At 49.7% G+C, this 71,691-nt stretch overlaps 2 long non-coding RNA genes across 2 annotated transcripts; both read right to left on the bottom strand.

Moving 5' to 3' along the window:
* Nucleotides 1–13,701: 13,701 nt before the first annotated feature.
* On the bottom strand, nt 13,702–55,511 carry LOC308057835. The gene is made up of 3 exons (XR_013925485.1): nt 54,740–55,511; nt 34,314–34,394; nt 13,702–14,023 (listed from the first exon to the last, which is right to left on the bottom strand). It is a non-coding gene; the product is annotated as an uncharacterized lncRNA (long non-coding RNA).
* Nucleotides 55,512–66,644: 11,133 nt separating this feature from the next.
* On the bottom strand, nt 66,645–70,978 carry LOC308057830. The gene is made up of 3 exons (XR_013925480.1): nt 70,958–70,978; nt 66,712–70,229; nt 66,645–66,659 (listed from the first exon to the last, which is right to left on the bottom strand). It is a non-coding gene; the product is annotated as an uncharacterized lncRNA (long non-coding RNA).
* Between the last annotated feature and the right edge of the window lie 713 nt (nt 70,979–71,691).

Here is a 71,691-nt window from a genome sequence, read left to right as displayed (position 1 = left end):
GGAGCCTGTGGAGAGAGACTGAAGGTCCTGGGTTTCTTGAGACCGGCAAAGTGGATCCTCAAGGCACTACTGTAGTAGTGTGCACCTGCTTAGAAAGGGAGTGTGAGAGATAAAGGAGTGATTCCTGATATCGGCAGGAAGAGAACAACTCCACAATGTGCAACTTGGAAGGATATGATTGGATGTGAGGAAAAAAACTGTCCCTCTGAGGGTTGCCCTCTGATCCCAGTGTTCACCCAGAGGGAGCCTGGATCAGCCCTTGGCTTTGACCTTCAAGGAAGAATCAGGGATGAGTGCAGAGTCGTCAGTGAAGGCAGACAAACAAGGGTGTGAGGGCTGGGTGGGAAAGAAAGAAATGTGCCAACCCCCAGAGTGGAAAGAGGTGCCACATGGACAGTGTAGGGCAACTTGCAGTGGGGATGGCCCAGGGCTGCAGCAAGGCTGAATGGCCCCACAGGGGTCTGAGGCCTCTGTCCCCCTGGCAATGGCAGTTGCCCATGTCATCTAGGCCTGTGACATGGAACTTGATTTGGAGCATCTTCTGTTTTGCACTCCAAGATCTTGGGGGTCAGGGCTTGGTCTTTCCTCTTCATAAAAAACATCCAAATGTGTTTTGCAGCATTACAGCCACCGACACAGTACCTTTGCCTACCTGCAGTTCTGGCCTCTAATTAGCTACTTTAACGAGTCCATGGGGACACTTTGTCAGTAAAGGCCCTCAGCAGGACCCATTAATGTCTGAAGGTATTTTCAGTGTTGCTTCTGACTTACATTCCTTGAGTGGTTGGTTCAGTCTGCTCTCAGTAGCTCAGGTTCATGGCAGGAGCCCCCAATGCCCTAATGAGGTATTTATCTTTTTGTTATTTCCTTCCAGTCTTGGAGACCTGTGTAGCTAATTGGAGCTGTTCTATTCAGGTAGATAAGAGAGAGGAGTTCAAATTGCAACTGAAAATAATTAATTTATATTTCATAGGTTACATTTTGCTACCTTTAGGTTAGAGAGGAGGTTCTAGCAGCAGTCTCCAAGTGATAATGATGCAGAGGTTCTCCTGAGGAGGTCTGGACTGGTAGGAAACGCAGTCCCTTGAGGTCTGACGCAGGATGGACAACCCTGCTCTGAATGTCCCCAAGACCACCCTTTTTCTCATTGTCCCCTGGGACTCACATCCCTTCTCCTTACATCAAACTTCTCCCCTCAATTCTGCTGATGGTTGCTACAGCTCATTTGCACCATCTCCCACCTGTTTGCCTTAGAGCTCTGGCTGCACACAGGCGCAGAAGAATTTTTCATATCTGCAAGCAACATGAAGAATGATCAAGTGTCATAAATAAGAAAACACCTTCCACAAGCATATGCCAAATTCGAGCTCTCTCTTATGCAGTTGCCTTTCTGCAAGGGACACTCTTATAAGAAATCTTTTAGGCTGGTAGATATGGAAATATAGATCTAAACACAAGGAAAGAGTTGGGTAAGGAGACAGATCGGCTGTGGGGAGACATGCAAGCTTTTCCTTCCTGAAGCTAAATACAGCAGCACAGGTGAGAGGTACCTAAAATACCAAAGAATAAGGGGTGGAGAAAACTGATGAATAACTGAAAGACCTTTGCTGAGACAGTCTGCTGAAAAGAAGACTTCAGAAGTCATATATGTCTCCTGGTCAGGTGCAAATATGTTGAAGATGAGAGAAATTAAGGACGTGGTATAACTGTAATAATAATGGTGAAGTTCTGGTAAAAAATCACTATTTCTTTGAAGTATCACATTTGAAAGCTCTTTGAATTGTCAGGGGTCACTTGTGAGAAAGGATAAGCAAGTGTTGCAACTGTCTTGGAAGGAGTCCGTAAGTGCAGCTCGGGGAACCACAGGCTGCACAAACCCCCATGGTGAGGGGCGTGCCACCACTTAGAGTCCTCTTGGGTGACATTCCTGGCACCTGAGCGGGTAACTGTCCAGGTGGATTTCCCAAGGGTAAATCACACCTCGCCAACCTGACAGCCTGCAGTTGTGCGTGAGGAGCTCCACAGTGGATGTCATTTCCCTCGGCTTCAGCAAAACTCTGGCCATGGTCTCCCTCATTGTTCTTCTGCCCAAGTGAGGCCATGACACTCTGGGTGCGTACAGAAAGAGATGGGTAAAACACCAGTGGGATGGTCAGGCTGAGAGAGCAGTGGGGAAGGGCTCACACCCCACCTGGAGGCCACTGGGACATACTGGAGCATTGTGGGCAGCACAGGGGATTGTTCTGTGTGTGGTACAGTTTAGGAGCTGTACACATGGCCCAGTGGAGGCAACTGCCACAACATCTGGTGATGGCCCCGACTTCGGAGGACCATTCTTGTGCCCTAGGGATGCCATCCAGGGAAAACCTGGCAGGTGGGATGGCTGCCCTGTCAGGAGCTGCACAGATGCAGGATGGACCAAGTGCAGAGCCTGCACCTCCCTCGCATGGACTAACACCCTGCAGCTGCAGGGCCTGGGACCTGCCTGGCTGGGCAGTGTCTGTGCAGAAAAGGCCCTGGTGGTGCTGGGGGACAGAAGGCAAAACACAATCCCACCCCGTGACCTGGTAGCAGAGGCAGCCAGCAGTGCCCTGGAGCGTATGAAGAGGTGCCTTGCCAAGAGAGGGCGGGAAGTGATTGTGTCCCCATGCTCATCGCCCATTACACCATGTGTAGACTGCTGTGTTCATTTTGGGGCCTTGACTGGTGAGGGACTGAGGCAAGAAGTGTCTCAGTGGCTCGAGACAGAACCCATGACAGCCAGGAAGATGTGTATGACTGGGAGTGAGTTCAGTGAAGAGTCACTGAGATGCTCAGGGGCTGGAACACTTTCCTGGGAGGGGAAACTGAGGGCAAGGCCCTTGTTCAGCCTGCACAAGGGAAGGCCTTGGGAGCCTCCTAGTGACCTGCCAGTCCCAACGGGGAGGTGGTCAGGAGGATGAAGCCAGTCTTGGAGCTGTGGTGCCTGGCAGGAATGTGATAGGCAATCGTCAGATGTGGAAATAAGAATGTTCTTGGCAGGAGATAATGCAATGACCAGCCTCCACATCATGGGGTGCTTGAAGCTATAAACAGAATGCAAACAAATGCTCTGCTTGGATAGTATGAACTTCTTTGCTAAAAGTGGGTGGTGGAAGAATGTCAGTGCTTTCCAGTTCTATGGAAGATTTAAGGCCTCTGGGAAAGAGCTGAAGGTAACAGTTTAGCTCCCCCCTTTCAGTCTGTGACACCCAGATGCCTGACCTGCTCTTCGTTCCCCTCTTCCCATCAACTGATGAAGGGATGAGAAGAAAGGAAGCAGAAAGGCCCTAGGACTTGGAGGGCCATGAAGTCCTTTCATTGGTTACCCCATCAAGAATCAAACTGGGATGTAAGCCTGAAAATTTTGATTCAACAAGGTCCATGGACAGGTTAGACTTTGTCTATGGTTGTGCCTAGAGACCCACACACCTACAGCATGGATGATGCTGGGGCCTGTTATAGCTGAATTTGAAATAACTAGAGTCCGAAATAAATTCACTAAGTATTTATTAAGGCAGGAAAGCAAAAACAGCGCGCTGGGTGGCCGAGGAGGCGCAGCTCCATCCAGGCTCGCAAATTCTGACAAGTAACACAGCCCTGTTATTCTCAACTTCAAAGCCGGTTTAAGCAAACAGTTATGCTCTCAGTCCCGTAGCAAGAAGCTGTATATTACAAAACTAATCTATTTTTACACTAAGGTCTAGACGAAGACAAAGGTTGTCATAGTAACATGAGATTATGGTTTAACATTGGCCTTGTGAAGGTACATCTCTCAACCTCACGGTAAACAGTTAACTCATTTCTCGCCAGACAGAAGGTTCTCAAATCTGTTGCAGCAAGATCATTCCTTTTGTTAAAAGCCCATTTGATCAGCAAATTACCCTTAGTTACTTATTACAATTGCCCTCTTCTTTTAATCATAAGTGATTTGCTGATTAAATCTAGACAATACGTCACAAGCCGCATCTAATTCAGGACTTTCATTTGGCATAATTTTCATTTCCATTTCTGATTGTTTCATTACCATTAGCTGCATTTTTTCTAACCTGCTTTTAACAAAAGTTACAAATTTATTGATGAGACAGGGCCCAAAAGTCAGAGTCAATAACAAAATTATTTGGAAAATTACAATACCTTTTTCCTGTGTTTGAGTTTGGACAAAAGTAATGAGCCCTCTGGTTTAGACATGGTTGTGTGGGCACTGAATCACAGAGATATACTAAGAAACTTGGAGCACCGGCCGTAACATTAGTTTTCACTATAACAGAACCTTCCCATCGAACCTAAGGTCCAATTGAAGGGTTGATGTTCATTTTCTAAAGTCGTGGTAATTAATATTATTATCAGGATAACAGCCTTCATTTCCCCACTGTTAGCACCTCTCTGCCTTTCCTCGTCTACTCTTTTGCAGAGAGCAATGGGATATCAGTATCTTCTCGGCAGCAGCAGGTAGTCTTGAGGGGAATTTTGCTGTTATTCTGTCAATAATTTCCAAGGTCTAAAGAGTTAGTTATCTCTCAAATATATTTCCACCTGTCTGGTTGTTGTGCCCGTTTCCAGGATCTTATAGTACACTGTCCTAAAACTCTATACCAGTCTATTTCATATACTTCCCAAAGTTCAGGTATTGACAGTTCCCATCCACAAAATAATTTACAAATTGTCTCTTAATTGAAACACAAGACCACTTTTTATCACAATTTAAACATTGGCAAACAACCCAGCATAAGTGTCCAGAAGTAGGGTGTTTTAAACAGGGTATTCCACGGATGTCTCCTATACTGGGTGATTTGGGTGTATCTGTCTCTGTCTCACAGCAAAAGGGAAAAACCTGAGGAGTTCCTGTCAGTTTGTATAGTCCAGCTCCCCCTGTTTGGTCAGGTATTTGTTCTTCACTCCAGGGTGCAAAATATACCTTTCGTAGGGTAATTCCAGGTGGTATTTGGAACCATTGATATCTCTGGGAAGATAGGTCCCTTAATTCTGCTGGCGTGAGTCCATCCTTATTCCGCTGTTCGTACAGCTGTATCTGTGATAAGTAAAACAACAAAAGGTCCTTCCTGACGGGGTGTTAGAGAAGTTTCTTTCCAAGTTTTTATCAATACCTGGTCTCCAGGTTGAGTTCGGTGTATGGAAATATCCAAAGGAGGTCTTTGTACTACCAAACCCTTCTTTTTTAATTCCTGTCTCCTTTTTGTGAGTTCTAAAATATATTCTGTTACACTTCATGCTGAGGACTCAATTTTAATTTTATCAAGGGCTCGGTAACCTTAGGGGTCCCCAGCAAATAGAGCCCCTGACCCCCCCTAATCTTCTTTAAAGGCTTTTTTCATCCATGCTCCTTTTTCGACAATTCCTTTGCAAATGCCCCCTCTTGCGGCAATAGAAACACTCGACATCTTGTGAGCCAAATCCCTCTCTTTTAGGATTTCCTGGGCTCTTCTGGGACCTTTCTCCTCTGCTGTCCAGATTTTGTCCTTCTCTTACAGCTGCCACCAAGATTCTAGCCTGTCTCTTCTGACTCTCTAACTTTTTCCTTATATCGATCCAAGATTTAGCCACAAACTTGAGTTTTCAGCAGGGCTTGACCCACGTGACTATCAGGGTCTAGTCCAGAATATAGCTGGAAACTCTTTCTCAACCTTTCTAGCCATTCGGTGGGGGTTTCATCTTTTTTCTGTTGTTCACTGAAGGCTTTATTAATATTTTGTCCTCTGGGTACAGAGTCCCTAATTCCCTGAATTGTCATAGACCGGAGATCGACCATATTATTTCTATGTGCAGGATCTTGATTGTCCCAAATGGGCCGCTGTAAGGGCCATTTTAAATCTCCGGCTGGGCCATGTTGGTGTCTCTGATCCCAATGTCTCATGCCTGCCCTTCTGATCATCCCTCGTTCTTCATTTGTAAACAAGATATTTAAAACAGCCTCCATCTCATCCCAAGTATAAATATTAGGGCCGAGGAATTGATCAAAACGTTCTGCTACCCCTAATGGGTCTTCTAACAAGCGTCCCATTTCTTTCTTAAATTCTCTCACATCCCCAGAGTTGAGGGGTACAGATACAAATCTGACTGCAGGTTGTGGTCCCCCCATAGCAGTCTCCCTTAATGGATGTAATAGATTTTCCTCCCTCCTTTCTCTAGTTTGACTTCTAGTCATTATTCGATTAGGAGAGGCCTCTTCCTCAGATTGGGGGGGTGCTGTTGGAGGAGGATCAGGACCCTGTGGTGACGGAGGAGGGGGAATATAGGGTGGGGGAGATACTGGAAGTTCGTCTTCCTCCTGCCTTTTCTTCCTATCCTTTTTCTTTTCTTTTAATGGGAACAAATTAGCGGTCTGGGCTGTACCCAGGATCCATAAAAAGGCATATTCACTCTCCTCCTTATTAAATGGCTGTTTATTGTTAACACATATATTCAGTTGTTGACATATCCAGTCCTCAATGGATCCAAAAATAGGCCAATATAAATCCTTTCTTATTTGTTTTCCTCCCCATACTTCCATACAAGAATGGAGCATTTTTTTCCCTGGACTTCCCCTTTCGAGAAGGGGAGGCGTCCCAATATTGAATCATTAGGCTTAACAGGCTATCTTGGGGTATATCAGGGAGCCCACCCCTACCCCGTACCTCCTGCATGGAACCAGAAGCCTTACTCTTTTTCTGGCCCATCTTCCGAGAGTGCCTTCTTTCACACAAAATTCACTCGCTTCCCTCCGTTCGTGGCCCACGCCCTCGTGGACAATGGGAACCGCACTACAAGGAGGTCCACACTCACGTCAGCCGGTGGACTACTAAGTCTGGTGGACGTCTCAGTCACTCACACTCCGGGTACCCAATCCCCGACCGAATGGAACCGCAACATACCCACTCACTCCTGAGTATTCGTCTGGCTCTTTGTGCACAAAAATTACAGGGAACTGCAGTAACTCCTATATCTTTCTTTTTGCTTTCCTCTCTAAGTTCGGAAAATCCAGGTGAGATAAGTCGGAATCTCCTCCAGGACCATCCGAAGATGGGGCACCCTCCCAGAGTTGAAGTCCGAGTCGGCTGTCTGGATCCGAGTCACGGCACCAAATTTGTTATAGCTGAATTTGAAATAACTAGAGTCCGAAATAAATTCACTAAGTATTTATTAAGGCAGGAAAGCAAAAACAGCGCGCTGGGCGGCCGAGGAGGCGCAGCTCCATCCAGGCTCGCAAATTCTGACAAGTAACACAGCCCTTTTATTCTCAACTTCAAAGCCGGTTTAAGCAAACAGTTATGCTCTCAGTCCCGTAGCAAGAAGCTGTATATTACAAAACTAATCTATTTTTACACTAAGGTCTAGACGAAGACAAAAGCTGTCATAGTAACATGAGATTATGGTTTAACATTGGCCTTGTGAAGGTACATCTCTCAACCTCATGGTAAACAGTTAATTCTTTTCTCGCCAGACAGAAGGTTCTCAAATCTCTTGCAGCAAGATCATTCCTTTTGTTAAAAGCCCATTTAATCAGCAAATTACCCTTAGTTACTTATTACAGGCAGAACAGAAGACCCTCCAAATCAAGTTTCCTGTCACAGACCTTGATGACACGGGCAACTACCATTGCCAGGGGGACAGAGGCCTCAGACCCCTGCGGGGCCATTCAGCCTTGCTGCAGCCCTGGGCCATCCCCACTGCAAGTTGCCCTACACTGTCCATGTGGCACCTCTTTCCACTCTGGTGGTTGGCACATTTCTTTCTTTCCCACCCAGCCCTCACACCCTTGTTTGTCTGCCTTCACTGATGACTCTGCACTCATCCCTGATTCTTCCTTGAAGGTCAAAGCCATGGGCTGACCCAGGCTCCCTCTGGGTGAACTGTGGCATCACAGATCAGCCCTCAGAGGGACAGTTTTTTTCCTCACATCCAATCATATCCTTCCAAGTTGCACATTGTGGCCTTGTTAGAGCCCATCCTTGGAGGCTGTGAGTGCAGGAAGGCAAAGGTGCTGTGCAGGCAGCTCTGCTGCTGAGCAAAGCCTTGGCTTGCTTGATGAAGCAGAAAGGCCAAGCTGTGACCTGCAGCCTGTGGGAAGGTCAGTGCTGTCCCTCACAGAGGGCTCAGGGCTCTTCCTGGGGACCATGGAAGGTGGGGGATCCAATGCCGTGTTAAGGACAACAATGGCACAACAACTTCCAGCTTCCCCATGGGGCTGCACAGAGGCAACGATGCTCTAGTGCCATGAGGACAACTTGTCTTCTCACAGGCCTCAGTGTCAGAAAGAGCTGCCATAGCCAAGGGAACAAAGAGCTGGGTTCTCTTCAGGCTTTCCAGCCTTGCTAAAAACCTTTTCCATCTCCACCGCAGGTTGTTCTACATGGTTGGACACCTGCCCCTGTTTCCGTGCAGGCTGTAGGCACCATCTCGCTGCCCTGCCTTGCTCTCACCCCAACATTGCCATACCTACGCTGAGGTACCTCCACTCTCACCGGCTGTTCCTTGAAACACAAACCATGGGCTGATCCAGGCTCCCTCTGGCTGAGCTCTTGCACCACAGCAGGGCCCTTGGTGTGACAGTTGTTCCTCCTGACAGCCACTCTCCATTTGCAACATGACACTTTGTGAAATCTTTTCCTCTCTCCTGCTTTTTCCCACTACCCAGGAAAGCTTTACCGTCTCAGGAACCCCCCTTTTTGCAGGGAACCAACACTGTTTGCTTTTTCTGGTGGTCTTTCCACTTACCACAGAGAAATAATCGCCACATGGTCTTCTACACCACATGCCTGCTGCTGTCTTGTCATGTCCACAGGCAAAATGGACATGACAATCTGTATCCCAGGCCTCTTCCTGGAGAGGTCCTAAGCTGTACCTTGGCAGAGGGACTTCCCCAGCCACATGTTCCTGTTGCTGGCCTGTCACCTCCAGAGACAGAGCTGGCCTCACAGGCCCCTTCACAGCCATGAACTTCCTCCTGCATTAGGGGTTCCTGAGACTCAATTGCCCTCCTAATACCATACCTCTCCATCACCCTCCTCCTGGCCCACCACCCGACCATAGAAAAACAGGCTCGCTTCTTCCTGATTGATCAAATACATTTCAGAAAAGTAATTTGAATGGAGAAACAGTCTTCACATGAACTCCTGTATTGGTGTTGACACAATTTATATATGCTCTTTTAGCTCTATGGCTTCTTTTCAGGTTGAACTGACCTCTGGATATCACCTAGTCCAACCCCCATACTAAGGCAGGGCGAGCTAGACCAGCTTTCTCAGCATCTGCTCTAGGTAGGCTTGCAATGTCATAGAATCATAGAAACAGAGAATCATTTAGGATGGAAAAGACCTCAAGGATCATCAAATCCAACTGTTACCTCAGGACGGCCAATTTCATCACTAAATCCTGTCCCCAAGCACTGCATTTATATATTTCTGACACACCTCCAGGGCTGGTGATTCCACCGCCTCCATGAGCAGCCTCTTCCAAAGCTTGACCACCCTTGCAGTGAAGATGTTTTGCCTCATGCCCAATGTAAACCTCTCCTGGTGTAACTTGAGGCGGTTTCCTCTTGTCCTGTCTCTTGTTATCTGGCAGAAGAGACCTATCCCCACCCATCTACAACCTCCTTTCAGGTATTTCTAGAGAGCAGTAAAATCCCCATGAGCGTCCTTTTCTCCACACTAAAGAACCCAAGTCTTCTCAGCTGCTCATCAACATACCAGGGCTCCAGACCCTTCACCAGCTTTGTTGCTCTTCTCTGGCCATACTCCAGCACCTCAAAGTTTCTCTTGAAGTAAGGAGCCCAAGACGGAAACATCGAGGTTTGGCTTCAGCAGTGCCGAGTACAGGGGATCGATCACTGCCCTGGTCCTGCTGGCCACACTGTTTCTGATACAAGCCAGGATGCTATTGGCCTTCTTGGCCACCCCGGCACACTGATGGCTCATGCTCAACCATCTGTCAACCTGCACCCTCAGGGTACTTTCCCACCAGGCTTCCTTCCAGCCACTCTGGCCCAAGCCTGTAGTGTTGTGTGGGGTTGTTGTGACCCAAGTGCAGAACTGGCACTTCTCCTGGTTGAACTTCATACAATTGGACTCACTCAAACAGCCCAACCTGTGCAGATCCCTCTGCAGAACCTTCCTGCCCTCAAGGAGATCAGCCCTCCCACCCAACCTGATGTCGTAGGCAACCTTACTGAGGGTGCACTCAATCCCCCTGGCTGCATCATTGATAAAGTTCTGAAACAGGACTGGCCCCAACACTGAGCCCTGGGGCACACCACTCCTTATGGGCCGTCACCTGGATGTCACTCCATTTACTCCCCCTCTTGGGGCTTGGATGTACATCCAGCTCAAACCCAGCATAGAGAACACCCAGCCAAGCCATGAGCAGCCAGATTCTCCAGCAGAATGCTGTGGGAGATGGAGCAAAAAGGCTTTTGTAACGTCCAGGTAGACAGCATCCACAGCCTTTCCTTCATCCACTGGGCAGGTCATCTTGTAACAAAAGAAGATCAGTTTCATCAAGTAGGACCTTCCTTTCATAAACCCATGCTGTCCGGTCCTGACCTCCTGGTTTCCCTGCACCTGCTGCTTGTTGGTGCTCAGGATGATCAGCTCCACAACCTTCCCTGTCACTAAGATCAGGTGGACAGGCCTGTAGTTATCCTCCTTTCTGCCTGTCTTGTAGGTGAGCACAACTTGACTAACCTTCAGTCTTCATGGACCTCCCCAGTTAGCCAGCACTGTGGAAAGTAATCGCTATGGTGATGCAATAGAGAAATAGACCAATAATTTTCAAAGGGTTCCTGGATCACAGGATGTCCATTGACAAGGACACAATCAAAAGCACCTTGTCCTTCCTGGACATCAACTACAGCTGAACCACATGTCCTCTGTAGCTGCAGAGACATCACAGCAGCAATGTGCGGCGAATGAAGAGACGGGATGCAGCTTGATGCAAGCAACTGTCAATTTATTGTACAGAAGCACGAGTTTATATACACTTTCAGAAGCTGTGCGTTTTAAACAGATTGGTTCTTGAAGCTAAGCATTGCATACTAGGCAATCCGCGATTGGTGGTTAACTGCCATCAATTAACCTCAAGGTGTTACCTTTCCTTGGCGCCATCCTTGGCGCCATCCGTCTCCCACTCCCCTGTGCTCTGTAAACATGTCTCATCATGTTAATCGTTGTCCGGACAAGCTCGAGCACATTCCCCTCAGCTAACTGATTGCCACGCATGGTCCTAGTTTCCAGCCCGCTCCTGCATCTCCCCCTTCCTGTCGCACAAAAAGAACCTTTGAAACCGAACGAGTAAAAACAAGGTATAAGTAATAGAACAAATAAAAAAGCAACTAAGACATCTTATCAGTGTCAAAATAACCCACTGTCTCTGTTCCGTACAATTTTACAATTGCCCCTTTTTGTTTTTGAACAGCTAGTACCAGGCTTGCCATGTTCTGCAGGGCCCTTGCAAACATGACAGCAACCAAGGTAACAGCAAACAAACAATACTGCCAATTGAGTGAATGGATGCCAAAAAGGCTGACATTTTCAAAGATTTTCATAACATGTTAATGCAATGGGGTGCCTAAAATCCACGCAGCACATACCATTTAAAATCCTCACAGCCATGTCCTTGAACCAACAACAAAAAGCAGTGGCAATTTTGACTCACATTCTTAACTGCCTACCAAACAAGGTGATTTAACTCTTGAATGCTTTCCCTGCTGTTACTCCGGATAAGAGAAGAACAGCTGCGACACGTTCCCATCATAGCCTCCTACTACATTAGCATCTACAGAAAGACAATGATCGACATTCAAAGTGTAAACAATATCATCTTCTTTTGGATTAACATTATACATAGGTGGAAGGGCACACCAAACAAGAACTGGTTCAGTCAAAAAATTCGAAACATAGCATGCCTTCTCTGAACATACCTCTGGGGTCATTCCCTTCATTCCCTCTCTTTTTTATGCAAAGAGAAACACTTTCACCAAAACAGAGAAGCCCCTATTTACATCTCTGAGCCCGGACACAAACTGCAGCTGTATGCTCCACCAGGCTCAGGGCAGAAATCATTCATGTAGTTACACAGCTATATATCTCTACAAGCATGCAGACACCTATTAAACACTAGATAACCATGTTTATCTTTCCTCTTCTCCTTCATAATACCTAGCTGTTCTCTCATCTCTTGTTAGGTCAAATATTCTCCAGCTTCCTCTCCTATCTCTCTCTTCAGACATTCTCTATCCTCTTTTTTGCTTGTTAATTGCGACGAGGCAAAGAGGGTGTGTAGCTGGGTGACCATGACCTGCTTTATGTTACAATCAACTAAACACTGAATACAGGAAAAAAAAGGCATGGGAGACATAAGGCAAACATCAATAAGGTGGTTAAAGATAATTATAATAAATCCTGTAATACTTTTGAGTCATGGCCCAAAGTTTCCCAGCCGTGAGAAGAGACCAAAGGCATCCCGCCCCTGGCTCTGTTGCAGATCTTTGTTTTAAGGCTTTTGAGTTTTGTATACTTTTGTAAATTAATTCACAGTGGTCACTCAGATTCACGTAACACATCCTATCAAAGCCTTCACACTTGTGTCCCTGTGCTAATAATAAAAATCAATAGCAACTCGGTTCTGTAGCAACATATGATGGACAGAATCAACATCTGTTAATAAGCCAGAAAAAAAAATAGTATTTGTAGTATTACTTTGTTTAGCAAGCTAGCAGCCTAATTTACTAAGCAAGTTAAGAGCGTGTACTATTCTTACAGAAGAGATTAGAGAAGCAAAAATGTATTATGCTGCATTCCAGAACTCAGCCTGAGAATTACAGTCTGCTGTGAGTTCTGCTTTACAATCATTTGACACATGTTGGGGTTGCGATTGTGAAAGTTGCCCATTTACAATTTTCATTGGCATTATCACAGCTAGTTGTTTTAAAAGCAACCCTTGAGCTTCCTGATGTTCGACTTGTTGCAAAATATTCTGAAGCCAATCAATCAAGTCAGTATTAAAGTTAGTGACTCTCTAGGACCCGGCAAGACTGTGGCAAGACTCCCGCATCCGGACTGCCTTAATAGCCATCTCATTCAGTTGCAAACAGTTGTCCCTGGGATACCTTGCCTGAGTCACAGAATCGGGACAGTTATTTTCTCCAGCCAACGGCTCATAGTTAACAGCAATTCCCCGATTAAGGTTTTCAGTCAAGGCCACTACACATAGCTCACAAAAATCAGATAACCACATCATATACTGTATCAGTTAGTACCATACAAAGCAATGACTTCCAATCATGCAGTGTGAGTGTATAAGGCTCTGCCATCACTTCAAGAAGGGACACAGCAAATGTATTATGAATCCTCCCTTCCCGCTTGCATTCCTGCTACCAGTCCCTCATACCCCCTTTCACCCTCCCCAAAAATATAATCAATGCATCAGGAGAGACAAGGGGGTGGGGGAAAGGTCTGGCTCCTTTTCCAGATCTATAGGACCTGGATCAAAAGGTTTATCAGTGTCAATAAAATCATTGTCCGAGTTGTCCTGTTCCCGTGCTTGCTCCTGTGTTGTGAGGGTCGCTGCAATCCGTGACAGAAGCTTTGGGGGCAGAGGTGTGGACGGAATCGCCATCGCTGACCGTGTCTTGAGAAGAGTCGCGCTGTCCGTGGAATTTACAGCTTCCTCTGGTTTAGCACCATTAGTAGAATTAGTCCACACTTGGCAAAGAGTAGTCAGAATTTGCCACCAAGATGTTAAGTGTATTCCCGACACAGAGTTCCCCTCCGCGGCAGCATCATACAATTTTCTACTGACCACTTTCATTTCTTTCGAAGTCTCTAAAGTTTCTTGACTGCTCGCCTGTCTCAATGAGTACAGGTTTCTAAAGCTTCTTAAAACTTCTTCAAATATTTAAAATCTCTAAAGTTTCTTGGCTGCTCACCTGTCTCGATGAATACAGGTGTTATCCTCGGGGTTTAGGTTGTCCGCCTGGTCCAGACAGCAAGACGATCTTTCAGCCAAGCTGTCTCCTCTGGAACGCAGCCCTCTTCCACGAGCTGTCTTTTTTATCGACCAGTTCCGTCCTTATTCTTCTAAGGCTTCGGAACACCACCATAGGGGTCATCATTTGAGGAGACTGAAGCACGGACTCCCGGATCTGACTAGAAGACCCTTTAGGAATCCATATACGTCTCTTTCTGGGGACAAAGCCTGATTCCCCATTACGGATTTCCCACAGCTCACCTCTCAACTCCGGAGGGATTTCTGGCCGGCTCCTGCTTCCTTTCAGCAGATCATGCAAAGTTCTGTGGGATTCGCTGCATGTCGCTCAGTTAGGCGATTCGAGAGCCCTTCACGTCAGATCCTTAAACGCATCACGTCGGGGTCACCAATTTGCGGCGAATGAAGAGACGGGACGCAGCTTGATGCAAGCAAATGTCAATTTATTGTACAGAAGCACGAGTTTATATACACTTTCAGAAGCTGCGCGTTTTAAACAGATTGGTTCTTGAAGCTAAGCATTGCATACTAGGCAATCCCTGATTGGTGGTTAACTGCCATCAATTAACCGCAAGGTGTTACCTTTCCTTGGCGCCATCCTTGGCGCCATCCGTCTCCCACTCCCCTGTGCTCTGTAAACATGCCTCATCATGTTAATCGTTGTCCGGACAAGCTCGAGCACATTCCCCTCAGCTAACTGATTGCCATGCATGGTCCTAGTTTCCAGCCCGCTCCTGCAGCGATGCCCTCTCCTGCCAGCACTGCACAGCCCAGCCCTGCATCTCTCTGGCCCCAAGGACAGCATGGATTGCTCTCATTAGGGACATCTCATTTCACCTTTACAGTGACCTCTGTTCACCACCCCCGCATTCTCTGCTGTAAAAAATTTTGCTTTCCTCAGACCTTGGACACTTGTTACCCATTATTACTGTTTTTGTGATATGTCTGATCTTGGCCCTGATGACACAGCTGTGGTCCAGCGCACCTCTGCTGTGAAATAACCTAAATCAGGGAGAGGAATAGGAAAAAGTCTTATTTAAGCAGAGTGAAGAAGCCTTAGGATCAATAACCTCACATCCTATTGGGGAATTTAGAGATGCTGTGGGTTTACATGGCAAGGGTTTGGTGGTGCTCACGGTGTTTGTAGGTCTGGCAAAGGTGAGAAGAGATCAAGCGCTGACTCCATGGCAATAAATCCACTTTCATTTGACTCCAAAATGGACCAGCCCCTGCCCAAATCTGATCCAATGACCAATTCTAGTGGCACCTCTGTGATAAACCTAAGGCAGAAAGGACAAAACACAAAGGGAGAGGGGTGAGAATTATGTGAGAGAACAACCCTATAGGCATCAAGGTGAGTGAAGAAGGGGGGTTTCAGTGAGACAGAGGCTTGGATCCCACCAAGACAGAGGTTTGGTGGGACCCTGCAAGCCAGTGGTCAAGTAACCACCCGCTAACAGTCACAGGACGGCGCAGTGACAATGCTCCTTTAAGTGTCTGCAGGTTCTTTGCATCAGAATTCTAGCACATCTGCCAGAAGATGCGACTGGAGATGCGACTGCCGGCACCACTGTGTCTGTTTCTGCAAGCCCCCGTGGTGGCAGCGCTGCTCCCACAAGAGCAATGGGTTGCCCTGCCAGTGAGCAGCTGGTGGGGTGCAGGCCTGGGACACCCCTGGCGTACCCCTTCATCTGAAATGTTCAATCTTTTCTCTATCCATGGTTCTATCTATGGAGCTCATCCATCCATCCTGCAGCTGGGACTGCATCACCCTCAGGGCCTGAACCCAGTGGGGATGGTCTGGCATTGGGCACCGCTGGCACCCACAAAATGGGGGGTAGGGGTGTCTGGTACCACAGTGGGTGTGCTGGCAGCTGGGGACCGAGTCTGGCTGGAGAAAGGGCGCAGCAGGGACCCCATCAGGTCCAACAAGTGCTGAGTCCAGCCCCTGGGGAGGAACAAGCCCAGGCCCCGGCACAGGCGGGGGCCAGCTTGCTGGAAAGCAGCTTGGCAAAGAAGGTCCTGCTGGGCTCCTCAACGAGCTGCCTGCTGGGCAGGGGGTCTGTGCCCCTTGCAAAGCGGGGATCCGCTATGTATTGAGACCCCACGGTGAGTCCGTGCACCACAAATAGGAAGGCATGTTATCCCCAGGTTGGCATTTCAAATGCCTAACAAATGGGGTATGGCCTTGGTCCCTTGAACGTTTCTCGTCCAAACCAGATAACAGAGTTGAAACATGGGAAATAAATCCCCTAGCTCATCCCAATACTCCCCTCAGGAATTGTTCATGAACAATTTGATGTGAGTCGTGAAATAGAACCACGGTATACCCCAGAAGCGCGAAGCCTTATTCCAGGCACGTGTTCTTGTTGGGGTTTTCTGGCACCAGGGTTTAAACCTGGAGATCCCACCTGTTATGAAGAAACTCCCAGTCAAGGAAACACATTGCAATATGCAGTTTTGCTTACCCACGAAACAAAATGGAATTTTGTGTGGGAAGGGAAAACAAACAAGCTACAACCCATCAGCACGCTCCACCGGTCAATATCCAGCCCCTCAGGGTCCGTTCTGGGCATGTTCAGATGGGAAGATGTACTTTGCACTAACTACTTCCTCAAAATGATTTACATATGCATAAGGCACTTGCCTATGTCCCTTTGCTCCTGGGGGTTCTTTAATGGGGTCTTTGGAGAGCGCTGGTGGTCAACAACTTGGTGAACTTCAGATGAACTTTCCTGGGGCACCTGCACTCTACTTGTTCTTATAGAACTTCATTTCTTCTCTGTGCTCTATGCTTTGGAAGGCAACGCTCCGCTACCCCACTTCCCTTGGCCACTGCTATAGCGCAGCTGCCTCAGGAGGCTTGCCACCCCTTGGTGAGCTAATTCAATAGGTGGAGTTAATCACTGCTGTAGCTGCAGCCTCTCCTAGTGATCCTTTATAACTTCATCCCATCAGCGAGGAGAAGCGCCCAGCTCTGCCGCTGAAGGGCAGAGCCCCAGCAGGGCCCCAGCCCAGCCCAGGCTGCGCCTGCCCAGCTCCACATGGCTGCTGGGAGGCTGAGGGTGGGCAATGGCAGCTCCCAGCATGCCACGGGAACAACATGGCTGCCCTGCAGCACCGGGCCTACAGCTCCCAGCATGCCCTGGGAACAACCTGGCTATGGGGCTGTCCCCGGCCTACAGCTCCCAGCATGCCCCGGGGCACGCCTTCTCCCAGCAGCCTCCCAGGCAAGAGAGGGGAAACACCAGCCGTCGCCAGGGGCAGGGGTCAACAAAAGCCACCCAAGCGAGTTGGTGGCCAAACTGGATGCCTCAGGGTCAGGGTTTGTCTCGGCGGGTAGATGAAATTCCTTGGCAGCGGACCTGTCAGAGCCCAGGTGCTTTGCTCCACGAGTCTCACGTGCACAGCCCTGTAGCTGAGAAGAGTGGCGAAGAAACCCTGCGCAATGGACGGTGCCAGCCACAGCTGTGCACGGGCAGCTTCCAGCCCTGGGCAGGAGTTTCCTCCTCTGGCTGTGCGGCGCAGGGAAGAGGTGGGAGCTGTGCCGGCGGCCAAACAGCCCTTCGCCAGCAGCACGTGGGGAAGCCCAGCGGCAGCCGCCTGCTGGCTGCAGGGGAGGTGGTGGCTGCGTGGCCACCGTGTGTCCCCGTGCAGCCCCGTGTCACAAAGGGGCAGTGATGCGACACCCACCCGGAACTTGTGACCTCACCTGGCCAGGGCTGGACATCCTGAGCAGCGGGCCAGTTGGGCCGAGCTGCCCGTTGGGATAACTCCTTCTTGAGCTACTTGCGTGGCTACCTCTCTCTAAACATTTCTCCTTTCCTGCTGACCCCTCCTCACCTTCCACCCTCTTTCAAAGGTAAGTTGGCTTTGACTTTTGGCACAGATCCTACAGGAGGTAGATCGGGAATAAAAGTGGAGGCCGCTCTCTGCCTCCCAACCTCTAGGCTGAGCTCTTCCACCCTTCTAGGCTGGCCAGGCAGGCGCTATGGGGAGCGTTCCTCTTGGCTAATTCCTATGTCTTTCCCATCGCCTAGGCTAGGAAAGTAGGGAGGGGGCAGCCCGAGGCGTTGGGCTCAGCGTAGCCTGACCCGAAGCCCACCTTGACTGGTGGGTCAGGAAGGGAGACCGGAAACACAGCCCAGCAATGGCAACCGTTAAAGGAGCGGCCAAAAGGCAGTCACTCCTGCAGACAGGGTGGGCAAATGTGGGCTGGAGAGCCAGAGGGCTCTGCTGCCAACAGTCGCTACAGGCACTTCAAACGACCACTGGAACACGTTTGATGGTGACTGCTGGCCTCTGGGTTTTTTGGTGCTTGAATGATTTTCTTGAGCTCCGCTTCTTTCATTGCAACCAGGTGACAGGATTGGAGCTGATCTTCTTTTTCTGGACTGCGTCCGGACATCCTTTGTCAGCCAAAGCTTCCCGCTGCGCTGCTGAGAGGAGCGATGGCCGCAATGGGGAACAACTCCTGTGAGTAACGGTTTCACCAGCAGCCTTGGCCTTGGTGAATCCCCAAATGCAGTGGGCACGGCTGGTGTTCCATCCCGCAACGTTGCTGTAGGGACAACCTCAAGGGAATTCTGGGGCTTTTCCTGAGAGCAACCAGGCCTACCCAGGGTTTTTGTGCAACAAAACCATCATTTCCCTGCAGTCGTTGCCGAGGGAATGGCTCCACCACAAAGGATCCTCTTTCCCCCGGAGAAGATTTGCATGGGCTGGCAGCAAAGGCAGAGAGCTGGAGCAGGCCTCTACAACCTGGGCAACACGTGCTTCCTCAACTCCGTGCTGCAGTGCCTGACGTACACCCCACCTCTGGCCAACTACCTGCTCTCTTGTGAGCACAGCGACTCCTGTGAGTACTTTCTGGAAGATCTCCTTGTCAGTCTGTTGGGCACTTCCCAAGGACCCCCAGAACCTGCCGCTGGATGTAGGAGAAAAGCAGCCCTTCTTTCTCAGCCACCGCCAAGGGGGTGCTCTTGGAACACTCAAGCCTACAAGCCGCTTGGCCTATCGAGGCGTGTTTGCTGTCACAAAGACGCCTCTTTCTAGTGCTGCCTGTCGTTCCCTATTCCTACATATAACCTACATATTTGCTGGTTGCACAGAAAACTTCTGTCAGCGAGGCATCCCTCTCAAGCATGTTTTCTGTGTACTGAGATGTCGTGGGCTTGCTGGGCCATTGGCACCTGGGGACGACTAGGAGACTGTCCTAGCAGAACTCCAAGGTGTCCATGAGGTTTCCCATCACAACGGCTCTTTGACTAACCTGACCAGCTTGCTTCCTTCCCTCCCTCCTTCCCTCCCTTCCTCTTCAGGTCGCCAGGAAGGCTTCTGCATGATGTGCATCATGGAAGCGCACGTTAACGATGCCTTGTCCACCTCAGCCTGTGCCATCCAGCCCAGGGCCGTCATCAATGCCCTCTCACGTAAGTCATCTCAGCTGCTTTGATGTGCTATCCTCTGTTGGTAGAGGACTGAAGTACTACCTTCCTCTTGATTAGGAATAGGAGGGCATTTCACGCTTGGCATGCAGGAAGACGCCCACGACTTCTTACGCTGTACTGTCACTGCCATGCAGACAGCTTGTCTGGCTGGAAGCAGCGCGTAAGCACAAGCAAACGACCTTTCAATGTTGCCCAGCGTTTTGGCCTCCTTGACGTACCCCATCAAGGAAAGCCTATGCCCAGGGCTTTCAGGCACAGGAAAACTCTTGGAGGAGATAACTCTCTGCCTTACCATTTCCTTCCAGCTGGGACATCTCTTCTCAATATACTACCATCGTCCACCAAATATTTGGGGGCTTCCTGAGGTCCAGAGGTATGTTTCCACAACTGTTGCTCTCCTTACACTTGCCTGTGCCCTGCCGTGTGTCTGTGAGAGACAGCTGAGCGTGGGGCTGGCTCGAGTAGGGATGAAGAGCATAAACGGGCACGGTCAATCGACTTCGCCTGTCGCTGATCATTTCCGTTTGCCTTCCAGTCACGTGCTGCAGCTGCAAAGCAGTTTCCGATTCCTACGAGGCCTTCCTGGATGTGCCTTTGGATATCGAAGTAAGAGGGTTTCTCACTGGGCTTCAAGTCGTCCCAAGCTCCTTGTGGCTTCCCAGAATCTGCGCGGCTGGCTTTGAAAAGTGCACTGTGGACACAGGAGAGCTGTGGGGGTGGTGGGAAGTGGTATGGGTGGTGTCTTCCTGCAACGGCCGTGGCAGTGGACTCCTTGTAGATGCCGGCTTTAAAGCTGGACAAGCACGCATTATCCTCTCTGCACCCCTGAGGGACTCTCAGCCACCTTCTCTTTGCCCTCCCTCAACACCCATCTGGCTCCCAGGCTGATGGCTCGTGTTGTTTTCATTCCTGATGACCCTGCACACCATCGGTATCTGAACTGAGCGGTGGCACGGTGAGGTAGCTCTTAATAGTGCCGGCCGGGAATCTCTGGGAAGGGAGGGAAATGTTCGGCATCATACCCTCTTTCTGCCTCCCTCTGGCCAAGGTTTGCAGGGTCACAGTGGATCTCCTCAGCGGCAGCTCCCTGGATCTTGTGGGCAACTCCTCCTGAGTGCTTGGGCGAGGGCATTTCCACCAGCTCAGAGCTCTCCTTTCTCACCCCTCCAGGCAGCCTCATCTGTCACCGCAGCTCTGGAGGACTTTGTCAAACCCGAGCAGCTGGCTGGTGAGAACAGCTTTCGATGTGACAGGTAAGAGGATGACTAACACCAGGTTAAGACTTGTAGCTGTGTGGAGATGCTGCGTGTCATCGAGCCTCAGGAGGTTCCATGCACAATCAGGAGGCACAGCTTTTCTTTCTTCCAGCCTAATGGTTCTGAAGAGTCATGAAATGGCGTGAGGACGTGTGAGGTGGAAAAGGTTGTCTGGCCGCCGTGGGGCAAGCTAGGGTGCATTTCAGCGCTTTTCTCTCTGCTTGCTTTCAAGCTGTGGCAAGAAGGTTACCGCCCTCAAGAGGTTTACAATCGAGCGCGCGCCCAGGGTTCTCACGCTGTGCCTGAAACGCTTTGATTTCTCCGGCAAGAAGATCGGCAAGGTGTGTACGCAATTGGAGGGCCACTTTCTTTCTCGTCGTGGAGCAGGAGATTGCCTAAAGCAGCACGCTCTGTCACAAGCTGTTCAGGTGGAGCTTTTGGTGTTCCCTTCTGGGGAGAGGAGAGCTCCTGTGGCAAGGCAAGCACATGCTCTGCTGCGACAGAGCTGCTCTGGCCGAGAGCAGTTTCCTGCCACCCAAGGTGTCACCTGCTGCTTCAGGGACAAGCGAGTGTTGATGAGCCCCAGAGATGTATTTCTACACAGCTGGGCCCCGGTCTTGCCAGGCTCTTTCACGTCGTATGCCAGGATCCCTTATGAGCCCTCTTGGTCTCTCCACAGTTTGTGCAGTATCCCCAGTACTTGGATCTCCAGCCATACATGTCTCAGGGAGCTGCAGAACCGCCCCTCTACACCTTATACGCTGTCCTGGTGCACAGCGGTGGCAGCTCCTTGGCAGGACACTATTTCTGCTACACAAAGGTAAAGAGCCACTTCCTTCATCTCGGGGACTATGTGTGCTGGGGAAGGCAAACTTTGGCGGTGCTCTTTCTGGCAGCCAAGGTTCTGGGGGAGAAGGTCTCCTGACCAGCTGGATGGGATTTGCGTTGGCGGACTCTTGCTTGTGTAGTTTTCTGCCTGTGTCGTTCGGGAGAAACCATGCAGTTCATCTCCACATGTCCTTGCCTTTCTTTGACAGGCCAGCAATGGACTCTGGTACCAGATGGATGATACGTCTGTGGCTTACTGTGACCGCAACACAGCTCTCGGGCAGCAAGCCTACTTACTGTTTTATATCAGGTAACAGCCAGGACTAACAGGTGTTCAGAACACGTTTCCTTTTCAGGGTTTTGCTATTTCTCTTCTGATCCTCCTGAGTTGTTCCGTCCCAGGAGGCAATTACTACCCGCACCACTCAGGGCTGTCGAACGTGACCTACCTGCCGCCAGTCCTTCCCTTCCCTTGCTGGGCTTTAGGCTGCTGCCCCCATGTAAACCGCTATTTGTCTGCTCTCTGTAGGTGGCTGATAGAGAGCAGAGTCCCTAAAGGGGCCTACAGGGAAGATGGGGGGGGGGGGGGGGGGGGAGGAGGACAGGACTCCTGCTCAGGGAGCGTAGTGATAGGGTGAGGGCCATTAGTTTTCAACTTAAGGAACGTAAATTTAGATTTAATGTTAGGAAGAATTACTTTATGGCAGGGGTGGGGTGACCGTGGAAGTGGTTGCCCAGAGAAGCTGTGGATGCCCCCTCCCTGGAAGTGTTCCAGGCGAGCTTGGACAGGGCTTTGAGCAAGTCGGTCTAGTGGAAGGTGTCCCTGCCTGTGGCAAGGGACATGACCTAAATGATCGCCAAGGTCCCTTCCAACACAAACTGTTCTGTGATTTTACGATTCCACGAAATGGAGGCCATAGCGGGTATGAAGAGGAGGTCTTGCTGTGACAGGGGCAGAGTTGGTGGGAAGACCCCAAGTGAAGTCCCCATTTGTAGCCTGACATGTCTTCTCTCTGTCATACAAACCGCTCCGAGTCGATGAGTGAAGCCCAGTGGAGGTTGCAAGAGCAGCCCTAAGTGGACATCACTCTTTTTTCTTATTTTCCCCAGATGCTCTGATGGGAAATCTAGTCAACAGGCATCAATGTCACCAGCACCATCATATGCCTGCTCCTTCTTCGGTCAGCAGCAGGGCGGCAGGCAGCAGGCAGACCCTGTGGGACCACGGGATCAGCCTGATTGGACTAAGGTAACTCTGGGGAGGTGGGTCAGGGCAGCAGATGGACAGCGGGTTTCTTTCGGGGGTCTTGGCATTGCTCTCCTTGCCCCCACACACTGCAGCTTTCTTCAGAGCCACCACGCTGCTCCGTCTCAAAGCATCGCCCCTAGATCCAACCTACTTGTGTGCCTTTGGCCCCTCTGCCTTTGCAGCCCTCCAGGAGGGCCTCGGGGAGGTCTTTAGTTGTCGCCTCAGAGAGCTCTGGAGGTTTCCCACTGCTCCATCCCCTTCAGGAGGAGAGGACAGGACCTTTTCACAGCTCTCTTGGCAGGATATGGCGACGGGCATGGAGGACTCTGCAGAGGACAGCAGCTCCTGGCCAGGCGGGCTCAGCATCACCTCCCATGTGGACACGCCCTTGCATCACTCCTGCGTCTGTAGGAGGCTGGAGTCCTGCACTAGAGCTGCATGCCCACAGCGCCGTCCACCATTTGACCATGTGCTGCACACTGCGCGAGAAGACAGCCACCAAGAGGAGCACCGATTCAGCCCTTCTTCCCGCTGCCAGAGGAATGGGTCCAGGAAGAGAACGCGGAGCAGATCCCCGCAGCGCAGAAATGATCTCCACAGCTGCTTCGTGGAAACCACAGACTGCAAGCGCTCCACAGGGAGGAGGAGGAGATCTAGTCCTCCAAGTTGTCACCACACTCCCGGGGATAACACAGCTCCAGGGCCCTCCAAACGCAGCTCCCAGTATACTCCCGCACCCAGGGCTGCTCCCAGGGAGAGAGCGCGGAGCAGATCCCTGTGGCACCGCTATGATCTCCACAGGCAGTTCACAGAGTACCACAGCGGGGATGAGAACTGGTCCTCCAACACAGGACCGTGCTCCCAGCGACAACAGAACGCAATGGCCTTCCCACAGTAGCTCCCACTTGGCTCCCGCACCCAGGGCTCTTCTGGAGCAAGCCCTGCTCAGGCAGAGAGAGTGGACCAGATTCCTGCGGGCATGGCTAACATCTCCGCAACTGGTTAAAAACACATACCGTTAAAACAAAAGACACTCCTCAGGCCTATGCCAAGGACAAGCTGCCACCAATGAGGTTCATCTTCCACAAGGCATCACCATGCAGGAAATCTTCCAGACGAAAAGGAAATGATAAAATAAAGACATATCAAGAGCTGGCTAAAGGCTTAACTGGGCGGAGTAGTGAAGGAGAGGCAAGCTTTTAACTGCCTGAATTACCAAGAAGCAAGTGGAGTGTTGGGAGGTGTCTGAATGATCGAAGAGTAAGGGGAAGGGAAATCTAGCAGGCAAGCGCAAGGGCTTCTGTGCAGATGGGCTGCTGGAAAGGGGACTTCAGACGTGGCGTCCTTGGGCATGAATGTATCTGCACGCTTTGGTGGTCCATTCTAAGTGGGGCTAGTAAGGAGAAGGGTGACACCAGAAAAAGCCCAGGGCTGGGACTGCCAGGTGGGTAATAAATATCTCTGAACTTGTGCAGACCCAAAGCTCCACTGCAGGCTGGCCAGCAGGTCCCTAAGGAAGGGATCCGTCAATCCAAGGAGCCAGTGAGCCACTCGGGTCTCCAGCCATCGGCAGCTCCAAGCCACCTCCATGGGCTTGGAGACTCCAGGGGCGATCACCCAGAGGCAGAACTGAAACCCATCGCTTGGCAATTACAGCCTGCCTCTTCAGGGGAAGCACTTCTTGTTTCCTCCAACCCTTCCTCCTCCTGACGGCATCCTGTCCCACCATGCGGAAGGGCTCTTCTTAGAGATGTCTCCTTTGGGTTGGAATGCTGGAATTCAGAGCCTGCCTTCCTTGCAAGGAAACATGCCAAACACTAGAAAGCTTCAGGCCACTTTGGAGGCTACGCTCTGGCGGCTGAGGGAAGCAGGTTGGTTTGTTAGCTTCACCTTTGCCGGGGGCTGTGATGTGCCTGGCCCCACCATCCCAGCACCAGGACCACCCAGGCACCCTCTTGAGGCTCTGGGAAGGCGGGTGATATTTCCTTTACTGCGCCAAGTAGCTGACACGGGCTTCAGACATTCTCTCTTTCTTGGCAATGCTTAGGATGGGCTTCAAAGAGGTTTAGTAAAACATTTCCCATCAAAAACCCTTTTGACAGAAAATGGCTTTTGGGCACGATGCAAACTCCTGTGGAGAAGAAAAGTTCACCTCAAACCTGCTCAGCCGATGTGAGAGACCTTCATGAGAAACCAGGAGTTGTTTTCCTCCTCCCAACATTTTTGGCAAGGTACTGCTGATGCAAAAGGTTCTGTGTTTTCAAGGTGGACACAGGTTTGTGGTGGAAGTAATGGAGACGATTTCATGTACTCCTGGGCCAGGAATCACTTGCGAGTGCTTGAATCTGACAGCAGCAGCGCCCAGGCAGAGCTGGGAGCAGCCCCTGGCGACATCTCTTGGCTTTATGGCAGTGTTTGCAGCCCCAGCACGGGTCCCCTGGCCCCTGCAGAGACCAGGCAGGAGGCTGGAGGGAAGACTCCCACCGATGGCTTTTGCCTCCAGGCTGAAGCGCACTGTCCCAGGCTCAGGAGCCGCCACCTCCGCGCTCCCCTACCCCATGCTGGGGCAATAAGGCAGCACTCCTCCTTCTACAGAACAACACCCCAAGCTTACGCCGAGGATGAAATGCCGATTTCCTCCTCATGCAGGTTTCTCCCACGGCTACAGGCTGCCACAGGGCTGTAGGGTCGACGTTCACAGGTGTCTCGAATGCCAGCACAAGTGTGGCTTTTCACAGGCAACACCGCAGGGAGATTTCTGGAAGAGTGTATCAAACCACACATATTCATTTGCCTTTCGAGTCTATTATGCCGAGGACCTGGCAAGGTCACTGGTTTTGCACAGCAGCGGAGATGCTGATGTAGCCACATGACTCCAAGGTCCAGGGGCTTGAGAGGAACAAACCTCAACATCTCGGTGCTCACCAGAAAATCAAAGGAGCTGGCAGTGAAACCTTCCTTTGAGACGACTACAAATGAAATTGCATGGCAGAAATGGAGAGGCAGCAAGCTTTGGACCAAGGAAGCAGCTCTCTTTGCCCGGGGGCTGTAGCAAACTGCCGTGTTTCCTCCCCAGAAGCTTCCTCCGGTCCCCGCACTGCTCGGCACTGAGACCACAACGTTGCACTGCCAGTAGCACCAAAGGCAGACAAGGGGACAGGAGCAAGGTGTTACAGTCAGTCTGGGGTGGGAAGACAGGTGCGAGCTGACCAGGGCAGGAATCGTCACGGCCCTTGACAGGGTAAGTCTCGGCCAGCAGGGCAATGCAGAGGAGGTCCTGGAAGTGTCTCCTAGACCTGGCACATGTCACAGCTGAGAGGACCTGTCCCGACGGCTCTCCTGCATTTTCTGGTGTGGGGCAGAAGACATGCTCCAGGGCAGGACTTGCCTGCTGCACCACGGGAAGGACAGAGCATGGTGGACCCCTCCTCCCGGGGCCGGCTGCAGGGCTGTGAAGGTGGCTGTGCAGGCAGGGGTGCCCAGCGCTGTCCTTGCCAGCAGGGTCCCTGCAGCCCAGGGGGCTGTGTGCTGGGCAGCGACTATGCTGCCTGCCAGGGGCAGCTCTCAGCCTGCCGGGGGGCTCCCCACGGAGATGCGGGGAGAAGCTGTGCATCGCGTCCAGGCAGGTTTTGAATGTCTCCAGAGAAGTAGACTCCACAGCCTCTTTGGGCAGCTTGTCGCACTGCTCCAACACTGTCAAAGCACTATAAAAACTAGCTGGCTGCTACAAGGCTTTTACCATCATATGCCAGGTTAACTTCAATAAGTAGTTCCCACGCCTTGCCCCGGCACAGCCACCAGTCCCCTACAAGGTTTCAGAAGTTCATCTACGGGCCATGCTCTTTCTTCAGCCTCTTCAAGCCAGTCCACCCTGCTTCTCCCGGGGCCTCTCCTTGTCTCTCCACCATCTTGGGAGGGGAGGGAGGGGGTGGGGGGTGGGGGGCGGGTGCAGGAAGCAGCCACAGCTGCACATTGTCCACGTCAGCCGCCAACACACCACCCCTGAAGCATGCCCACAGCTGTACGTTATCAATATCATTAACCTGCCTTCATTCCTCTATAATTCCTCTACAATTCTCCCCCAGTTTTTTCTTTTCTTTTTTCTTTTTCTTCTTAACATTTCATTGTATTTATTTACGTATTTAACATGTATTTAACAATCATCACAACATTTTCAAAATAAACTACTCATACAGTCCAGACAACTTGTCCCTGAACTCTTTTGTTCTTCTTTGTTGAAACATGTTTTACAAGTGTATAGGATTTGACCTGTGATGTGGTGTGCTACATTCTCAACTCTGGTGGGATCAGGAGGACTCACGGACACGGAACACTCATGTGAAACTGGTGGGAACATTGATAATGTATGTTAAGAAGAGTGATTGTTGTGTACGTACCCATTTCCCTGAATATACTCAGGCAGGAATTCCTCTAGCTGGTATCCCCATTCTGTTTGGGACTAATGGGAATAACTTGTGGCTAAGACCAGGATACACTCATTGGAACGAGACTGACCTCCAGACTTGGACAACACTGAATCCACACTTGTCCACTGTGAAGTGTGTTACTGCAAATGAAGCCAAGACATACGCAAATGCTCCCGCAGAGGGGGCGTGCCTAGGTGGGCAGCAGCTGAGGGCATGCGTGCTAAGCACCTCCAAGTCCTTCCTGCCTCCAGGAGGTGGAGAGGTGGCCAGTGGTTGGCAGGCCTGGTCCTCTTGCAAGGTGGGGATGCTGGGGATGAGCAAGCACGTGGGCTGCAGCCACAGGCCATCCACATGCCTGAAAGGCTCTCTCACCCCTCTTGCTGGTCACCTAGTCCAGCTTCAGGTTCACTAGAGAGTTGCGCGTGCACACAGGGCTCCCAGCAGCAGCTGGCCCGAGACACTGGGGCTTTCCAAGCGCCGGCTGCCTATGGCCTGTGCTGCCGTCAGCCTTTGCTAGCAGCCAGGCCAGGGGACCCACCGCGCAGCGGGTGCAGAGTGGGCCCACACAGGAGGGGCTTTGGGGTGGCTCTCCAAAAGAGGCCAGCGGGTTCTGTGGTGATCAGGCACAGGGCTCAGGCAAGCAAAGCAGCCAGCACTTTGCTTCTGTGTGCCTGGCTGAAATAGTGAGGCTGGAGACGTGAAGAGCAAGGCTGTCCACACAGTATTTAGCTCCAGGAACTGCTTTCCCTACCTGTCCGCACCTCCTCAGGAGACACTCTGCATCAATAGCAACTGGAAAAGCCTTCTATCACTTCTCCAAAGTGCTCATTACCTGCCTTTCTCTTCCACTGTACGGCTGAACCTTACCTCATGAAGTGTACAAGCCAAACTTGAAGACCAGGTGTCCCTGATGGAGGAGACAGGGCTCCTAAGGGCTTTCTGCCTTGTAATGAGCCCAAGGTGTCTGTGGTGCTGTGGACTTCAGGTGTTCGGAGGAGGCTGAAGAAACTTCTCAAGAACACCAAGTCAGGAGCAAACCCCAAAGCCCCTGGAAGCATTAACAATCCCCGCTGAGGGCCATGACCGAGAAAGCCTCCCCATGGCCCTATTAGAGCCCATCCTTGGAGGCTGTGAGTGCAGGAAGGCAAAGGCACTGTGCAGGCAGCTCTGCTGCTGAGCAAAGCCTTGGCTTGCTTGATGAAGCAGAAAGGTCAAGCCGTGACCTGCAGCCTGTGGGGAGGTCGGTGCTGTCCCTCACACAGGGCTCAGGGCTCTTCCTGGGGACCATGGAAGGTGGGGGATCCAATGCCGTGTTAAGGACAACAATGGCACAACAACTTCCAGCTTCCCCATGGGGCTGCACAGAGGCAACGATGCTCTAGTGCCATGAGGACAACTTGTCTTCTCACAGGCCTCAGTGTCAGAAAGAGCTGCCATAGCCAAGGGGACAAAGAGCTGGGTTCTCTTCAGGCTTTCCAGCCTTGCTAAAAACCTTTTCCATCTCCACCGCAGGTTGTTCTACATGGTTGGACAACTGCCCCTGTTTCCCTGCAGGCTGTAGGCACCATCTCGCTGCCCTGCCTTGCTCTCACCCCAACATTGCCATACCTTCGCTGAGGTACCTCCACTCTCACCGGCTGTTCCTTGAAACACAAACCATGGGCTGATCCAGGCTCCCTCTGGCTGAGCTCTTGCACCGCAGCAGGGCCCTTGGTGTGACAGTTGTTCCTCCTGACAGCCACTCTCCATTTGCAACATGACACTTTGTGAAATCTTTTCCTCTCTCCTGCTTTTTCCCACTACCCAGGAAAGCTTTACCGTCTCAGGAACCCCCCTTTATGCAGGGAACCAACACTGTTTGCTTTTTCTGGTGGTCTTTCCACTTACCACAGAGAAATAATCTCCACATGGTCTTCTACACCACATGCCTGCTGCTGTCTTGTCATGTCCACAGGCAAAATGGACATGACAATCTGTATCCCAGGCCTCTTCCTGGAGAGGTCCTAAGCTGTACCTTGGCAGAGGGACTTCCCCAGCCACATGTTCCTGTTGCTGGCCTGTCACCTCCAGAGACAGAGCTGGCCTCACAGGCCCCTTCACAGCCATGAACTTCCTCCTGCATTAGGGGTTCCTGAGACTCAATTGCCCTCCTAATACCATACCTCTCCATCACCCTTCTCCTGGCCCACCACCCGACCATAGAAAAACAGGCTCGCTTCTTCCTGATTGATCAAATACATTTCAGAAAAGTAATTTGAATGGAGAAACAGTCTTCACATGAACTCCTGTATTGGTGTTGACACAATTTATATATGCTCTTTTAGCTCTATGGCTTCTTTTCAGGTTGAACTGACCTCTGGATATCACCTAGTCCAACCCCCATACTAAGGCAGGGCGAGCTAGACCAGCTTTCTCAGCATCTGCTCTAGGTAGGCTTGCAATGTCATAGAATCGTAGAAACAGAGAATCATTTAGGATGGAAAAGACCTCAAGGATCATCAAATCCAACTGTTACCTCAGGACGGCCAATTTCATCACTAAATCCTGTCCCCAAGCACTGCATTTATATATTTCTGACACACCTCCAGGGCTGGTGATTCCACCGCCTCCATGAGCAGCCTCTTCCAAAGCTTGACCACCCTTGCAGTGAAGATGTTTTGCCTCATGCCCAATGTAAACCTCTCCTGGTGTAACTTGAGGCGGTTTCCTCTTGTCCTGTCTCTTGTTATCTGGGAGAAGAGACCTATCCCCACCCATCTACAACCTCCTTTCAGGTATTTCTAGAGAGCAGTAAAATCCCCATGAGCGTCCTTTTCTCCACACTAAAGAACCCAAGTCTTCTCAGCTGCTCATCAACATACCAGGGCTCCAGACCCTTCACCAGCTTTGTTGCTCTTCTCTGGCCATACTCCAGCACCTCAAAGTTTCTCTTGAAGTAAGGAGCCCAAGACGGAAACATGGTGCTCGAGGTTTGGCTTCAGCAGTGCCGAGTACAGGGGATCGATCACTGCCCTGGTCCTGCTGGCCACACTGTTTCTGATACAAGCCAGGATGCTATTGGCCTTCTTGGCCACCCCGGCACACTGATGGCTCATGCTCAACCATCTGTCAATCTGCACCCTCGGGGTACTTTCCCACCAGGCTTCCTTCCAGCCACTCTGGCCCAAGCCTGTAGTGTTGTGTGGGGTTGTTGTGACCCAAGTGCAGAACTGGCACTTCTCCTGGTTGAACTTCATACAATTGGACTCACTCAAACAGCCCAACCTGTGCAGATCCCTCTGCAGAACCTTCCTGCCCTCAAGGAGATCAGCCCTCCCACCCAACCTGATGTCGTAGGCAACCTTACTGAGGGTGCACTCAATCCCCCTGGCTGCATCATTGATAAAGTTCTGAAACAGGACTGGCCCCAACACTGAGCCCTGGGGCACACCACTCCTTATGGGCCGTCACCTGGATGTCACTCCATTTACTCCCCCTCTTGGGGCTTGGATGTACATCCAGCTCAAACCCAGCATAGAGAACACCCAGCCAAGCCATGAGCAGCCAGATTCTCCAGCAGAATGCTGTGGGAGATGGAGCAAAAAGGCTTTTGTAACGTCCAGGTAGACAGCATCCACAGCCTTTCCTTCATCCACTGGGCAGGTCATCTTGTAACAAAAGAAGATCGGTTTCATCAAGTAGGACCTTCCTTTCATAAACCCATGCTGTCTGGTCCTGACCTCCTGGTTTCCCTGCACCTGCTGCTTGTTGGTGCTCAGGATGATCAGCTCCACAACCTTCCCTGTCACTAAGATCAGGTGGACAGGCCTGTAGTTATCCTCCTTTCTGCCTGTCTTGTAGGTGAGCACAACTTGACTAACCTTCAGTCTTCATGGACCTCCCCAGTTAGCCAGCACTGTGGAAAGTAATCGCTATGGTGATGCAATAGAGAAATAGACCAATAATTTTCAAAGGGTTCCTGGATCACAGGATGTCCATTGACAAGGACACAATCAAAAGCACCTTGTCCTTCCTGGACATCAACTACAGCTGAACCACATGTCCTCTGTAGCTGCAGAGACATCACAGCAGCAATGTGCGGCGAATGAAGAGACGGGACGCAGCTTGACGTAAGCAACTGTCAATTTATTGTACAGAAGCACGAGTTTATATACACTTTCAGAAGCTGCGTGTTTTAAACAGATTGGTTCTTGAAGCTAAGCCTTGCATACTAGGCAATCCCCGATTGGTGGTTAACTGCCATCAATTAACCTCAAGGTGTTACCTTTCCTTGGCGCCATCCTTGGCGCCATCCGTCTCCCACTCCCCTGTGCTCTGTAAACATGTCTCATCATGTTAATCGTTGTCCGGACAAGCTCGAGCACATTCCCCTCAGCTAACTGATTGCCACGCATGGTCCTAGTTTCCAGCCCGCTCCTGCATCTCCCCCTTCCTGTTGCACAAAAGGAACCTTTGAAACCGAACGAGTAAAAACAAGGTATAAGTAATAGAACAAATAAAAAAATCAACTGAGACATCTTATCAGTGCCAAAATAACCCACTGTCTCTGTTCCGTACAATTTTACAATTTCCCCTTTTTGTTTTTGAACAGCTGGTACCAGGCTTGCCATGTTCTGCAGGGCCCTTGCAAACATGACAGCAACCAAGGCAATAGCAAACAAACAATACTGCCAATTGAGTGAATGGATGCCAAAAAGGCTGACATTTTCTCAGATTTTCATAACATGTTAATGCAATGGGGTGCCTAAAATCCACACAGCACATACCATCAAAATCCTCACAGCCATGTCCTTGAACCAACAACAAAAAGCAGTGGCAATTTTGACTCACATTCTTAACTGCCTACCAAACAAGGTGATTTAACTCTTGAATGCTTTCCCTGCTGTTACTCCGGATAAGAGAAGAACAGCTGCAACACGTTCCCATCATAGCCTCCTACTACATTAGCATCTACAGAAAGACAATGATCGACATTCAAAGTGTAAACAATATCATCTTCTTTTGGATTAACATTATACATAGGTGGAAGGGCACACCAAACAAGAACTGGTTCAGTCAAAAAATTCGAAACATAGCATGCCTTCTCTGAACATACCTCTGGGGTCATTCCCTTCATTCCCTCTCTTTTTTATGCAAAGAGAAACACTTTCACCAAAACAGAGAAGCCCCTATTTACATCTCTGAGCCCGGACACAAACTGCAGCTGTATGCTCCACCAGGCTCAGGGCAGGAATCATTCATGTAGTTACACAGCTATATATCTCTACAAGCATGCAGACACCTATTAAACACTAGATAACCATGTTTATCTTTCCTCTTCTCCTTCATAATACCTAGCTGTTCTCTCATCTCTTGTTAGGTCAAATATTCTCCAGCTTCCTTTCCTATCTCTCTCTTCAGACATTCTCTATCCTCTTTTTTGCTTGTTAATTGCGACGAGGCAAAGAGGGTGTGTAGCTGGGTGACCATGACCTGCTTTATGTTACAATCAACTAAACACTGAATACAGGAAAAAAAAGGCATGGGAGACATAAGGCAAACATCAATAAGGTGGTTAAAGATAATTATAATAAATCCTGTAATACTTTTGAGTCATGGCCCAAAGTTTCCCAGCCGTGAGAAGAGACCAAAGGCATCCCGCCCCTGGCTCTGTTGCAGATCTTTGTTTTAAGGCTTTTGAGTTTTGTATACTTTTGTAAATTAATTCACAGTGGTCACTCAGATTCACGTAACACATCCTATCAAAGCCTTCACACTTGTGTCCCTGTGCTAATAATAAAAATCAATAGCAACTCGGTTCTGTAGCAACATATGATGGACAGAATCAACATCTGTTAATAAGCCAGAAAAAAAAATAGTATTTGTAGTATTACTTTGTTTAGCAAGCTAGCAGCCTAATTTACTAAGCAAGTTAAGAGCGTGTACTATTCTTACAGAAGAGATTAGAGAAGCAAAAATGTATTATGCTGCATTCCAGAACTCAGCCTGAGAATTACAGTCTGCTGTGAGTTCTGCTTTACAATCATTTGACACATGTTGGGGTTGCGATTGTGAAAGTTGCCCATTTACAATTTTCATTGGCATTATCACAGCTAGTTGTTTTAAAAGCAACCCTTGAGCTTCCTGATGTTCGACTTGTTGCAAAATATTCTGAAGCCAATCAATCAAGTCAGTATTAAAGTTAGTGACTCTCTAGGACCCGGCAAGACTGTGGCAAGACTCCCGCATCCGGACTGCCTTAATAGCCATCTCATTCAGTTGCAAACAGTTGTCCCTGGGATACCTTGCCTGAGTCACAGAATCGGGACAGTTATTTTCTCCAGCCAACGGCTCATAGTTAACAGCAATTCCCCGATTAAGGTTTTCAGTCAAGGCCACTACACATAGCTCACAAAAATCAGATAACCACATCATATACTGTATCAGTTAGTACCATACAAAGCAATAACTTCCAATCATGCAGTGTGAGTGTATAAGGCTCTGCCATCACTTCAAGAAGGGACACAGCAAATGTATTATGAATCCTCCCTTCCCGCTTGCATTCCTGCCACCAGTCCCTCATACCCCCTTTCACCCTCCCCAAAAATATAATCAATGCATCAGGAGAGACAAGGGGGTGGGGGAAAGGTCTGGCTCCTTTTCCAGATCTATAGGACCTGGATCAAAAGGTTTATCAGTGTCAATAAAATCATTGTCCGAGTTGTCCTGTTCCCGTGCTTGCTCCTGTGTTGTGAGGGTCGCTGCAATCCGTGACAGAAGCTTTGGGGGCAGAGGTGTGGACGGAATCGCCATCGCTGACGGTGTCTTGAGAAGAGTCGCGCTGTCCGTGGAATTTACAGCTTCCTCTGGTTTAGCACCATTAGTAGAATTAGTCCACACTTGGCAAAGAGTAGTCAGAATTTGCCACCAAGATGTTAAGTGTATTCCCGACACAGAGTTCCCCTCCGCGGCAGCATCATACAATTTTCTACTGACCACTTTCATTTCTTTCGAAGTCTCTAAAGTTTCTTGACTGCTCGCCTGTCTCAATGAGTACAGGTTTCTAAAGCTTCTTAAAACTTCTTCAAATATTTAAAATCTCTAAAGTTTCTTGGCTGCTCACCTGTCTCGATGAATACAGGTGTTATCCTCGGGGTTTAGGTTGTCCGCCTGGTCCAGACAGCAAGACGATCTTTCAGCCAAGCTGTCTCCTCTGGAACGCAGCCCTCTTCCACGAGCTGTCTTTTTTATCGACCAGTTCCGTCCTTATTCTTCTAAGGCTTCGGAACACCACCATAGGGGTCATCATTTGAGGAGACTGAAGCACGGACTCCCGGATCTGACTAGAAGACCCTTTAGGAATCCATATACGTCTCTTTCTGGGGACAAAGCCTGATTCCCCATTACGGATTTCCCACAGCTCACCTCTCAACTCCGGAGGGATTTCTGGCTGGCTCCTGCTTCCTTTCAGCAGATCATGCAAAGTTCTGTGGGATTTGCTGCATGTCGCTCAGTTAGGCGATTCGAGAGCCCTTCACGTCAGATCCTTAAACGCATCACGTCGGGGTCACCAATTTGCGGCGAATGAAGAGACGGGACGCAGCTTGATGCAAGCAAATGTCAATTTATTGTACAGAAGCACGAGTTTATATACACTTTCAGAAGCTGCGCGTTTTAAACAGATTGGTTCTTGAAGCTAAGCACTGCATACTAGGCAATCCCTGATTGGTGGTTAACTGCCATCAATTAACCGCAAGGTGTTACCTTTCCTTGGTGCCATCCTTGGCGCCATCCATCTCCCACTCCCCTGTGCTCTGCAAACATGCCTCATCATGTTAATCGTTGTCCAGACAAGCTCGAGCACATTCCCCTCAGCTAACTGATTGCCATGCATGGTCCTAGTTTCCAGCCCGCTCCTGCAGCGATGCCCTCTCCTGCCAGCACTGCACAGCCCAGCCCTGCATCTCTCTGGCCCCAAGGACAGCATGGATTGCTCTCATTAGGGACATCTCATTTCACCTTTACAGTGACCTCTGTCCACCACCTCGGCATGCTCTGCTGTAAAAAATTTTGCTTTCCTCAGACCCTGGACACTTGTTACCCATTATTACTGGTTTTGTGATATGTCTGATCTTGGCCCTGATGACACAGCTGTGGTCCAGCACACCTCTGCTGTGAAATAACCTAAATCAGGGAGAGGAATAGGAAAAAGTCTTATTTAAGCAGAGTGAAGAAGCCTTAGGATCAATAACCTCACATCCTATTGGGGAATTTAGAGATGCTGTGGGTTTACATGGCAAGGGTTTGGTGGTGCTCACGGTGTTTGTAGGTCTGGCAAAGGTGAGAAGAGATCAAGCGCTGACTCCATGGCAATAAATCCACTTTCATTTGACTCCAAAATGGACCAGCCCCTGCCCAAATCTGATCCAATGACCAATTCTAGTGGCACCTCTGTGATAAACCTAAGGCAGAAAGGACAAAACACAAAGGGAGAGGGGTGAGAATTATGTGAGAGAACAACCCTATAGGCATCAAGGTGAGTGAAGAAGGGGGGTTTCAGTGAGACAGAGGCTTGGATCCCACCAAGACAGAGGTTTGGTGGGACCCTGCAAGCCAGTGGTCAAGTAACCACCCGCTAACAGTCACAGGACGGCGCAGTGACAATGCTCCTTTAAGTGTCTGCAGGTTCTTTGCATCAGAATTCTAGCACATCTGCCAGAAGATGCGACTGGAGATGCGACTGCCGGCACCACTGTGTCTGTTTCTGCAAGCCCCCGTGGTGGCAGCGCTGCTCCCACAAGAGCAATGGGTTGCCCTGCCAGTGAGCAGCTGGTGGGGTGCAGGGCTGGGACAGCCCTGGCGTACCCCTTCATCTGAAATGTTCAATCTTTTCTCTATCCATGGTTCTATCTATGGAGCTCATCCATCCATCCTGCAGCTGGGACTGCATCACCCTCAGGGCCTGAACCCAGTGGGGATGGTCTGGCATTGGGCACCGCTGGCACCCACAAAATGGGGGGTAGGGGTGTCTGGTACCACAGTGGGTGTGCTGGCAGCTGGGGACCGAGTCTGGCTGGAGAAAGGGCACAGCAGGGACCCCATCAGGTCCAACAAGTGCTGAGTCCAGCCCCTGGGGAGGAACAAGCCCAGGCCCCGGCACAGGCGGGGGCCACCTTGCTGGAAAGCAGCTTGGCAAAGAAGGTCCTGCTGGGCTCCTCAACGAGCTGCCTACTGGGCAGGGGGTCTGTGCCCCTTGCAAAGGGGGGATCCGCTATGTATTGAGACCCCACGGTGAGTCCGTGCACCACAAATAGGAAGGCATGTTATCCCCAGGTTGGCATTTCAAATGCCTAACAAATGGGGTATGGCCTTGGTCCCTTGAACGTTTCTCGTCCAAACCAGATAACAGAGTTGAAACATGGGAAATAAATCCCCTAGCTCATCCCAATACTCCCCTCAGGAATTGTTCATGAACAATTTGATGTGAGTCGTGAAATAGAACCACGGTATACCCCAGAAGCGCGAAGCCTTATTCCAGGCACGTGTTCTTGTTGGGGTTTTCTGGCACCAGGGTTTAAACCTGGAGATCCCACCTGTTATGAAGAAACTCCCAGTCAAGGAAACACATTGCAATATGCAGTTTTGCTTACCCACAAAACAAAATGGAATTTTGTGTGGGAAGGGAAAACAAACAAGCTACAACCCATCAGCATGCTCCACCGGTCAATATCCAGCCCCTCAGGGTCCGTTCTGGGCATGTTCAGATGGGAAGATGTACTTTGCACTAACTACTTCCTCAAAATTATTTACATATGCATAAGGCACTTGCCTATGTCCCTTTGCTCCTGGGGGTTCTTTAATGGGGTCTTTGGAGAGCGCTGGTGGTCAACAACTTGGTGAACATCAGATGAACTTTCCTGGGGCACCTGCACTCTACTTGTTCTTATAGAACTTCATTTCTTCTCTGTGCTCTATGCTTTGGAAGGCAACGCTCCGCTACCCCACTTCCCTTGGCCACTGCTATAGCGCAGCTGCCTCAGGAGGCTTGCCACCCCTTGGTGAGCTAATTCAATAGGTGGAGTTAATCACTGCTGTAGCTGCAGCCTCTCCTAGTGATCCTTTATAACTTCATCCCATCAGCGAGGAGAAGCGCTCAGCTCTGCCGCTGAAGGGCAGAGCCCCAGCAGGGCCCCAGCCCAGCCCAGGCTGCGCCTGCCCAGCTCCACATGGCTGCTGGGAGGCTGAGGGTGGGCAATGGCAGCTCCCAGCATGCCACGGGAACAACATGGCTGCCCTGCAGCACCGGGCCTACAGCTCCCAGCATGCCCTGGGAACAACCTGGCCATGGGGCTGTCCCCGGCCTACAGCTCCCAGCATGCCCCGGGGCACGCCTTCTCCCAGCAGCCTCCCCAGGCAAGAGAGGGGAAACACCAGCCGTCCCCAGGGGCAGGGGTCAACAAAAGCCACCCAAGCGAGTTGGTGGCCAAACTGGATGCCTCAGGGTCAGGGTTTGTCTCGGCGGGTAGATGAAATTCCTTGGCAGCGGACCTGTCAGAGCCCAGGTGCTTTGCTCCACGAGTCTCACGTGCACAGCCCTGTAGCTGAGAAGAGTGGCGAAGAAACCCTGCGCAATGGACGGTGCCAGCCACAGCTGTGCACGGGCAGCTTCCAGCCCTGGGCAGGAGTTTCCTCCTCTGGCTGTGCGGCGCAGGGAAGAGGTGGGAGCTGTGCCGGCGGCCAAACAGCCCTTCGCCAGCAGCACGTGGGGAAGCCCAGCGGCAGCCGCCTGCTGGCTGCAGGGGAGGTGGTGGCTGCGTGGCCACCGTGTGTCCCCGTGCAGCCCCGTGTCACAAAGGGGCAGTGATGCGACACCCACCCGGAACTTGTGACCTCACCTGGCCAGGGCTGGACATCCTGAGCAGCGGGCCAGTTGGGCCGAGCTGCCCGTTGGGATAACTCCTTCTTGAGCTACTTGCGTGGCTACCTCTCTCTAAACATTTCTCCTTTCCTGCTGACCCCTCCTCACCTTCCACCCTCTTTCAAAGGTAAGTTGGCTTTGACTTTTGGCACAGATCCTACAGGAGGTAGATCGGGAATAAAAGTGGAGGCCGCTCTCTGCCTCCCAACCTCTAGGCTGAGCTCTTCCACCCTTCTAGGCTGGCCAGGCAGGCGCTATGGGGAGCGTTCCTCTTGGCTAATTCCTATGTCTTTCCCATCGCCTAGGCTAGGAAAGTAGGGAGGGGGCAGCCCGAGGCGTTGGGCTCAGCGTAGCCTGACCCGAAGCCCACCTTGACTGGTGGGTCAGGAAGGGAGACCGGAAACACAGCCCAGCAATGGCAACCGTTAAAGGAGCGGCCAAAAGGCAGTCACTCCTGCAGACAGGGTGGGCAAATGTGGGCTGGAGAGCCAGAGGGCTCTGCTGCCAACAGTCGCTACAGGCACTTCAAACGACCACTGGAACACGTTTGATGGTGACTGCTGGCCTCTGGGTTTTTTGGTGCTTGAATGATTTTCTTGAGCTCCGCTTCTTTCATTGCAACCAGGTGACAGGATTGGAGCTGATCTTCTTTTTCTGGACTGCGTCCGGACATCCTTTGTCAGCCAAAGCTTCCCGCTGCGCTGCTGAGAGGAGCGATGGCCGCAATGGGGAACAACTCCTGTGAGTAACGGTTTCACCAGCAGCCTTGGCCTTGGTGAATCCCCAAATGCAGTGGGCACGGCTGGTGTTCCATCCCGCAACGTTGCTGTAGGGACAACCTCAAGGGAATTCTGGGGCTTTTCCTGAGAGCAACCAGGCCTACCCAGGGTTTTTGTGCAACAAAACCATCATTTCCCTGCAGTCGTTGCCGAGGGAATGGCTCCACCACAAAGGATCCTCTTTCCCCCGGAGAAGATTTGCATGGGCTGGCAGCAAAGGCAGAGAGCTGGAGCAGGCCTCTACAACCTGGGCAACACGTGCTTCCTCAACTCCGTGCTGCAGTGCCTGACGTACACCCCACCTCTGGCCAACTACCTGCTCTCTTGTGAGCACAGCGACTCCTGTGAGTACTTTCTGGAAGATCTCCTTGTCAGTCTGTTGGGCACTTCCCAAGGACCCCCAGAACCTGCCGCTGGATGTAGGAGAAAAGCAGCCCTTCTTTCTCAGCCACCGCCAAGGGGGTGCTCTTGGAACACTCAAGCCTACAAGCCGCTTGGCCTATCGAGGCGTGTTTGCTGTCACAAAGACGCCTCTTTCTAGTGCTGCCCGTCGTTCCCTATTCCTACATATAACCTACATATTTGCTGGTTGCACAGAAAACTTCTGTCAGCGAGGCATCCCTCTCAAGCATGTTTTCTGTGTACTGAGATGTCGTGGGCTTGCTGGGCCATTGGCACCTGGGGACGACTAGGAGACTGTCCTAGCAGAACTCCAAGGTGTCCATGAGGTTTCCCATCACAACGGCTCTTTGACTAACCTGACCAGCTTGCTTCCTTCCCTCCCTCCTTCCCTCCCTTCCTCTTCAGGTCGCCAGGAAGGCTTCTGCATGATGTGCATCATGGAAGCGCACGTTAACGATGCCTTGTCCACCTCAGCCTGTGCCATCCAGCCCAGGGCCGTCATCAATGCCCTCTCACGTAAGTCATCTCAGCTGCTTTGACGTGCTATCCTCTGTTGGTAGAGGACTGAAGTACTACCTTCCTCTTGATTAGGAATAGGAGGGCATTTCACGCTTGGCATGCAGGAAGACGCCCACGACTTCTTACGCTGTACTGTCACTGCCATGCAGACAGCTTGTCTGGCTGGAAGCAGCGCGTAAGCACAAGCAAACGACCTTTCAATGTTGCCCAGCGTTTTGGCCTCCTTGACGTACCCCATCAAGGAAAGCCTATGCCCAGGGCTTTCAGGCACAGGAAAACTCTTGGAGGAGATAACTCTCTGCTTTACCGTTTCCTTCCAGCTGGGACATCTCTTCTCAATATACTACCATCGTCCACCAAATATTTGGGGGCTTCCTGAGGTCCAGAGGTATGTTTCCACAACTGTTGCTCTCCTTACACTTGCCTGTGCCCTGCCGTGTGTCTGTGAGAGACAGCTGAGCGTGGGGCTGGCTCGAGTAGGGATGAAGAGCATAAACGGGCACGGTCAATCGACTTCGCCTGTCGCTGATCATTTCCGTTTGCCTTCCAGTCACGTGCTGCAGCTGCAAAGCAGTTTCCGATTCCTACGAGGCCTTCCTGGATGTGCCTTTGGATATCGAAGTAAGAGGGTTTCTCACTGGGCTTCAAGTCGTCCCAAGCTCCTTGTGGCTTCCCAGAATCTGCGCGGCTGGCTTTGAAAAGTGCACTGTGGACACAGGAGAGCTGTGGGGGTGGTGGGAAGTGGTATGGGTGGTGTCTTCCTGCAACGGCCGTGGCAGTGGACTCCTTGTAGATGCCGGCTTTAAAGCTGGACAAGCACGCATTATCCTCTCTGCACCCCTGAGGGACTCTCAGCCACCTTCTCTTTGCCCTCCCTCAACACCCATCTGGCTCCCAGGCTGATGGCTCGTGTTGTTTTCATTCCTGATGACCCTGCACACCATCGGTATCTGAACTGAGCGGTGGCACGGTGAGGTAGCTCTTAATAGTGCCGGCCGGGAATCTCTGGGAAGGGAGGGAAATGTTCGGCATCATACCCTCTTTCTGCCTCCCTCTGGCCAAGGTTTGCAGGGTCACAGTGGATCTCCTCAGCGGCAGCTCCCTGGATCTTGTGGGCAACTCCTCCTGAGTGCTTGGGCGAGGGCATTTCCACCAGCTCAGAGCTCTCCTTTCTCACCCCTCCAGGCAGCCTCATCTGTCACCGCAGCTCTGGAGGACTTTGTCAAACCCGAGCAGCTGGCTGGTGAGAACAGCTTTCGATGTGACAGGTAAGAGGATGACTAACACCAGGTTAAGACTTGTAGCTGTGTGGAGATGCTGCGTGTCATCGAGCCTCAGGAGGTTCCATGCACAATCAGGAGGTACAGCTTTTCTTTCTTCCAGCCTAATGGTTCTGAAGAGTCATGAAATGGCGTGAGGACGTGTGAGGTGGAAAAGGTTGTCTGGCCGCCGTGGGGCAAGCTAGGGTGCATTTCAGCGCTTTTCTCTCTGCTTGCTTTCAAGCTGTGGCAAGAAGGTTACCGCCCTCAAGAGGTTTACAATCGAGCGCGCGCCCAGGGTTCTCACGCTGTGCCTGAAACGCTTTGATTTCTCCGGCAAGAAGATCGGCAAGGTGTGTACGCAATTGGAGGGCCACTTTCTTTCTCGTCGTGGAGCAGGAGATTGCCTAAAGCAGCACGCTCTGTCACAAGCTGTTCAGGTGGAGCTTTTGGTGTTCCCTTCTGGGGAGAGGAGAGCTCCTGTGGCAAGGCAAGCACATGCTCTGCTGCGACAGAGCTGCTCTGGCCGAGAGCAGTTTCCTGCCACCCAAGGTGTCACCTGCTGCTTCAGGGACAAGCGAGTGTTGATGAGCCCCAGAGATGTATTTCTACACAGCTGGGCCCCGGTCTTGCCAGGCTCTTTCACGTCGTATGCCAGGATCCCTTATGAGCCCTCTTGGTCTCTCCACAGTTTGTGCAGTATCCCCAGTACTTGGATCTCCAGCCATACATGTCTCAGGGAGCTGCAGAACCGCCCCTCTACACCTTATACGCTGTCCTGGTGCACAGCGGTGGCAGCTCCTTGGCAGGACACTATTTCTGCTACACAAAGGTAAAGAGCCACTTCCTTCATCTCGGGGACTATGTGTGCTGGGGAAGGCAAACTTTGGCGGCGCTCTTTCTGGCAGCCAAGGTTCTGGGGGAGAAGGTCTCCTGACCAGCTGGATGGGATTTGCGTTGGCGGACTCTTGCTTGTGTAGTTTTCTGCCTGTGTCGTTCGGGAGAAACCATGCAGTTCATCTCCACATGTCCTTGCCTTTCTTTGACAGGCCAGCAATGGACTCTGGTACCAGATGGATGATACGTCTGTGGCTTACTGTGACCGCAACACAGCTCTCGGGCAGCAAGCCTACTTACTGTTTTATATCAGGTAACAGCCAGGACTAACAGGTGTTCAGAACACGTTTCCTTTTCAGGGTTTTGCTATTTCTCTTCTGATCCTCCTGAGTTGTTCCGTCCCAGGAGGCAATTACTACCCGCACCACTCAGGGCTGTCGAACGTGACCTACCTGCCGCCAGTCCTTCCCTTCCCTTGCTGGGCTTTAGGCTGCTGCCCCCATGTAAACCGCTATTTGTCTGCTCTCTGTAGGTGGCTGATAGAGAGCAGAGTCCCTAAAGGGGCCTACAGGGAAGATGGGGGGGGGGGGGGGGGGGGGGAGGAGGACAGAACTCCTGCTCAGGGAGCGTAGTGATAGGGTGAGGGCCATTAGTTTTCAACTTAAGGAACGTAAATTTAGATTTAATGTTAGGAAGAATTACTTTATGGCAGGGGTGGGGTGACCGTGGAAGTGGTTGCCCAGAGAAGCTGTGGATGCCCCCTCCCTGGAAGTGTTCCAGGCGAGCTTGGACAGGGCTTTGAGCAAGTCGGTCTAGTGGAAGGTGTCCCTGCCTGTGGCAAGGGACATGACCTAAATGATCGCCAAGGTCCCTTCCAACGCAAACTGTTCTGTGATTTTACGATTCCACGAAATGGAGGCCATAGCGGGTATGAAGAGGAGGTCTTGCTGTGACAGGGGCAGAGTTGGTGGGAAGACCCCAAGTGAAGTCCCCATTTGTAGCCTGACATGTCTTCTCTCTGTCATACAAACCGCTCCGAGTCGATGAGTGAAGCCCAGTGGAGGTTGCAAGAGCAGCCCTAAGTGGACATCACTCTTTTTTCTTATTTTCCCCAGATGCTCTGATGGGAAATCTAGTCAACAGGCATCAATGTCACCAGCACCATCATATGCCTGCTCCTTCTTCGGTCAGCAGCAGGGCGGCAGGCAGCAGGCAGACCCTGTGGGACCACGGGATCAGCCTGATTGGACTAAGGTAACTCTGGGGAGGTGGGTCAGGGCAGCAGATGGACAGCGGGTTTCTTTCGGGGGTCTTGGCATTGCTCTCCTTGCCCCCACACACTGCAGCTTTCTTCAGAGCCACCACGCTGCTCCGTCTCAAAGCATCGCCCCTAGATCCAACCTACTTGTGTGCCTTTGGCCCCTGTGCCTTTGCAGCCCTCCAGGAGGGCCTCTGGGAGGTCTTTAGTTGTCGCCTCAGAGAGCTCTGGAGGTTTCCCACTGCTCCATCCCCTTCAGGAGGAGAGGACAGGACCTTTTCACAGCTCTCTTGGCAGGATATGGCGACGGGCATGGAGGACTCTGCAGAGGACAGCAGCTCCTGGCCAGGCGGGCTCAGCATCACCTCCCATGTGGACACGCCCTTGCATCACTCCTGCGTCTGTAGGAGGCTGGAGTCCTGCACTAGAGCTGCATGCCCACAGCGCCGTCCACCATTTGACCATGTGCTGCACACTGCGCGAGAAGACAGCCACCAAGAGGAGCACCGATTCAGCCCTTCTTCCCGCTGCCAGAGGAATGGGTCCAGGAAGAGAACGCGGAGCAGATCCCCGCAGCGCAGAAATGATCTCCACAGCTGCTTCGTGGAAACCACAGACTGCAAGCGCTCCACAGGGAGGAGGAGGAGACCTAGTCCTCCAAGTTGTCACCACACTCCCGGGGATAACACAGCTCCAGGGCCCTCCAAACGCAGCTCCCAGTATACTCCCGCACCCAGGGCTGCTCCCAGGGAGAGAGCGCGGAGCAGATCCCTGTGGCACCGCTATGATCTCCACAGGCAGTTCACAGAGTACCACAGCGGGGATGAGAACTGGTCCTCCAACACAGGACCGTGCTCCCAGCGACAACAGAACGCAATGGCCTTCCCACAGTAGCTCCCACTTGGCTCCCGCACCCAGGGCTCTTCTGGAGCAAGCCCTGCTCAGGCAGAGAGAGTGGACCAGATTCCTGCGGGCATGGCTAACATCTCCGCAACTGGTTAAAAACACATACCGTTAAAACAAAAGACACTCCTCAGGCCTATGCCAAGGACAAGCTGCCACCAATGAGGTTCATCTTCCACAAGGCATCACCATGCAGGAAATCTTCCAGACGAAAAGGAAATGATAAAATAAAGACATATCAAGAGCTGGCTAAAGGCTTAACTGGGCGGAGTAGTGAAGGAGAGGCAAGCTTTTAACTGCCTGAATTACCAAGAAGCAAGTGGAGTGTTGGGAGGTGTCTGAATGATCGAAGAGTAAGGGGAAGGGAAATCTAGCAGGCAAGCGCAAGGGCTTCTGTGCAGATGGGCTGCTGGAAAGGGGACTTCAGACGTGGCGTCCTTGGGCATGAATGTATCTGCACGCTTTGGTGGTCCATTCTAAGTGGGGCTAGTAAGGAGAAGGGTGACACCAGAAAAAGCCCAGGGCTGGGACTGCCAGGTGGGTAATAAATATCTCTGAACTTGTGCAGACCCAAAGCTCCACTGCAGGCTGGCCAGCAGGTCCCTAAGGAAGGGATCCGTCAATCCAAGGAGCCAGTGAGCCACTCGGGTCTCCAGCCATCGGCAGCTCCAAGCCACCTCCATGGGCTTGGAGACTCCAGGGGCGATCACCCAGAGGCAGAACTGAAACCCATCGCTTGGCAATTACAGCCTGCCTCTTCAGGGGAAGCACTTCTTGTTTCCTCCAACCCTTCCTCCTCCTGACGGCATCCTGTCCCACCATGCGGAAGGGCTCTTCTTAGAGATGTCTCCTTTGGGTTGGAATGCTGGAATTCAGAGCCTGCCTTCCTTGCAAGGAAACATGCCAAACACTAGAAAGCTTCAGGCCACTTTGGAGGCTACGCTCTGGCGGCTGAGGGAAGCAGGTTGGTTTGTTAGCTTCACCTTTGCCGGGGGCTGTGATGTGCCTGGCCCCACCATCCCAGCACCAGGACCACCCAGGCACCCTCTTGAGGCTCTGGGAAGGCGGGTGATATTTCCTTTACTGCGCCAAGTAGCTGACACGGGCTTCAGACATTCTCTCTTTCTTGGCAATGCTTAGGATGGGCTTCAAAGAGGTTTAGTAAAACATTTCCCATCAAAAACCCTTTTGACAGAAAATGGCTTTTGGGCACGATGCAAACTCCTGTGGAGAAGAAGAGTTCACATCAAACCTGCTCAGCCGATGTGAGAGACCTTCATGAGAAACCAGGAGTTGTTTTCCTCCTCCCAACATTTTTGGCAAGGTACTGCTGATGCAAAAGGTTCTGTGTTTTCAAGGTGGACACAGGTTTGTGGTGGAAGTAATGGAGACGATTTCATGTACTCCTGGGCCAGGAATCACTTGCGAGTGCTTGAATCTGACAGCAGCAGCGCCCAGGCAGAGCTGGGAGCAGCCCCTGGCGACATCTCTTGGCTTTATGGCAGTGTTTGCAGCCCCAGCACGGGTCCCCTGGCCCCTGCAGAGACCAGGCAGGAGGCTGGAGGGAAGACTCCCACCGATGGCTTTTGCCTCCAGGCTGAAGCGCACTGTCCCAGGCTCAGGAGCCGCCACCTCCGCGCTCCCCTACCCCATGCTGGGGCAATAAGGCAGCACTCCTCCTTCTACAGAACAACACCCCAAGCTTACGCCGAGGATGAAATGCCGATTTCCTCCTCATGCAGGTTTCTCCCACGGCTACAGGCTGCCACGGGGCTGTAGGGTCGACGTTCACAGGTGTCTCGAATGCCAGCACAAGTGTGGCTTTTCACAGGCAACACCGCAGGGAGATTTCTGGAAGAGTGTATCAAACCACACATATTCATTTGCCTTTCGAGTCTATTATGCCGAGGACCTGGCAAGGTCACTGGTTTTGCACAGCAGCGGAGATGCTGATGTAGCCACATGACTCCAAGGTCCAGGGGCTTGAGAGGAACAAACCTCAACATCTCGGTGCTCACCAGAAAATCAAAGGAGCTGGCAGTGAAACCTTCCTTTGAGACGACTACAAATGAAATTGCATGGCAGAAATGGAGAGGCAGCAAGCTTTGGACCAAGGAAGCAGCTCTCTTTGCCCGGGGGCTGTAGCAAACTGCCGTGTTTCCTCCCCAGAAGCTTCCTCCGGTCCCCGCACTGCTCGGCACTGAGCCCACAACGTTGCACTGCCAGTAGCACCAAAGGCAGACAAGGGGACAGGAGCAAGGTGTTCTACAGTCAGTCTGGGGTGGGAAGACAGGTGCGAGCTGACCAGGGCAGGAATCGTCACGGCCCTTGACAGGGTAAGTCTCGGCCAGCAGGGCAATGCAGAGGAGGTCCTGGAAGTGTCTCCTAGACCTGGCACATGTCACAGCTGAGAGGACCTGTCCCGACGGCTCTCCTGCATTTTCTGGTGTGGGGCAGAAGACATGCTCCAGGGCAGGACTTGCCTGCTGCACCACGGGAAGGACAGAGCATGGTGGACCCCTCCTCCCGGGGCCGGCTGCAGGGCTGTGAAGGTGGCTGTGCAGGCAGGGGTGCCCAGCGCTGTCCTTGCCAGCAGGGTCCCTGCAGCCCAGGGGGCTGTGTGCTGGGCAGCGACTATGCTGCCTGCCAGGGGCAGCTCTCAGCCTGCCGGGGGGCTCCCCACGGAGATGCGGGGAGAAGCTGTGCATCGCGTCCAGGCAGGTTTTGAATGTCTCCAGAGAAGTAGACTCCACAGCCTCTTTGGGCAGCTTGTCGCACTGCTCCAACACTGTCAAAGCACTATAAAAACTAGCTGGCTGCTACAAGGCTTTTACCATCATATGCCAGGTTAACTTCAATAAGTAGTTCCCACGCCTTGCCCTGGCACAGCCACCAGTCCCCTACAAGGTTTCAGAAGTTCATCTACGGGCCATGCTCTTTCTTCAGCCTCTTCAAGCCAGTCCACCCTGCTTCTCCCGGGGCCTCTCCTTGTCTCTCCACCATCTTGGGAGGGGAGGGAGGGGGTGGGGGGCGGGTGCAGGAAGCAGCCACAGCTGCACATTATCCACGTCAGCCGCCAACACACCACCCCTGAAGCATGCCCACAGCTGTACGTTATCAATATCATTAACCTGCCTTCATTCCTCTATAATTCCTCTACAATTCTCCCCCAGTTTTTTCTTTTCTTTTTTCTTTTTCTTCTTAACATTTCATTGTATTTATTTACGTATTTAACATGTATTTAACAATCATCACAACATTTTCAAAATAAACTACTCATACAGTCCAGACAACTTGTCCCTGAACTCTTTTGTTCTTCTTTGTTGAAACATGTTTTACAAGTGTATAGGATTTGACCTGTGATGTGGTGTGCTACATTCTCAACTCTGGTGGGATCAGGAGGACTCACGGACACGGAACACTCATGTGAAACTGGTGGGAACATTGATAATGTATGTTAAGAAGAGTGATTGTTGTGTACGTACCCATTTCCCTGAATATACTCAGGCAGGAATTCCTCTAGCTGGTATCCCCATTCTGTTTGGGACTAATGGGAATAACTTGTGGCTAAGACCAGGATACACTCATTGGAACGAGACTGACCTCCAGACTTGGACAACACTGAATCCACACTTGTCCACTGTGAAGTGTGTTACTGCAAATGAAGCCAAGACATACGCAAATGCTCCCGCAGAGGGGGCGTGCCTAGGTGGGCAGCAGCTGAGGGCATGCGTGCTAAGCACCTCCAAGTCCTTCCTGCCTCCAGGAGGTGGAGAGGTGGCCAGTGGTTGGCAGGCCTGGTCCTCTTGCAAGGTGGGGATGCTGGGGATGAGCAAGCACGTGGGCTGCAGCCACAGGCCATCCACATGCCTGAAAGGCTCTCTCACCCCTCTTGCTGGTCACCTAGTCCAGCTTCAGGTTCACTGGAGAGTTGCGCGCGCACACAGGGCTCCCAGCAGCAGCTGGCCCGAGACACTGGGGCTTTCCAAGCGCCGGCTGCCTATGGCCTGTGCTGCCGTCAGCCTTTGCTAGCAGCCAGGCCAGGGGACCCACCGCGCAGCGGGTGCAGAGTGGGCCCACACAGGAGGGGCTTTGGGGTGGCTCTCCAAAAGAGGCCAGCGGGTTCTGTGGTGATCAGGCACAGGGCTCAGGCAAGCAAAGCAGCCAGCACTTTGCTTCTGTGTGCCTGGCTGAAATAGTGAGGCTGGAGACGTGAAGAGCAAGGCTGTCCACACAGTATTTAGCTCCAGGAACTGCTTTCCCTACCTGTCCGCACCTCCTCAGGAGACACTCTGCATCAATAGCAACTGGAAAAGCCTTCTATCACTTCTCCAAAGTGCTCATTACCTGCCTTTCTCTTCCACTGTACGGCTGAACCTTACCTCATGAAGTGTACAAGCCAAACTTGAAGACCAGGTGTCCCTGATGGAGGAGACAGGGCTCCTAAGGGCTTTCTGCCTTGTAATGAGCCCAAGGTGTCTGTGGTGCTGTGGACTTCAGATGTTCGGAGGAGGCTGAAGAAACCTCTCAAGAACACCAAGTCAGGAGCAAACCCCAAAGTCCCTGGAAGCATTAACAATCCCCGCTGAGGGCCATGACCGAGAAAGCCTCCCCATGGCCCTATTAGAGCCCATCCTTGGAGGCTGTGAGTGCAGGAAGGCAAAGGCGCTGTGCAGGCAGCTCTGCTGCTGAGCAAAGCCTTGGCTTGCTTGATGAAGCAGAAAGGCCAAGCCGTGACCTGCAGCCTGTGGGAAGGTCAGTGCTGTCCCTCACAGAGGGCTCAGGGCTCTTCCTGGGGACCATGGAAGGTGGGGGATCCAATGCCGTGTTAAGGACAACAATGGCACAACAACTTCCAGCTTCCCCATGGGGCTGCACGGAGGCAACGATGCTCTAGTGCCATGAGGACAACTTGTCTTCTCACAGGCCTCAGTGTCAGAAAGAGCTGCCATAGCCAAGGGGACAAAGAGCTGGGTTCTCTTCAGGCTTTCCAGCCTTGCTAAAAACCTTTTCCATCTCCACCGCAGGTTGTTCTACATGGTTGGACAACTGCCCCTGTTTCCCTGCAGGCTGTAGGCACCATCTCGCTGCCCTGCCTTGCTCTCACCCCAACATTGCCATACCTTCGCTGAGGTACCTCCACTCTCACCGGCTGTTCCTTGAAACACAAACCATGGGCTGATCCAGGCTCCCTCTGGCTGAGCTCTTGCACCGCAGCAGGGCCCTTGGTGTGACAGTTGTTCCTCCTGACAGCCACTCTCCATTTGCAACATGACACTTTGTGAAATCTTTTCCTCTCTCCTGCTTTTTCCCACTACCCAGGAAAGCTTTACCGTCTCAGGAACCCCCCTTTTTGCAGGGAACCAACACTGTTTGCTTTTTCTGGTGGTCTTTCCACTTACCACAGAGAAATAATCTCCACATGGTCTTCTACACCACATGCCTGCTGCTGTCTTGTCATGTCCACAGGCAAAATGGACATGACAATCTGTATCCCAGGCCTCTTCCTGGAGAGGTCCTAAGCTGTACCTTGGCAGAGGGACTTCCCCAGCCACATGTTCCTGTTGCTGGCCTGTCACCTCCAGAGACAGAGCTGGCTTCACAGGCCCCTTCACAGCCATGAACTTCCTCCTGCATTAGGGGTTCCTGAGACTCAATTGCCCTCCTAATACCATACCTCTCCATCACCCTCCTCCTGGCCCACCACCCGACCATAGAAAAACAGGCTCGCTTCTTCCTGATTGATCAAATACATTTCAGAAAAGTAATTTGAATGGAGAAACAGTCTTCACATGAACTCCTGTATTGGTGTTGACACAATTTATATATGCTCTTTTAGCTCTATGGCTTCTTTTCAGGTTGAACTGACCTCTGGATATCACCTAGTCCAACCCCCATACTAAGGCAGGGCGAGCTAGACCAGCTTTCTCAGCATCTGCTCTAGGTAGGCTTGCAGTGTCATAGAATCATAGAAACAGAGAATCATTTAGGATGGAAAAGACCTCAAGGATCATCAAATCCAACTGTTACCTCAGGACGGCCAATTTCATCACTAAATCCTGTCCCCAAGCACTGCATTTATATATTTCTGAAACACCTCCAGGGCTGGTGATTCCACCGCCTCCATGAGCAGCCTCTTCCAAAGCTTGACCACCCTTGCAGTGAAGATGTTTTGCCTCATGCCCAATGTAAACCTCTCCTGGTGTAACTTGAGGCGGTTTCCTCTTGTCCTGTCTCTTGTTATCTGGCAGAAGAGACCTATCCCCACCCATCTACAACCTCCTTTCAGGTATTTCTAGAGAGCAGTAAAATCCCCATGAGCGTCCTTTTCTCCACACTAAAGAACCCAAGTCTTCTCAGCTGCTCATCAACATACCAGGGCTCCAGACCCTTCACCAGCTTTGTTGCTCTTCTCTGGCCATACTCCAGCACCTCAAAGTTTCTCTTGAAGTAAGGAGCCCAAGACGGAAACATGGTGCTCGAGGTTTGGCTTCAGCAGTGCCGAGTACAGGGGATCGATCACTGCCCTGGTCCTGCTGGCCACACTGTTTCTGATACAAGCCAGGATGCTATTGGCCTTCTTGGCCACCCCGGCACACTGATGGCTCATGCTCAACCATCTGTCAACCTGCACCCTCAGGGTACTTTCCCACCAGGCTTCCTTCCAGCCACTCTGGCCCAAGCCTGTAGTGTTGTGTGGGGTTGTTGTGACCCAAGTGCAGAACTGGCACTTCTCCTGGTTGAACTTCATACAATTGGACTCATTCAAACAGCCCAACCTGTGCAGATCCCTCTGCAGAACCTTCCTGCCCTCAAGGAGATCAGCCCTCCCACCCAACCTGATGTCGTAGGCAACCTTACTGAGCGTGCACTCAATCCCCCTGGCTGCATCATTGATAAAGTTCTGAAACAGGACTGGCCCCAACACTGAGCCCTGGGGCACACCACTCCTTATGGGCCGTCACCTGGATGTCACTCCATTTACTCCCCCTCTTGGGGCTTGGATGTACATCCAGCTCAAACCCAGCATAGAGAACACCCAGCCAAGCCATGAGCAGCCAGATTCTCCAGCAGAATGCTGTGGGAGATGGAGCAAAAAGGCTTTTGTAACATCCAGGTAGACAGCATCCACAGCCTTTCCTTCATCCACTGGGCAGGTCATCTTGTAACAAAAGAAGATCGGTTTCATCAAGTAGGACCTTCCTTTCATAAACCCATGCTGTCTGGTCCTGACCTCCTGGTTTCCCTGCACCTGCTGCTTGTTGGTGCTCAGGATGATCAGCTCCACAACCTTCCCTGTCACTAAGATCAGGTGGACAGGCCTGTAGTTATCCTCCTTTCTGCCTGTCTTGTAGGTGAGCACAACTTGACTAACCTTCAGTCTTCATGGACCTCCCCAGTTAGCCAGCACTGTGGAAAGTAATCGCTATGGTGATGCAATAGAGAAATAGACCAATAATTTTCAAAGGGTTCCTGGATCACAGGATGTCCATTGACAAGGACACAATCAAAAGCACCTTGTCCTTCCTGGACATCAACTACAGCTGAACCACATGTCCTCTGTAGCTGCAGAGACATCACAGCAGCAATGTGCGGCGAATGAAGAGACGGGACGCAGCTTGACGTAAGCAACTGTCAATTTATTGTACAGAAGCACGAGTTTATATACACTTTCAGAAGCTGCGCGTTTTAAACAGATTGGTTCTTGAAGCTAAGCCTTGCATACTAGGCAATCCCCGATTGGTGGTTAACTGCCATCAATTAACCTCAATTAACCTGTTACCTTTCCTTGGCGCCATCCTTGGCGCCATCCGTCTCCCACTCCCCTGTGCTCTGTAAACATGTCTCATCATGTTAATCGTTGTCCGGACAAGCTCGAGCACATTCCCCTCAGCTAACTGATTGCCACGCATGGTCCTAGTTTCCAGCCCGCTCCTGCATCTCCCCCTTCCTGTTGCACAAAAGGAACCTTTGAAACCGAACGAGTAAAAACAAGGTATAAGTAATAGAACAAATAAAAAATCAACTAAGACATCTTATCAGTGCCAAAATAACCCACTGTCTCTGTTCCGTACAATTTTACAATTGCCCCTTTTTGTTTTTGAACAGCTAGTACCCGGCTTGCCATGTTTTGCAGGGCCCTTGCAAACATGACAGCAACCAAGGCAATAGCAAACAAACAATACTGCCAATTGAGTGAATGGATGCCAAAAAGGCTGACATTTTCTCAGATTTTCATAACATGTTAATGCAATGGGGTGCCTAAAATCCACACAGCACATACCATCAAAATCCTCACAGCCATGTCCTTGAACCAACAACAAAAAGCAGTGGCAATTTTGACTCACATTCTTAACTGCCTACCAAACAAGGTGATTTAACTCTTGAATGCTTTCCCTGCTGTTACTCCGGATAAGAGAAGAACAGCTGCAACACGTTCCCATCATAGCCTCCTACTACATTAGCATCTACAGAAAGACAATGATCGACATTCAAAGTGTAAACAATATCATCTTCTTTTGGATTAACATTATACATAGGTGGAAGGGCACACCAAACAAGAACTGGTTCAGTCAAAAAATTCGAAACATAGCATGCCTTCTCTGAACATACCTCTGGGGTCATTCCCTTCATTCCCTCTCTTTTTTATGCAAAGAGAAACACTTTCACCATAACAGAGAAGCCCCTATTTACATCTCTGAGCCCGGACACAAACTGCAGCTGTATGCTCCACCAGGCTCAGGGCAGAAATCATTCATGTAGTTACACAGCTATATATCTCTACAAGCATGCAGACACCTATTAAACACTAGATAACCATGTTTATCTTTCCTCTTCTCCTTCATAATACCTAGCTGTTCTTTCATCTCTTGTTAGGTCAAATATTCTCCAGCTTCCTCTCCTATCTCTCTCTTCAGACATTCTCTATCCTCTTTTTTGCTTGTTAATTGAGACGAGGCAAAGAGGGTGTGTAGCTGGGTGACCATGACCTGCTTTATGTTACAATCAACTAAACACTGAATACAGGAAAAAAAAGGCATGGGAGACATAAGGCAAACATCAATAAGGTGGTTAAAGATAATTATAATAAATCCTGTAATACTTTTGAGTCATGGCCCAAAGTTTCCCAGCCGTGAGAAGAGACCAAAGGCATCCCGCCCCTGGCTCTGCTGCAGATCTTTGTTTTAAGGCTTTTGAGTTTTGTATACTTTTGTAAATTAATTCACAGTGGTCACTCAGATTCACGTAACACATCCTATCAAAGCCTTCACACTTGTGTCCCTGTGCTAATAATAAAAATCAATAGCAACTCGGTTCTGTAGCAACATATGATGGACAGAATCAACATCTGTTAATAAGCCAGAAAAAAAAAATAGTATTTGTAGTATTACTTTGTTTAGCAAGCTAGCAGCCTAATTTACTAAGCAAGTTAAGAGCGTGTACTATTCTTACAGAAGAGATTAGAGAAGCAAAAATCTGTTATGCTGCATTCCAGAACTCAGCCTGAGAATTACAGTCTGCTGTGAGTTCTGCATTACAATCACTTGACACATGTTGGGGTTGCGATTGTAAAAGTTGCCCATTTACAATTTTCATTGGCATTATCACAGCTAGTTGTTTTAAAAGCAACCCTTGAGCTTCCTGATGTTCGACTTGTTGCAAAATATTCTGAAGCCAATCAATCAAGTTAGTATTAAAGTTAGTGACTCTCTAGGACCCGGCAAGACTGTGGCAAGACTCCCGCATCCGGACTGCCTTAATAGCCATCTCATTCAGTTGCAAACAATTGTCCCTGGGATACCTTGCCTGAGTCACAGAATCGGGACAGTTAATTTTCTCCAGCCAACTGCTCATAGTTAACAGCAATTCCCCGATTAAGGTTTTCAATCAAGGCCACTATACATAGCTCACAAAAATCAGATAACCACATCATATACTGTATCAGTTAGTACCATACAAAGCAATAACTTCCAATCATGCAGTGTGAGTGTATAAGGCTCTGCCATCACTTCAAGAAGGGACACAGCAAATGTATTATGAATCCTCCCTTCCCGCACTGCTTTGCTTAACCCTTTAACAGCCTCGTCTTGCACAGGCTGCCACTCTGTAGGTTGATTTGTCTGACAAAATACTGAACATGCCATAGCGACTCCCAAAACCCATCACTTAAGTGTTTCCCACTTGCATTCCTGCCACCAATCCCTCAGACTCCCTTTCACCCTCCCCAAAAATACAATCAGTGCATCAGGAGAGACAAGGGGGTGGGGGAAAGGTCTGGCTCCTTTTCCGGATCTATAGGACCTGGATCAAAAGGTTTATCAGTGTCAATAAAATCATTGTCCGAGTTGTCCTGTTCCTGTGCTTGCTCCTGTGTTGTGAGGGTCGCTGCAGTCAGTGACAGAAGCTTTGGGGGCAGAGGAGATGTGGACAGAATCGCCATCGCTGACTGTGTCTTGAGAAGAGTCGCGCTGTCCGTGGAATTTACAGCTTCCTCTGGTTTAGCACCATTAGTAGAATTAGTCCACACTTGGCAAAGAGTAGTCAGAATTTGCCACCAAGATGCTAAATGCATTCCTGACACGGAGTTCCCCTCCGCGGCAGCATCATACAATCGGCTGCTGTATGTACACACTTTCATTCTTTCAAAGTCTCTAATGTTTCTTGGCTGCTCACCTGTCTCGATGAATACAGGTGTTATCCTTGGGGTTTAGGTTGTCCGCCTGGTCCAGACAGCAAGACGATCGTTCAGCCAAGCTGTCTCCTCCGGAACACAGCCCTCTTCCACGAGCTGTCTTTTTTCTCTCCTTATTCTTCCAAGGCTTCGGAACACCACCATAGGGGTCACCATTTGAGGAGACTGAGGCACGGACTCCCGGATCTGACTAGAAGACCCTTCATGAGTCCATATACATCTCTTTCTGGGGACAAAGCCTGATTCCCCATTACGGATTTCCCACAGCTCACCTCTCAACTCCGGAGGGATTTCTGGCCGGCTCCCGCTTCCTTTCAGCAGATCATGCAAAGCTCTGTGGGATTCGCTGCATGTCGCTCAGTTAGGCGATTCGAGAGCCCTTCACGTCAGATCCTTAAACGCATCACGTCGGGGTCACCAATTTGCGGCGAATGAAGAGACGGGACGCAGCTTGATGTAAGCAACTGTCAATTTATTGTACAGAAGCACGAGTTTATATACACTTTCAGAAGCTGCGCGTTTTAAACAGATTGGTTCTTGAAGCTAAGCACTGCATACTAGGCAATCCCCGATTGGTGGTTAACTGCCATCAATTAACCGCAAGGTGTTACCTTTCCTTGGCGCCATCCATCTCCCACTCCCCTGTGCTCTGTAAACATGTCTCATCATGTTAATCGTTGTCTAGACAAGCTCGAGCACATTCCCCTCAGCTAACTGATTGCCACGCATGGTCCTAGTTTCCAGGCCGCTCCTGCAATAGCCCCTTTGTTAGAGGAAGAAGGGCAGGCATTTCCTCAAGGCTGTGTGCCTATGTGACCAGACACCGCACCCATGACTAGTCACCATACCCACATTCCTTGAGCAGACATATACAATCACAATCGATGTCCATTGTCCCCATTTCACACTATTTCTCCATATCAGTAGTATACTATGACTCCACCACTCGCTTCAGGAGAACGACTTCATATTCGTTAGCTAACCAAAACCAAGCTTACTCAGCTTCAACAAGAATGTTGGGCTGCTGTATTAGGGATGGGGGCTGCCAAGCAGCAGTGCCCTTCAGTGCCAGTCGAAAAGGGCAGGAGAAACTGAAGGGAAGGAAGTACTCAGCAGCCTTTCCCTGACCTGCTATAGGCTAGACTCACCATTTTACTCAAAAAGGACAGATGCCCTGGGGATTTAAAAAGCAGCACACAGAATAGAGATTTGAACTCAATCTCCTTCTTCCTAGATTAAAAATAAATAAATAAATAAATCTGTCTCAGGCATGATAAGAATATGTTAAGGGCAAGGGGTAGAGGGACAGAATGTCTTACTCCCTCTCCCCCCTCTCCCAGCAGACAGAAACAGCATTCTCACTGCAGATGTGTTACCAAATCAATGGCTTTGCCTCTGACACACATCCTCAGTTACGGTTAACATGCTATGGCTATGCACCATTTTATAATATCTCTGTATAAGTTACATTCTACAAGCTTAGTGAAAAGTGACAGAAGGAACCCTTGTTTTTTCCATCACCCCACTTTTCATCCAGCCATCATGAAAACTCTTAAGCATTTTGTCCTTGAAGTATTTTCAAAAGCTTAAATGTCCTGATAAATTCATGTGATACCCTCAAGTTGCACTGTGACTTAACTCCTGCTTTGCTGTAATCTCCCCCTGGCCATGAGGCACAGATGGTCCATTAGCAATTACAAGGTGCTCTCTGGAAGGCGTTCAAGAAGGAGACCCAACACTGCATGGGTCTTCATTCACCTATCAGACCCTGCAGAAGGCCACAGCAGTCCCAATTAGAAGGCGTTACATGATGACTGAAAGGTGGGAAAAACCATTTTCCTGATGTAAAGTGTGTAGAAAATAGAACATGTAACTCTCCCTGTCCCACCCATCGTACGGATCTCAGCTTGCTTTCTAGGGCTGGCAATGCTTTAAAACACTGTCTAAAAGTTTGTTCATGTTAACCATCTCCTCCTTCAGTAACCTGTCCTTTCAGGTCTGCTTGTCTTAAGAGTAAGACACCAGATGTTTATATACGTGGATGAGTTTGTAAAACAATCAGATGTGCAAAATCCTTGCAGGAGCTCTGACATCCTGGTGGAGTTCTCCTCAGCCACAGTGGATAAATGCCTGCCCCATCCTTCCAGTGACTTCGGCCTTGGGAACTGGTGGGTCTCAGCTGTGTCAGAGTTAGGTACAACAGAGTTACACCCCGATGAACCACGTCAACCCTGGGATGTCTCACCAGAGCAATCCCACCTGTTCTGCCTGGATTCTGGCACTGTCTAGAGGATACAGTTCTCCTCAGGTCACACCTGGATGAGATGCTACAGCCCTACACAAGGGTGCATTATTTGAACGCTGGAGGACCTGCACCCCTTACTTTGAGATATATTCCTAATCACAACTTTAATCAAAAGCCTCTGTTAACTTCCTCACTAAACAATATTCCCGCTTAACAGTAGTCATAATCAGTCCAACAAGGAAAAGGGAGTTTAACGGTACCCGCTGCTCCACAGCAGGCAGTTTACTCCGTTCATTGCCCAGCATCCTGGTGATTTGAAACATTTGAACATTTGAAAGATGGACAGCAGGCTGCGCTACACACCTGGGCTCCTCGTTCTTCTTGCCTACTTGAATTTCCTCAGTTGCCCACCCCTGAGAGCTCTCTCTCCAACTTTATCCTCTTCCTGCCTGGCTGCCCGCCCCTCCCCTCTTCACAGCCGCATTTTTGCTTTCTGTTTTCTCGTGAAGAGCCTGGCAACCTTTCCTTTCAAGAGTATTGTTAGACAGGTAAAGCCACAATGAACTTGAACCAGCTCTGCACTTAATCAAAGCTAGCTCATCTTCCCTTCTCTCCTCAGAGGAGCTCTTCAGGTGTTTGCACTCTGGAGTGACTGGAGGCACCTGCAGTGGAAATGCGGAAGCGAACAGGTGGCAAGGACCGACCTGCCCAATGGCTACCTTAGCTCTGAAAGGCAGGTCCCTTGGATGGGTTTGCTCAGTCAGCTGAGCCAGTTCTGGCTGGATCACCGCACAAAGTGCCACGGCCAACCCGCATCAGCATTACTCTGCACTTGGGCAAGGTGGATGACCTTGCTCATCCCTGCGGCAGCAGGGCCACCTTCAGCGGTGGAGGCCTTTGTCAGCACGCTGTTTATGGACCTCACATAGCTCTGCGGTTTCTGCTTCTGCCCCGGGGCTGGCAACTCCTCAGCTGATGTGTTGGCCAGACCAGCCACGTCCTCTCCAAAGAGTTCCTCGTGGTGCTCAATGAGGAACTCCACCAGCTGTGTCACCTGCACACAAGCAACCACTGCTGCTTTCCACCTAGGTGGCTGAAAAGTGGCTCAAGCACAGTCTTTTGCACTCCTGACCCTCGCTTCTGCGCAGAAAGCTGCAGCTGTGGGGCTGCTCTGCCCAGCAGCTCCCCCACGAACGTTTGCTCAGGAGAGGCGGCAGCCAGGTACCTCTGGGCAGCAACACTCCGGTGGGGACGGAAGGCTGTAGCTGGCTGGTAAACAGAGCGTAGCTTCCCCATCACCTGCCCCAGGACGTCCAGGGGGAGCGTGTGCCCCTCGGGTGGGCTGAGGAGGTTTGGCCCCACGCAGATGGCCAGGTTGCCCGTTGTAGAATAAATCGCCACAACAGCTGAACTCTCCTGATTTACTATTCTTTTTATTTGCCCTAGAGTGCACTGCACTATTTTAAAGTGATGTGCCACAGCGATACACCGCAGACTCCCCTCCCCTTATTCCAGTGTGACTCATGCAACATCTGGCTTGCTGGGAAAAGCTGCTTTAAAAGCCATTCTTTTAAAATGCCTAGGATGGAATGCACTAACATTATTAAAAAAGGCAAGGAACAGCAGGGCGTAAGATTTACTCTAACAGACTAGCAATCACTTTTGATTAGGGTATGTAATGGAAATAGGCTTTAGGTTACCAGATCAGATCATTCACTTCTCCAGAATTTGATACATGACTCTCATCAGAGCTGCTCTAGAGAAACAGATCTCTTAGTTCCCATGTAAACTCCAGGCAAACAGTAGCAAAGCGCTGATGTCCTGAAAATAAGTTTTCATGACTTTTTTGTATATAGATGATTACTTTTTTAATGTACACTATTTCACTGGTGCTAAAAGTACTATATTCCACTTCACTTGGCTTGCTTCAGTGACAGCCTTGTACCGTAAATTCATATCGTGATTGCTTCAGGCAGCTTCCCTATGCAGATGTCCCAAGAACCCTTTGGAAGAGTAAACCAGAGAGGGTGCTTCAGGGAACCTGCAGGCACGTCCAAAGCACAGAACTAATGAGCAGGACATGCACGGGAGAGTCTGTGTTCCGTAGCCACCTTATAGCTTGAGGTGAGCGATTTTTTTTTGCTTTCCAAATCCATTTTCCTCCTGCCTAATACAATTGGAAGAGTGAGTTCCACCACATTTTTTGTGATGGACTAAATGTATTCTTTTTTAAAAGCAGGTGCCACCTTCATGGCCTTGCTTCACGCTTTGTGCTGTCCCCTTTTTCTATGTACAAGAAACCCCACTGAAGACAGAGCGTTGGTGGTTCTATTCAGCTGCAGGGGAACTGCCATGGCGGCTGTAAGAGAGGGGCAGGGCCGGGCGCAGGCCGGGGGGTTTATCCGTTCTGAGCCCCTCGACCCCAGCTGTGCATATCTGACAGCCCTGCCTCGCTCACAGCCGCTGTCCCAGAGGGAACAAAGCCCAGGAGAGAAAGTTCTCTGTCGGCTCAGGGGAAGCACCATGCAGGGGTGCAGCACCCTCGTGTTGCAGCCAAAGTGATAAACGGGCCTTGCTTAGCGCAGCTCTCCGTGCAAAAACCTCCGTGGCTGCAAGGATCTCAAGCCTCGACTCTGAGCGCTCGATGGAGCTCCCTCCCAGCCAGCCGAGATTCCCGACCGTCCTGACGTGGCGCTTTCCCTCCCAGCAGCGCCCATGCCCATTGAGTGCCTTTCGCTTGCAGCCGGCTCTAATGCCGGCATCAACCCTGCACTCCAGTTTTTGGCCTCTCTGAGTGTTGCTCATTAGAATTATTATTCCAGGAACCACATGGATGGCAGGGTGAGCCCTGGGGGGGCTTGCGCCGCACGGGCTCACAGCTGGGGAGGCGGATTACCCGCTCGCCGGGGCTGGGGGCGAGGGGAAGTGTTTTAGGGACGGACCGTGGGGGCCGGAGGGAGGGGTTTGAGGGACGGACGCCGAGGAAGGCCTCATCCCTGCGAGATGGCTCAGGCCCAGGGCAGGGCTCTTCTCTGGATGCCACGGGGTCAGTTGCAGAGGACCAGGCTGCCCCATGCAGGGAGCAGGTGTGTGCCGGGGCTGCCAGGGGCCCTGCCTGCCTGTTCCCAGCCCAGCCCCAGCTGGGGCCAGCCCTGCGCTGCAGCCCTGGGGCCGAGGCGCACGGAGCCGGGCATTGCTGAGGGTGCTGCACCCTGACGGGCCCCGCCGCCAGCTGCCGGCTGCCCTGGGCTGCCCCTCGCTCTCCCCAGCTCTGCCTGCTGCCAGTGCCGGGGGCACCGCCACGGGGCTTTCCCCCTGCCCACAGCTGCCCTGACCCACATCTGCAGCTGTACGTGGTGCCCACATCGCACAGCTGGGGCGGGGGTGGCAGGTCTCTCTGGTGGCAGCCTGGGACTGGGGGCAAAGCCAAGCCCATCCCTCGCTTGTGATCTTTGTCCCCAGGGAGAGCCAGTGCAGACGTGTGCTGCGCTGGAGAGTGTCCCACGGGGAGGTGACGGCCGACTGCAGAGCAGCACTGAGACCCGCGCGACAGCAACAGCAGCCGGTGGCTGCAGAGCAGCCCAGGGGAGCTGGTTCCCTCGACGGGCCCCAAAGCAGCCTTCCTCAGCCCCTGCTTTTGGTGACGTGTGGAGCAGCGCAGGGATGTCTCTCAGGCTTCCAGGCCTGAGGAGGCTTTCCTCCCCAGGGGCACTGTTAGAAATCCTGCTCCCAGGATTAAAGCACCCCTCCCCCCATGGATCCGAGGCTGTGTATCCAGCCCCCTGGAGCTGGGTACAGGTTCCCTGAGCGGTCTCTCAGGGAGGATGGGGCCACCTGCCTGGTGGCTCTGACACAGAAATGATGAGCTGAAGCCCTGTGATGGTGGCTGGCCGGCTCAAAGCCTCCGAGTGCCTCAGCCTCTGTCCCCAGGAGCGTTTATCCCAGGCCCTGTTTCAGGGTGTGAAGATGGGTGCCGGTGATGTCCTGGTGCCTCCGTCTGGCTCCCACTTCAAGGTTGTGATGCCTGAGGTCAGGGACCACCTGAAGGCCTTGGCAGAGATCTCAAGGGACTTTGTGTTCCATCTAGTGTTGCCTTAGGGCTACAACGTGCTGTGGTTTGGGGGCAACAAGGTTATGGTATGCCAGAGGTCAGGCGAGTTAGTGTCAAAGTGTGTTATTGTTATGGACAGAATCTGGGTTTGTTGGCCCTGCGTTCCTGGGGTTATGGCATTTTTATCTTATCTTGTGAACTGTGTGGTGGGTTTCTTTGTGGAGAGTGCCTTTTTTCACCTCTATTGCCTTTGTGGGGTTTGGATGGGGGCCTTTGGTTTGTGTACGTTGTTTCTTCTGGTTGTTTTTCTGCTGTACTGTTGGATAGTGGTGTTTTTTTCTGTCTTGAAACCATCGTTACTGGTCTAATATATCTCCTGCAGGTCAGGCAGTGTCACTTCTGGCGTGGTCTGACTCATTTCTGGTGAGTTGGTAGGTAGGTATGGAGGACTTGTGGTCCCTCCATGGAGGATGACTGCTAGAGGACTAAGAGGCAGATCTGTGGAGGGGTGAGAGGACTGCTGGCCCATAAGCAGTGACTGTCAGAGGACTAAGTGTACTTGAATTTACGTGGGCTTCCAAATTCATGGTTGTTTCTCCTGCCTTGCGGAAGAGCCATGGGAAGTCACCAGCCACACGGAAGGACAAGGGGTTTCCCACGGCTACGTGGCTTTTTGGGGTTTGCTTTTGAGTAAGAAAGTCCTGTCTCTACATGAGTACAACTGTGAACGGTCAATTTTGCTAACTTTAGAAAACAGAGAGCAGTATTTTTCTGCTGTGCCTCACATGGCTGCCAGGGCATGGTGAGGAACAGCAAGAGAACTCCTTCCTGGCACCTTCTCCAGGGGAGCAGTGCTGCACTTGTCAAGGTGAGGGTGTTTTTGGCTCTATACAATTGCAAATGTGAGGGGTTAATTTTCAGAACACAGCTATTAGGGAGCAGAACATTTGTGCTGTGCCTCACATGGCTGCAAGGACAGAGTGAGAAACAGCAAGAGAATTCCTGCCTGGCACCTTCTCCAGGGGAGCACTGCTGCACTTACCCACAGTGAGGGGTTTTTTTGGCTCTGCGTGATCGCAAATGTGAGAGGTCCATTTTCTCACCACAGGAAGCAGGGAGCAGAACTTTTGTTCTGTGCCTCACATGGCTGCTGGGGCAGGGTGAGAAGTAGCAAGAGAATTCCTTCCTGGCACTTTTTTCAGGGGAGCAGTGCTGCACTTTCCCAAGGTGTGTTTTTTTGTCTTTCTATGAGTGCAACTATGATGGGTCAATTTGCTCACCACAGAAAGCAGGGAGCAGAACTTTAGTGCTGTGCCTCACATGGCTGCTAGGGCAGGGTGAGAACAGCAAGAGAATTTTTTCCTGGTACCTTCTTTATGGGAGGAGTGCTGTACTTTCCCAAAGTTACTTTTTTGGGCTCTTAACGACTGCAACACTTAAGGGTTAATTTTGCTCACCACGGAAAGCAGGGAGCAGAACATTTGTGCTGTGCCTCACACGGCTACCAGGGCAGGGTGAAAAGCAACAAGAGAATTCCTTCCTGCCACCTTCTCCAGGGAGCACTGCTGCACTTTGTCAAGGTGACTTTTTTGGGCTATGCATTATTGCCAATGAAAAGAGGTCAATGTTCTCACCACAGAAAGCAGGGAGAAGAACTTTTCTGCTGTGCCTGACATGGCTGCCAGGGCAGGGTGAGAAGCAGCAAGAAAATTCCTTCCTGGAACCCTCTCCAGGGGAGCAGCCCTGCACTTTCCCAAGCCATGTTTTTTGGTTCTATATGAGTTCAAAAGTGCTGTGTCAATTTTCTCACCACAGAAAGCAGGGAGCAGAACTCTTGTGCTGTGCCTCACATGGCTACCATGCACGGTGGGAAGCAGCGAGAGAATTCCTTCCTGGTACCTTCTCCAGGGGAATTTCCCTGTTCCCGAGAGACTCCTGGCACTGGCTGCAAGGGGGCTCCCAGCCGAAGGGTGGGCCTGGGTGTTGTTGGGGTGGGAATTGGTGATGTCTCCTTTCCTTAGTCATGTTAACACTTTGGAATAACAATTTGGTGCTTCGCCCCTGTTGCTCTTTTATCATATCGCTCACAGTAACTGCCACTGGTTCCTTTTATCATATTGCATGCTATTTTCTTTTATTGTAATATAAGAAACTGCATTTGATATATTCCATTATTTGATATAATTGGTAGATTTTATTATATTTGATGTGGAGTTCATCTTTGCTGGGTATCCAGTCGGTCAGCAAAACATAATTTGCTGCAGTCGGCAGTGTACAAAGTAAAACGCTCTCTATTTAGGAAAAAAAAAAGTTCCTCGACTTGCTATTGTCAGGTGGGAACCATTGCCTTATGGTGTTTGGGCCAGAGTGGTCTGGTGGTGCTGGGCAGTTGGGCCATGCCAGGGACAGAGGGACGGGGGCAGGGGAGGGGGCGGGGGAAGGGGTTTAGGGAGGGACGGGTGGGAATGGATGAAGGTGTTTAGGGATGGAGCGGGGTGTGTGAGGGTGGGGGGTGGGGCAAGGATGTGTGTTTGTGGGAGTGGGTGTATGGGGGGTGGGGTGTGGGGGGAGGTGGGGTGGGGGAGTGGGGGAGGTGGGGGTATGTGGGGGGGTGCGTATTGATACACGGGGGGGGAGGTGTTGAGGCTGTGTGTGTTATTTAGAGAACAGAGTGGGGAGTCTGGGCGAAGGGTTTTAGGGACGGATGGGGCGAGGTTGATGAAGGCCTTTAGGGAAGGACGAGAGGGGAGGTGTTGGGGTTGGGGGAAGGACTTTAGGGACGGACCGAGGGTGGGGGAGGGACTTTAGGGCCGGACCAGGGTCTGGGGGAGAAGTTTTAGGGCCAGGGCAGGGAGGTGGAGGTGGGGGATGATTTCAGGAACAGCCTGGGGTGGAGGAGGGTGTCAAGGGAAGTCTTTCAGGGTTGTTTGGGGGGAAGGATTTTAGGGACGGATGTGGTGTCTGGCAGGACGTTTGATGCCACCGTATAGATTCCACCGTATATACATTTATGTCCAGGGATTCTGCTAAGGGGAAGCTGCTGGCTCGGCAAAGGGACAAGATGTCTGAGCTCCCCAGTTGCCACGCTCTGATTTGGTGTGTAGCTCTACGTTAAACACACCTGCGCACAAAGGTTAGGCCAAGCTGACTCTCTAAAGCTGTTAGAAGTGATGAATTAAGGGACCTCTCATCCAGGGAGTCAGCCTCGGGAAGGATGGGGAACAAAGAATGGATGGGGGAAAGATCTCCGTTGTCTTCAGTGATGCAGAAAGAGCCTCCGGGTGAGGACGTTGTGGCTGCAGGAGGAGACAAGCCGACAGAGTGCTGCGATCCGCGGAAAGTTGGTTGGAATTCGGACAAAGGTAATTGTTGTGGGGGGAGATCGTGACCTCTGACTCAGATAGCCCCCCGAGAGAGGGCAAGGCCCCGCTTGGGGAGCACGGGGAGCTAGTAAAAAACCTCAGCAGTGCTGTCTGAGGGTGTGTGCTCGTTTGCATTAAAGCAAGCAACTTGTAACCCATCCCGTGCCTGACTGAAAATGCATGTGTAATGCGCTATGAGTGTGCAAGTGCTCTGCTGTCCATAGTGCGTACCCTCGAGGAACTGGGTGAGCACGCTCAGAGGAAACATTCCCCCGTGCTCCCAGCACTGCCATAAAGAATGCCGGCCTTCTGAAACTTGCAAGCAAGTCTTAGAGGGTTTTTCTCCCTGACTGACTTTATGGTATCATTCCCACCATACTGGAGAGAGCAAATCTTTTTCTCTTTGGTGGTGAAAGCAGCTTGGGGAGCGTCACTGAAGTGCAGCACTTTTTTAACCTCAGGTCTAAAGTGCCACCGGTCCTACCGGGGAATACATCCTTCCTCAGGCTTTCACCAAATGGAAAGGATGCATCAAACCCACCCGACAAAGACGTCCTGTGTTTCTTTTATCTTTCCTGGAATGTGGGGACATGACCCTGCTGGGCGATCTGTGCCACCTGCCTGGAAGCCAAGAGGGTGCCTTTACATTCCAGGCTAAGAACTTACCTTCTTTTTTTCCTTTTCAGTGACTTTAGAGCCATCCTTAGGGAGGCTGTGTTAAGCTGGTTTACTGCACAGCTGGTCGCCAGTGGAGGGAAACGGTAAGCTCTGCTATCGCCTTTGGTGTTTACTTGTTACTGTGTTGCTCATTTGAGTGATCTTCTCATGCCCTGGCAAGCAGAAGCTATCACGCCACATTAGGCCTTGGTCTAAAAGGCATGCAAAGCAATATTGAAAGTCATTCTGAGATGTGGAACAGGTCCCAATATACATTTTATAAAAGTGCATCTTGGCTGCTCTTTACCTTTGTATGGGTTTTTTCCCTTTTCTCCCGACTGTTGAAGCTCTGAAAGGCGCCGATGAGCTGCTCTCCCTCAGTTTGCTCCTTTGCCTTTGGGGAGTGCTGTTCATGTTTTCTTCATGGCTTTGCAGAGGAGAAAATCCATGAATACACAGCCTTGCTTGAATTGATCTTGCTGGAAAGTGGTTGAAAGCTTATTGCTGCCCCGTCTTGCAAATGGCATACATTCTGGTTCTGATTTGATGGGCAGCGTGTCGGCTTGTCAGATAACTGTAGAACGATTCAATTGCTCAAAGCAGCAATGCTGATAGGGAGAGTTTACATACTTCCTTGCACAAAGCAGTACCGGGCTTTTTTCCCTCTGCGTGTGTTTCTGTGCAGACATGTGCGTGAAACACAGGTGTCTCTCTGTGCCACAGGTGGGACTGATGACAGCTTTTCATTTCATTTCAACTAGAATTTAAACAAAGATTCTGCCTGCAAAAGAATTTGAGCAGCTGCCCTTGTTTCCCAGAGCAAGCATCCAAGTGCTAGAGAGCAGTTTGCAGGATCAGAACCTGAGCCTGCTCTGGGTGGTAAATCCTCAGGAGAGGAAAGAGAAACCCCGATTTTTTCAATACAGATCTAGTTCCCTTAATATTTTGAGCAGCAGAGGGGGGTGAGATGGGGCGGTGTGGTGACAGGAGAGGGACAGGAGAGGGACAGAGGAATGAAGAGAACAGGGGTGGATCTGGGCAGGGAGTGGAGGAAGGAAACCCCTGCTGAAGAGTCAGCAAACCATGAAGTATTCCTATGTGCTAAATTTCATCACACTAGCCTGTTTCCACAGCAAAGACTCCAAAGTTACCCAAAGAAACAAGGAAAAGAGCAATTGGTACTAGTGATGGCAAACACGATGGAGTTCTTGGCAGCATGAGGAAATAGATAACTACTGTAGGAAGTTCAATGACCTAAACTGATGGAAATAAATCTCTGAAACATTTAGGGCAGCTATTGCGTAATTTTTATGTCTGTCTGACTATATATCGATCGATCAATCGATCGATCTTGCAGAAGACCCAGTTGCAAGACCCTACAGTAATATACCTCTGTTCCTGGTAATAATACTTAGCCCTAAGACTCAACCTTAAGACTCAATATTAAAACTCAACCTTAAGACCTAACCCTGAGACCTAAATTTAAGACTTAAGCTAAGACTTAACCCTAAGACATAATCCTAATACCTAACCCTAACACCTAACCTAAAGACCTAACCCTAGAGACTGAACTCTAAGACTTAACCCTAAGACTCAACCCTAAGACTTAACCTTAACACTAAACCTTAACACTTAAACCTAAGACTTAACCCTAAGACCGAACCTAAAGACTTAACCCGAAGACATAACCTTAATACATAACCTTAAGAATTAACCATAAGACTGAACCCTAAAGACTCAACCTTAAGACGTAACCCTAAGACTTAACCCTATAGACTTAACACCAAGACTTAACCCTAAGAATTAACCCTAAGACTTAGCCCTCAGACTTAACCTTAAGCCTTAAATCTAAGACTTAACCCTAAGACTTTTTCCTGACTCAGTCCTAAGACTTAACCATAAGACTTAACCTTAAGAATTAACTTAAAACTTAACCATTAGATCTATCCCTAAGACTTAAACCTAAGAACTAACCCTAAGACCTAACCATAAGAATTAACTCTAAGATTTATCCTTAAGACTTAATGCTAGGACTTAACCTTAAGATTTAATCTTAAAACAGCCAGAAGACATAATCCTAATACCTAACCATAAGGCCTAACTCTAAGACTTAAGCCTAAGACTTAACTCTAAGACTGAATTCTATAAACTTATCCCAAAGACTTAACCCTAAGACTAAATCTTAAGACTTAACCCTAACACCTAAACTTAAGACTTAAGCTAAGACTTAACCCTAAGACTTAATCCTAATACCTAACCCTAAGAGCTAACCTAAAGACCTAACCCTAGAGACTGAACTCTAAGTCTTAACCCTAAGACTCAACCTTAAGACTTAACCCTAAGACTAAATTGTAAGACTTAGCCCTAAAACTTAACCCTACATATAACCTTAAGACTTAACCCTAAAACTTGACCCTAAGACTCAACATTAAGACTTAACACTAAGACCTAACCCTAAGACCTAAAATAATGACCTAACCAGAAGACTGAACCCTAAGACTTAACGTTGAGACTTAACCATAAGACTTAACGCTAAGACTTAACCCTAAGACCTAAACGTAAGACTTAGCCTTGAATCTTAATCCTACGACTTAAGCCTAAGACTTAACCCTAAGACTTAAACTTAAGACTTATACTTAAGACTTAAACCTAAGACTCAATCCGTAAGACTTAACCCTGAGGCTTAAGCTTAAACTTAACCCTGAGACTTAATTCTAAAACATATCCCCAAGACTTAACTCTAAGACTTAAACCTAAGACTCAATCCATAAGATTAAACTTAAAAATTAACCTTAAAACTTAACCCTGAGGCTTAACCTTAAACTTAACCCTGAGACTTAACCTTAAGACTCAAATTTAAGACTTGTCTCTAAGACTTAACCCTGAGACTTAAATCTAAGACTTAACCTTAAGACATAACCCTGAGACCTACCCTTAGGACTGATCCCTAAGTCTTAACCCTAAGACTACACCTTAAAACTTAACATTAAGACTTAACCCTAAGACTTTACCTTAAGACAGAACCTTACGACTTAACACTGGGACTTAACCCTGAGACTTAACCCTGAGACTTAAATCTAAGACTAAACCCTAAGACTTAACACTAAAACTTAACCTTAAGACATTACGACTCAACCTTAAGATTTAAGCCTAAGCATAACCATAAGATTTAAACTTAAGATTTGACACTAAGAATTAACACTAAGATTTATCCCCAAGACTTAACCCTGAGACTTAAACCCCAGACTTAACCTTAAGACATAACCCTAAGACATAAACCTGAGACTTAAGCATAAGACTTAACCTTAAGATTTACCATTTTGACTTAACCCCAAGACTTAATCATAAGACTTATCCTTAAGACTTCATCGTAAGACTTAACCCTAAGACTTAATGCTAAGGCTTAACCTTAAGGATCAACCTTAAGACTTAACCCTAAGACTTAAACTTAAGACTTATCCCTAAGACTTAACCCTGAGACTTAAACCTAAGACTTAACCTTAATACCTAACCCTAAGATGTAACCTTAATATTTAAGATTAAGATTTAACCTGAAGACTTAAACCTAAGATATAACCCTAAGAACTAACCTTAAGACTTAACTTTAAGACTTAACCCTATGACTCTAACCTTAAGACTCAACCCTGAGACTTAAACCTAAGACTTATCCATAACAATTAAGCCTAAGACTTAACCCTAAAACTTAACCTTAAGGCTAAACCTTAAGACTTGACGTTAAGACTTAAATTTAAGACTTAACCCTAAGACTTAACCTTAATATTTTACCCTAAGACTTAACGCGAAAGCTTAACCCTAAGACTTAACCCTAAAGACTTAACTATAAGACTTAACCCTAAGTCTTAACCTTAAGACTTAACTTTAATATTCAAACTTAACACTCAACCTTAGGACTTAACCTTATAACTTAACCCTAAGACATAACATTAAGAGGTAACCGTAAGACTTAACTCTAAGACTTAACCTGACACTTAACATTAAGACTTAACCCTAAGAAATAATCCTAAAACTTAACCCTAAGGATTAACATAAGGACATCACCTTAAGACTTGATCCTAAGGCTTCACCTTAAGACTTATCCCTAAGACATAACCCTAAGACGTAAATTTAGGACTTAACCATAAGACTTACCCCTAAGACTTAATACTAATACTTAACCTAAGACTTAACCCTGAGACTTAACCTTAAGACTTAACCCTAAGATTTAACTTTAAGACTTACCCCTAAGACTTATCCCTGAGACTTAACCCTAAGACTTATCCCCAAGACTTAACCTTAAGACTTATTATTAAGACTTAAATTTAAGACTGAATCTTAAGACATAATACTAAGGCTTAACCTTAAGATTTATCCCTAAGACTTAACCCTGAGAATTTAATATAAGACTGAACCTTAAGACGTAACCCTAAGACTTAACACTATAACTTAACCGAAGACAACACTAAGACTTAAATTTAAGACTGAACTTTAAGACTTAAACTTAAGACTTAAACTTAAGAATTAAACATAAATCTTAACCCTGACACTTAACCCTAAGACGTATCCCAAAGACTTAAACTTAAGACTTAACCCTAAGACTCAAAGCCTAGGACTTAAGATTTAACCTTAAGACTGAACACAAAGACTTAACCCTAAGACTTAAATTTATGAGTTAACCTTAAGACTTAACACTAAGACTTAACCTTAAGACATAACCAGAACACTTAAATTTAAGACTTAACCTTAACACTTAACCGTACGACTTAACCTTAAGATTTAACCCTAAGACTTAAATTTAAGACTTATCCTTAAGACTTAACCCTAAGACTTAAATTTAGGTCTTAACCTTAACAGTTAACCCTAAGATATAACCCTGAGACTTAACCTTAAAACTTAACCCTAGGACTTAAATTTAAGACTTAATCTTAAGACTTATCCCTAAGACTTAACCCTGAGACTTAAACCTAATACTTAATCTTAGAGACTTAACCCTTAGACTTAACCTTAAGGCTTAACGCTAACACTTATAATTAAGACTTGAGCTTAAGACTTAACCTTGTGACTCAACCTTAAAAACTGAACCTGAGACTTAACCCTAAGACTTAATATTAAGACATAACCTTAAGACTTAACCGTAAGACTTAACTCTTAAGATTAACCTTAATTCTTAACCTTAAAACTTAACCCTAAGACTGAACTCTAAGACTTAAGCCTTACACTTAAACTTAAGACTTTATCTTAAGTCTTTACTCTAAGGCTTATCCCTAAGACTTCATCCTATCTTAACTTAAGACTTACCCCTGAGACTTAAACTTAAGACTTAACCCTGAGACTTAAAGATTTTAACACTAAGAATTGACCCTAGGTCTTAAATTTAAGACATAACATTAAGACTTAACCCTAAGACTTAACCTTAAAACTTAACCCTGTGACCTAACCCTAAGACTTAACATTAAGACTTAACCTTAAGACTTAACCGAAAGATTTAACCTTAAAAATCAACCCTAAGACTCAACATTAAGACTTAACCCTAGGACTTAACACTAACACTTAACCCTGAGACTTAGCCTTAAGAAGTAACCCTAGGACTTAACCCTGAAACTTAACCTTAAAACTTTAACACTAAAATTTAAGACTTAACCTTAAGACTTAACCCTGAGATTTAACCTTGAAAGACTTAACCCTAGGACTTAAATTTTAGACTTCACCCTAAGACTTAACCCTAAAAGTTAACCTTAAGACTTAACCCAAAGACACAACCCTCATACTTAATGTTAAGACTTCACCTTAAAACTTACCCCTAAGACTTACCCCTGAGACTTAATCTTAAAGATTTTAACCCTAAGAATTAACCCTAGGTCTTAAATTTAAGACTTAACCCTAAGACTTAAACATAAGACTTAACCCTAAGACATAACCCTGAGACTTAACCCTAAGACTGAACCCTAAGACTTAACCTTAAGACTTAACCCTAAATCTTAACCCTGAGATTAACCTTGAGACTTAACCTTAAGACTTATCCCCAAGACTTAAAATTAAGACTTAAACTTATGACTTAACCATAAGACCTAACCCTGAGATTAAATCTTAAGACTTTAACCCTAAGACTTAATAATAATACTTAACCTTAAGACAAAACCCTAAGACTTAACCCTAAGACATAAACCTAAGACGTAAACTTAAAGATGTAACTATAAGTCTTATCCTTAAGACTTAACCCTAAGACATAACTCTAAGACTTAGTCTTAAGTCTTAACCCTAAAACTTAACCCTAAGACTTAACCCTAAGATTTAACCATAAGACTTCACCTTAAGACTTAACCTTAAGATTTAACCTTAAGACTTAACCCTAAGACATAACCCTGAGACTTAACATTGAAACTTAGCCTTGAAACTTAACCCTGAGACTTAACCCTAAGAATTATCCCCTGTTGCGACGGAGGGAAGACACAGTCACTCAATATGAGTGATCAGCAGACTTCGTTTATTGTCCCTTACAGTCACCTTTTATGCCTTCTTATAATTAGCTCATACATATTACAAAAGTTAAGCTCATTATTGGTTAGTTGCCTAAATACCAAGCCCACCCCTAGTTTCTTTTCTGTAGTTATCTGTTCCCAC

This window comes from Falco punctatus (genome assembly GCF_963210335.1).
Source record: "Falco punctatus genome assembly, contig: scaffold_46, whole genome shotgun sequence".
NCBI classification, from domain to species: Eukaryota; Metazoa; Chordata; class Aves; order Falconiformes; family Falconidae; genus Falco; species Falco punctatus.
Note: the sequence above shows the minus strand (reverse complement) of the source record. Positions and strands in the feature narration are given on the sequence as shown.